The 71,716-nt window shown below is 46.7% G+C and overlaps 2 protein-coding genes across 3 annotated transcripts; both read left to right on the forward strand.

The window, feature by feature from the left end:
- Nucleotides 1-928: 928 nt before the first annotated feature.
- On the forward strand, nucleotides 929-47,593 carry sh2d3ca (SH2 domain containing 3Ca). Of its 2 annotated transcripts, XM_070850849.1 has the most exons (16): nucleotides 929-1,045; nucleotides 2,242-2,535; nucleotides 2,631-3,066; nucleotides 5,512-5,551; nucleotides 36,479-36,607; nucleotides 39,012-39,161; nucleotides 39,710-39,987; nucleotides 40,093-40,170; nucleotides 40,840-40,967; nucleotides 41,061-41,433; nucleotides 42,321-42,450; nucleotides 42,541-42,656; nucleotides 42,995-43,166; nucleotides 43,255-43,366; nucleotides 43,463-43,669; nucleotides 45,385-47,593. In XM_070850849.1, the coding sequence occupies exons 1-16, from the start codon at nucleotides 1,027-1,029 to the stop codon at nucleotides 45,558-45,560; spliced, it is 2,838 nt and encodes a 945-aa protein (XP_070706950.1). In that variant the 5' UTR covers nucleotides 929-1,026; the 3' UTR covers nucleotides 45,561-47,593. The 2 variants fall into 2 exon arrangements, with proteins under 2 accessions (XP_070706950.1, XP_070706951.1); XM_070850850.1 differs by lacking the exons at nucleotides 929-1,045; nucleotides 2,242-2,535; nucleotides 40,093-40,170 and having other exon boundaries at nucleotides 3,006-3,066.
- A 3,987-nt stretch (nucleotides 47,594-51,580) lies between these two features.
- urm1 (ubiquitin related modifier 1) lies at nucleotides 51,581-61,592 on the forward strand. The gene is made up of 5 exons (XM_070850891.1): nucleotides 51,581-51,619; nucleotides 53,344-53,414; nucleotides 58,230-58,311; nucleotides 60,172-60,220; nucleotides 60,770-61,592. Exons 1-5 carry the CDS (start codon nucleotides 51,585-51,587, stop codon nucleotides 60,836-60,838), a joined length of 306 nt encoding a protein of 101 aa, XP_070706992.1. The 5' UTR covers nucleotides 51,581-51,584; the 3' UTR covers nucleotides 60,839-61,592.
- The last annotated feature ends 10,124 nt before the right edge of the window (nucleotides 61,593-71,716 follow it).

A 71,716-nucleotide genomic window follows, 5' to 3' on the forward strand; every position in this document is an offset into this window, starting at 1 on the left:
GAGTTTGTGATGACGACAGATTCATCGTGTGGGTTTTTTAATGGTCTCAGAAGGTGGACCGTTCTCAGATTCCTGATGAGCTTACTGCAGGCAATTTAATCAAACATAACTGATGTTTCAAATTTCAACTTGATAACACCAAATGAAACACCAGCTCTTAAACACATCAGGAATCCAACATGATCTACATCCTGTGGGAAAAGTGAGTGAAATAAGTGACAGGACAAGAAACATTTACTTCACCTGTAGGAGTTAGTATCCCAGAAATGAAGATGTGATGCTGGGTGCCCTACAGGAGTCCAAACTACTACGTGAATACTTGCTCTTAAATTGTTCTTAAAAGTTAGATGCACCTTAGAATGATCTTAATGTTGCACAAGTGTGCAGCAGCATCACGAGGGACGAAGAATCTCCCCCCAATCAAACATTAACTACAGAAACGAACTGCAGGAAGATTAAAGGACTCAAAGCGTGAGGTGAATAATCAGGGATATCAAAGGTTGTAGTTTTTATTACATGCCTATGAGTTTATAACCGGCTCTTTATACCCAGTGTGGGAGGAGGAAGTCACACACTGGTAGCCACAATGCAAATTGAAAATGAATTATGGTTTTGACATCAGAGTCTTCCTCAGGGCTGCTGTGATCTAACACAAGTCACCAAACTGTTTCATGCTTGTGTTTCACAGCCCTCCCGGTTCCCATCATCACCACTCTGCACACATACGTTTCTTATGTGCACATGTGTTATCTCACCCTCTTAAGCCTTGTCATCTCATCTTTTCATTTCCTCTCACCATTGGTCGTCGCAGCTCTCAGCACAGGAAGTGTCCCGCTCTGCCCTGCCCCTGTCGCCGCTGCCTCCCTCACACTCACAAGCTGTGAGCAGCGTCTCACCCGCAGAGAGGAACTGTGGTTCGAGGTGTCTTCTTCTCAACAACAAGCTGCCTCTGCTTTCCTGCTTCTCCCAGATGAACCACTTGCCATCCACCTGCAGCTGGTATTATCGTCACCCTGCAGCCACAACATGAGCCTACGGAAACTGAGTGAGTACTGTGTGTGTGTGTGTGTGTGTGTGTGTGTGTGTGTGTGTGTAGAACAGCTGCAGTTTGTTCATGAGTGTTTGCATGTGTTCATCCAGGGTGTGAGTAGTTATGTTAACCATGGCCGACATCATTTTGGTGACACTGAGGAAGATGGTGTGCAGAAACAGCAATAGTTTGTTTTTAAAGACCTGCTGTGTTCTGAGCTGAGTGACGGGACCCAGTGGTTAGTTTATTTATAGAGAAGGGGAACATTCAATAGAACAATACATGATAGATAAAGTAGTAGGCAGTGATATAAACAAGAAGAGATATTAACAATATGTACAAGAGTGCACACAGGGAATATAAAAGGGACTGCACATTAAAATGAGCTTATTCTGAATAAAAATATGTGTTTGTACATTACAGTGACAGGATGTATTCACTATATAACAACAATAAATGCAACAAAAGGATTAAGAAACATCAGGTGTTTGTGTTGAAGCCTGATGGCAGAGGACTGGCTTGACTCTCTCATGTCACTTGTTGCTGAGCCCCAGAAGTTTGTTGCTCTAACGGAGGAGGCTGATCTTCCAACCTCAGAGATCTGAACTATATGACTCTAAATCTAGGACACACTGTGTGTTTTATATCAGCAGGTGCAACAGACATGCATACTCACTAGCACCAACACAAACACACACACACACCCTCACACCTCTGCAGCATGTTTCACTCATAGCTCCACATGTACGGCCTCCACAGCTCGTGTGCAGGGCGATACGATATGAACATCGACTCTGCAGGAGGGCAGAACAACAGGGACATGACTTTTTAAAGCTGCACTGGTGGATTTTTTGCCACCTGAAGATACAACATCTGACATGAACGTAGCTTTTACAAATGGTTTGGTAAACCAACATCTCTTTTTACAGCTCTAGCAGCATCAGTATTCATCAGGAGTCTTGTTTCTGTCCAACTGATGAATATAAGTCTGATATTCACTCTACTCTACTACTTTTGAGCTAAAAGACACTTTTGCTCTCTTCTGTCCGCCTTTACAACCCAGATGTCCTTCATCACACCTTTAGTTTCCTTCCTGACCAAATCACTTGAGTCTGTCCACTAACAAAGGACTAGAGTTACATCTCACCACCATTGGCGGAGTGTCGCTGCCATCTCACCAGCATTTCTCCTTCTTTTCTTCTCCTCTCCAGGTTTCAAGTGGTTTAGCAGCCTCACCAACCTTTCTTTCCGCCGCTCTGCTGACAAATCCGACTCCGAGTCCTCTCCGTCCAGGTCCGGAGCCGTGGGGGGGTCTGTGCCTGGAGATGACACCCTCTGTGGTACGGTCACCACGGCGACCCTGGCTGCAGTTGCTGAGACGACGGTGGACGACATGGAGGCCATTCGTCCTCGCACCGCCAGCTACGTCCGCTCCAGTGAGAGCTATACGCACATGGGCACGCTGCCACGGCTGCTGATGAAGAGGAGAGACAAGAGCGCTGCAGGTAAAGCAGCACCAGCTATTAGAACTATGACCTTTGTTTGCTCTTCTTCCTCTGCCCCCCCATCATATTTATTTTTGATGCCCCCTCTCCTCAAGGAGGCTCCACCAGCAGTAAGAAGAGTAAAGACAAGAGCGGCATAAGCAGAAGTCAAAGCCAGCGGCCTGCAAAGGACCAAGAGCGCAGGCTCCTGAAGGTCACAGCCTCCTTATCCTTCAAGCAGAGGGGGGGTGCACCTGACTCTGGGCTCAGCTCTGGTCCACAGACCCAGTCTGACCCCACAGAAGGAACCGTCTCAGACGCCTTCTGTGGATCGAGGGCCGTCTGTGAGGATGTGTCTCCATCTGGTGGCTCGAGCGCTCCACTCCAACCAGAGACCCTCGAGCAGAGCTCCTCGCCTGCTGCGAGCCGGGGCAGAGACCAGAGCCACGAGGAGGAGGATGGGCTGGAGTCCGAGCCGAAGCAGGAGGCGGAGAGCAGAGAGCTGACGGCAGGAGCGCTCAGAGGAAACCAGGACTCTGACAGCATTTACAGGTGATTTTATTTCTTCAAAGTGTTTTTCTTCTGTTACTTTCTTCTCCCCTCATGTAAGGTGTAAAGGTTGGTGCCTGGGGAGGAGGGAGAGGGTCAGGCCTGGAGGAGTTTGAGCCTCCTGTGTCACAGTCAGAGCTGTATTTCAGCACTATTTCACAGTTTTAAGGTATTAAGGCATCTTTTTAATGGACTTTCTCCATTTTATGATTCTTTGATGTTTACAATGTAAAAGTTTACATTTAAAAACCTAAAGTTCCTGTGACTTGTCAGCAGTTCCACTAAGTCGTGGTTTCTCTCTTTATTTTTCAATATTTTACAAAAGAGGGAAGTGAAACATCAAAAATGACAAATATTTTCCTTTTCCTGCCCCCCCTCAGATTTATCTAGTGAGAGTTTAAAGCACCAAACTGTAGTAAAGTAGCCTGTTTTAAACTACGTGTACGTCTAATACTGACATTTCTGATCATATGTGATCACATATGATCATATGTGATCGTCATGCAGAAACAGAAACCCCTTCTTTGATACTTCAGGTAAACTTTACTGACGTAGAGCTCTGAATTATTTTCACTGAGCGTCTTTACTTGTGTGCAGGATCCTTAAGTTCCTCCACCTTTGCTCAGTCTGCATCCCTTCAGACAGCCTGTGTTCTTATAGCACACAGTGAATAAACGCTGGGGGGCAGTTTGGCCCCCACAGCCTGACACCAGGTGAGTCCGGCTGCGCTCTGTGCGGCCGCTGGGGGGCGCACACACCTGCAGGGGCGGAGGAGCTGCTCTCACTTCAGTTTGTGCAGACTTTGCTGCGGGGGGGGGAGATAACAGGACTCATCAGGTCTCCGTTCAGGCAGCAGGTAAAATCGATTCCTCTCACTGATCAGCTGGAAGCTTGAGGTGACGTGGCTCAACGGGGAGCAGCTGTTTGTGACGTTTCACATAATTTATGACGACTTTTATTCACAAAGTCTGAGGGGAAATAATATGGAGTAACTCCTTAGAGCTACTTCCTCCTCCTCCTCCTCCTCCTCCTCCTCTCAGACTACATGTTCTCCTTTCTTTCCCATGACATGCCAAAGTCTCGGTGCCTCCAGGACTCCATGAATGACAGCACAGAGCTTGGATCGTGTTTCAGTGGGATGTGCTCAGGCTGCAGCATCAGCCCATTAGTTCAGCTCAGGGACCGTGGGAACCCCTGCTGTACTCAGTCCTGCCTGTCTGTCTGCCTGTCTGCTGGTCTGGGGGGGGGGTTGGCTATTTTGGTTCTGATTCACCATTTCAGTTGGATTTAAAAAAAACCATTTGCTGGCTTCAGCGTCTCAGATGTGTCCATTTGATGTTTCTCTCAGTCATGTGACTCTGCTGGTGTCTCTCTTCAGTCCTGCTCTTTATTGTCAGGTTCAATGAGACTCGTGCTTCAGGCAGCTTGGCCTGACTTCCAAGCTTTTATTTGTTGGAATTTGAATTATTTAGAAATGAAATAAAAATTGTCTCACTGCGGGAATCAAAGTGCAAGGATTGTTTTTGCATCTGAAATATTCATTATTGTTCTCATTTATCCAAATCTGACTTCCAGAGCAGAAGCACAAGGCGTGTCGATGAGGGTTTGACCATAACTGATCGGCCTGACGTCGACCTCAGCTCCTCTGTCGTGTCTTCACGTCTGATGTTTTCATGTATGATTGGTGTATTTTTTAATTCTCCACCTCAGTCACAGTCCTTCCTCGATAAACGCTGATGATATCAGTGCGTATGGTGATGGCACATGTTTTACACTGGTACAACCATTCTCCACCACATGCAGCTTGGGAAGGGAATGCAGAGCTCCTCTGCCGTGGGACCTATTAACATTCCCGAGCCCGCTGCCACGATGGGGCCCTTTGATCCTTCCTCTCTGTGGTCATGTGGTACACGCCTTTGCTCTGGGCCCTGGGAGACCCATCATGCAATTGGGAGCTGTGCTGATTGATCTTAAAACTTGTCGGGAGTGTAATTGCCCCTTTAGCTGGCGCTCGCTCAGTATCTCAAAGCTGCAGAGCAGGGCCCACAGTGCGGCTCCAGAGGCTGCGGCGCAGGGGGGTTTTTGACACTTGATCCGGAACCATCAGGAGTGTAAAAGTGTGAGTTATGGTGCCCCAGAGATTTGAGAGGCCAGCTCCATATTGTGCAACCTTAGATGCTCAGTGGGGCTTCTTATCTGGCCATTTTCCAAGAAGCTGGGCTGCATCGATGTTTTCCTCAGTGGAGGGGCCGCTGCAGAAGCGGGTCATGGGAATACAGGCGTGTTTTTTGTCTGCGGTTACACGCAGTGCACCTGTTACAAGACCAGATCAAACATGAAAAGTGCAAGCAAACACAGAGGGTTACGGCCCCCTCCCTGCTCTTACATCGCCCAACAGTTTGCCTCTTTCATCTCTGTTTTTCCTCTTTTCTCCTTTTCCTTCTGCAGCCACATGGAGCCAGCAGAGAGCCAGGCGGAGTACGTCCAGGTAAGTCTGCTCCGTCCAGGTGTGCGTCTACATCCTGTCCTCCTCTGTCTGTGTCTACGTCCTGAATATGATTGTTCAGATTAATGTGCTCTTGGGGGGCCTCCTGCTCGCCCGCCCCCATGTTTCAGATGTTTTCTTGCTCCAACACACCTGATTTAAATGAATTGATGGTTTCAGACTTCTGTAGAGCTCAACGGTGAGCTGATCATCTGAATCAGGTGTGTTGGAGCAGGAGCCCCCCCCAGGACCAGCACTGAGAAACACTGCTCTTGTGTATGTGTGTGTTGGCCTGCATGATTATGGCTGACTGTTACTGCTTCTTTCTGACAGACACGGTTATTTTCTACACGTCCAAAAGCTGGAAGTTAATCAGATCCAACAATGTCGTCCTTTCAGAAACATAAAAATGATGAAACAGTATTTCACTTTTATTCGGGGAGATTTTAAAACCAGCATTTTTGTTTCTTCTGCTTAAGCAAAATGTCAGTGCGCCCAGAGTGCTGGAGCGTGATTAAACCTCTGCAGCACCATTAGGCTGTTTGAAGATAATGGTAGCAACAGGAACTGATCGCAATCAGACAAAAACGGCAACTTTGCAGCTTGAATCCGTCTTTTTCACACACATGCACACAGATGTAGTGGCTGAGGTGCCAGCAGACAGGAGTTGTAGCGTTTCCTCCTCTCTGCCATATTATTGAATTAGATTTTTTTATTGTGAGCGCTCAGATGTAATTGTGGCTGATTATTAGCCCCCCAAGTCTTCAACAGTTATGCTCATTTCAGCAGGCTCACTCTGCATTTAGCCTAATTCAGTCTGCCATTTAGCTAATTGAATTTGGAGCGAGGCAGTGCTAATGTCAGCACCGTGCAGCCGGCACGCAGTGTGTGCTGCAGCCAGTAGGGGGGGGCCACACACCGGAGCCGTGAGCCCCCGAGAGAGAGCGTGTGGAGCTGTTTGGTGACCTTGGAGAGAGATAACAGCCATTCATGCCTCCTTTATACCACAAACACACATTAGTACAGATATTGTTCTTTAAACTGAGAGCAAAAGTGGGAAGTGAGAGAAGCTCACAGAGGAAGGAGGAGAAAGAGGGAAGGAGAGACTGAAGTGAACAGTTGAGCTCCTGGGATGAGTCTTTTTATTGATTTTACATCAGCGGCGCAGTGGTAAAAGCCTTCTCCTATGACCCTGACCTGTGCGCCTTTTGTAAAACAAATACATCCAACTTCCTCCGACCACAACAAATTGACTGCAGTTAAATCCCACCCCCCCGCCTCCCTGATAGGATTTAATATTGGAGGCAGAACGACAGCATGTAAACAGAACACGTCTGAAACATCTTCAGTCGGCTTTGAGGCCCCGTTGATTATTTTTTGAGTGAATAAATTTAGATTGCACTCACAGACACAATCAGAGTGCTAACAGTCGGAAAATCAGCATTTTAGCTTCATTTTCTCAGATTTGAGACGATCTGCTGGTGTTTCTGTCGTGTCTACAAACAGAAGTGATGGAAATGGCATCAGCAACCATTTACATACATTTAATTGAGCTCTTTAGCGTTGTGGTGAGCCACCCAGATCCTGACACGTCCCGTCATCAGTTTGCATAGTAGATAAAAGGGGGGGGGCTGACTAACACTTGAGGCCACTGGGACGCCCCTGTAGCTGCTCCTTAATACCATTAACGCTGCTCTCATGCTGACACGACATGTCGGCTAACTTCTTATAAGCTTTGAAGTTTTCTTCAATATTAAATAAGCCTGACGTGTGTGTGACGGAGTGCTTTTAGCTTTCTGTAATATTTCACATGTAATACTGGATGAACACATGACAGCCACATCATTCACACTTTGAATGCAGAGGGAGAAGCAGGATCTCTGTTCTGTCGTAAACTCAGCTCAGCTACTATAACCAAGCTGTTTTATCACCCAAATTTGTTCCCCCTTTCATTTTCTTGCTGTCACACGCCACAACAGCCCCCCTCCCACATCGCCAACCACCGCCCTCCCACCCCCTGAAAGCTGCCAGCAATCCCTCCGTCTCCCTCCACTCCTCTGAAACATTTATGACAGCTGATGTTTAAATCAGGAGTTGTCCTCAGTGTTCCCTGTTATAACCCCAGTTTGTGCACACTTATTTACTCACACACACACACACACACACACACACACACACACAGCATCATCACACAAATTGACAATGAGCCAGTGTGAGACAATGAGAAAGACAAACCCATCTGATCTGAACACGCTCAGAGGAAAGTAAGAAAAGCTCCAAAGTGTTCAGGGGAAGTTATTCATCTTTTAGGCTTCATCATGAAATATCCATCATGGTTAATTTTTCATGCGGACGCACGGCCGGTCAATCAACGTCTGCTGGTTTTGCTCTTGTGACTTTACGTGAAAGATGTAAATAGCAGCTTTAAAGTGGTGTGAGCTTGTGTTCAGACAGTGTGCACAACGTGGTGCAGCCCTGCAGCCCTGCAGCCCTGCAGCCCTGCAGCCCTGCAGCCCTGCTCCGTCTCCTGTGCTCTTTGTAGGTTTGCTGCCATTTTGATGGGAGGGGCAGGGGGGGTCGGTTTGTAGGAGGTTTATTAACATGTGTCTGGCACTAGACCCACACACAAGAGTATTAAAATGTGTGTGTGTGTGTGTGTGTGTGTGAAAGGGCTCAGCTGTGTGTCTTTGCTTTACTGCATGTTTGATTATGTGAATGGTTTGAATTTCCAAAATCTGTGTGTCTGTGTGATTAAATTAAGGCAGTGCCCTGTGGGTGCATGCATGCTTGTGTGTGTGAGACTATTACAGTAGATTGAATTAATGTGGCGCCTCAGTAAATAAGAGGGGGTGTAAACTGTCAGGGCTGGCACTCGGTAACACACCCCTGGAAAGTCTTCAGTTACTGTTCCTCCACCGTGCGCACACACACACACACACACACACACACATGCACAGAACACACACACACACACACACACACACAGAACACACACACACACAGAACACACACCGTGTTCACTGAATCCACATCTTGGATTTTTGCATAAATCAGTTTATTTAGGTCACGAAAAAGCGGCTGAGATATGCACAACATATTTTTATGGCACATCGTCATCTGTAGGATTTGACTTTGGTTTGACTCTCAGGACGAAATAACAGAGACGCCTTAAAATGCAATAAACTACAATTGCCCGCAGTAAATAGCAGTTTGAGTTCTGCACTGATTGGCTGTAGATGAGCTGCACACACACTATTTCAGTGTTTGCAGCTGATTCACCAGTAATTTTAAGCTAATAATGACAAAGCTAGCAGGCAATGTTTGCCCTCTTAGTTTAGCGTGCAAGAAAACCTCACAGCGGCCCAGAGGAGAAGACAAAACACTGTAACTCTGCTGCACTAGAGGAAGACTCAGAGGGTTCATCCTCTGGGCATCATGGTTATCTGCCTCTCATTTACCACATCTATCTAAATGATGAAATGTTCTTGGGAACCAAACAGGTGGACCGACCCACCATCGTTCCTAGAGCGGCTAGAAATGCTGACAATCGTCAAGCACACTTTGTAAATTGGTTTTCAAATTAGAATGACTCATTGTTTAGCTGCCTTTGTAACGATGATTTACTGGACGGTGGTCGCTGCCAAAGTCATACACCACTGAAGAAATATGTAATGATAATAAAAAAGAGAAAAATCCAAATACCAAATGAGAAATACAGGAAAACTACAGCAGCTCAGAGTTGAATCAACACACAGAGTCTCCGAAAAGAGCTCTGATGTCATCCTCTCAGGTGTTTCTGCTATTTTGTCCACCCTCTTCAAGGTCACCCTGCTCAGGCCTTTAAGAAGTGCACGAGGTAGAGAATAATGACACATTGATCTCTCTAAGACAGCTTTACACACTGCTTTGCTCGCGCTAAGGATGTGTCTAGTTGCTACAGCAACACATTTGTGAAAGGTTAAGTCATTTTAATACGATTAAAGAAGGACAGCTGATTTTTAATCGTGCGATTTCACACCTAAATGAATATTTTTCAGCACGTCTGTGCGGACAGTCACAGCGTTTTCAGCGGGCCTCTTTCTGTCGCTGCTTCATTACTGCAGACTGATGTTTCAAAGCCCGTTTGAAACCCATATCTGCTGGTTCGATATGGATTAACCGCTCGGTGAATAGGGTCCAGCCTGTGAAAACACAAGATGATAATCAGGCACACACACACAGATCATTAGCTGTACCCTCCTAACCCCCAGGGGCGCCTTTGTTTTTAGACGCACACGTGTGCACACATAAAGACGTGTGTGCACATATAATCTAGATCTGTCCTCTGTGTCTCTTTTCATCTCACACACACACACACACACACACACACACACACACACACACTCTCAGTGTCTACATTCCCTCTTTCTATCTTAGTGTGTGTCTCTCTCTCTCACACACTCCTTTCATTAGTGCACTGCTTGCAGGCACATGCAGGGATTCTCCATTGTGCTCCCTATCAGCCTGCGGGATGGGGCTCACTAATTAATATTTAACTGAAGACCGCCTCCAAGCAGGGGAGGAGATGTAGAGATAGAGGACTGGAAGGAGGGGAAGGTGGAGGGAGGACCCTGGAGGAGGAGGAGGAGGAGGAGGAGGAGGAAAGGACGGAGGAGTGAAGGGAGGGAAAGACAGGGATCAGAGAGAGGAGGAGGCTGGAAGCAGGAGGTTAGGCTAGTGATGAGAGGTCGGGATAAGGAGGAGGGAGAGATGAGGGGAGGGGCACGGTGATAAGAAGGGTTGGTGGGAGGATGGATTGAACAGGCCACTGAGAGACAGAGACAGAGAGAGAGAGAGCTGAGGGATACAGGAATGCTGAAAAGAGAAAGCGTGGGCTCAGTTAATGGATAACAATCAGAGGGACAGAAAAAGAGGCAGGTAAAGTGTGAAGAAGATGGAAGAACGAGTGCCTGAGTTCACAGAGACGCTTGAATGAATGCCGAGAATAAAAGGAAGATAGATTTAAAAAATATCAAGGGAAGTAACAGTGGAAATAAAGTAAGGAAGAGACGAGGGAAGAAAAGGAACAAGAGAGAGGGTTCAGGGTAATGAAGTGTACGAGACACTAAAGGAAAATGAGACTCTTTAGTCGTCCCTCAGGACGGGACGGCGGTGCTGCCGTCTTTCTTTCAACCTGTGCCTGTGGAGAGTTCAGTCCATTACATGAAAGCATCAGAAGTGATGAGGAGCAGTGAAGGTTGGGGCTTGATGATGTGTCCTCCTCTATATTAGGATAAAACGTCCCATTCATCTCCGTAATGAAGGTTTTAATGCATTAGTGCATGATCTTCACTTCCTTCCTCACATCAGGATGAGTTACAGTGTGACCACATGAGGATCTGTGGACTGAGCTCGGTCGGTTGTTTGGTCGGTCGGTTGGTTGGTTGGTTGGTTGGTTGGTTGCACCACTGGATGATTGTCATCGGTTGTTTTAGCTCCTGAATTCTCAGTTAAATCATGTTGGATTCCCTCAAATGAACATTGTGATTTGACTATTTGTAGGTCTGAGTCTTGATATTGATATTGTTGATATAATTGTCAGCCTTCTTCTCAGTTGAAGGAGAAAAGTTAGTAAGTAGTTGATGCACCATGCTGTCTGCCCTGGAGTATTATATCATGGTGCAGAGCACACTATGTTTTCCTCTGTATCAGATCATTTCAGAGAACATAGTGTGCCTCAGATGGAGAGAATCTGTTGCTTTGCTTTAATGTCACAGCTCCCCACGGCAGCTTTTGATATCCGTTTGACATAACTTAATTCATGTGAGGATGCAGAGCGACACGTGGAAACAAGAACCAGAGCTTTCTGATTGTTTTTGCTTCGCAGCGATGAGAGGATGTGCTCCTCTCAGCAGGATCTTTTCATTGGTGCAAATCAAACTGCTTGTTCAAAGGGATCAGGAGGTGTAAGACAATAAGTATATGTTTTAAAACACATCATTTTGTGGGCTGGCTTTTAGCTAATGCACATTACGCTGCAGTGCATTTCCATTATAAACTGTCTGAGGGGGCATTTTTTGGCCCTAGCATTGCCAATGTAAATGCTAAGCTGCTAGCTATAGCAGGCCGTACATGTTTTAAACTCTGCATCCATCATATGGTCACATGTGTTTTTCCCACTGCATGCATTTTGGGGTGTGTGTGTGTGTGTGTGTGTGTGTGTGTGTGTGTGTGTGTGTGTGTGACGCAGCAGCCAGATGTAACATGCTGTATGTTGGGATTGTTTTGGCATGGTATTACACCGAGGATTGAGGGAAGGAAAGGACAGGGCCCCTCTTATGAGATTATTTGTGTTCCCACTGTGTAATCTGTCTAATCCAGCGCTGGATGGTTTGAGATTACATTAAGAGGAGATGCTGCAGTTAATGAGTCCATCCTGTGTCTTGTAGCTCCTTATCTACCAGCCTTTTCTCTCTGCCTGTGACCCACTAGCATGCATTCAAGAGGCAGATTAGCAGAGCGATTACTGGCATCATCTGATGCTGTGTTTGTGTGTGTGAGCGGCACTGAGATGACCTCAGAGACAAAGTAAGAAGGTGCATGCAGTGTTTCTGCAGCCAGATATGTTGCACATCTCTCTCTCTCCTCCTCTGGCTGCGTCTCTTACCTCATGCGTCCCTGCAGTGGTGCAGACCCAACGAAGTGCAGTGTCAGAATTTTGGATGCTGTCAAGGCTCTCGCAGTGTTGCCATGGCGAAGCGTCCTCAATGATGTCACTCACACAGGCCTCTAGAGACAGAGCCCCACCCCTCCTGACTTCTCCCTGCCGGTATGTGTGCCCATGTGTGCGTGTGTGTGTGTGTGTGTGTGTGTGTGTGTGTGCGAAATGGTGTGGTGAAAATCACACTGTGTTATCCTTGAAACACCTGCCTGTGTGTTTCAGCCTGTAATGAGCTGTCTAGCTGCAGTCTGTATGGCTTTTTAGAGACACATCATTATGTTCTGCTACACACACACACACACACACACACACACACACACACACACAGACACATACACACACACACACACACACACACACACAGAGGACAACATTTCCATCAACATTATTTCACCACAGGAACCAAAAAGCTCCGTAGCTCCTGCTAATTCTAGTGATGTACTGTGACATGTGTATTGATGTGTAGGTGGAATAAAAGGTGCACATTTGCATTCAAGTGTGTGTGTGTGTGTGTGTGTGTGTGTGTTTGGTGGAGGGGTGTGTGTGTGTGTGTGTGGGTTCCTTTCGTGGCAAAAGAGAGGTTAAATTCCTCTGGGGGGCTGCACTCTTCCCCCTTTCTCTCCTTCTATCCGCATCTTCTTCGTTCATCAGCTCATCTTTTAATTATCTTCATCTCTCTCCCTCCTCCCATCTTTCTCACTTTCTCCTTGTTTTACTGGCTCCATCACCACCCTCCCCCTCCCCCTCCACCCCACACCCCGTGTCAGCATTGTCTCAGCACTGAAGCGGGGGTCGTCGGGAGGGTGGGTGGGGTCTTTGCCTGCAATTCGACAGCACTTCTCTCTGCTTGTGTCTGCTAGCATTCAACCCCCCCCTCTCCCACCTCCCTCCCTCCCTCCCTCCCTCCCTCCCTCCCTCCATCCATCCCTCCCTCCCACCCACCCTCTCTCCCACTGGTCCGCCCTCCCCCCACCCACACTCCTTTCATCAGCAAGCAATGAGGTAATCCCTAGCAGCCGCGTGAAGTGCAGCAAGTGCAGTGAGAGGCAGAGAAGCGAGAGCAGGAGCGACAGAAGCCGGTGCAGGGCAGCAGCAGCAGAGATGTCAGGAGCTGGAATATCACTAGCTGTTATCAGGACCAGCTGTTAGCGGCTCGCTTCTAGCTCGTAGCTGATGTGGTTACCAGCAGCTGCTTGCAGGCTGTAGCTGTGGTGTTAGCTGCTTAGCTTGTAGCCTGGTTTTGTAGTGGTGGGACTATGTTGAAGGGCTGTTAGCCAGGCAGAGAGGCAGGCAGGCAGGCAGGCAGGCAGGCAGGCAGGCAGGCAGGGGTGGGACAGGCTTAGCCCAGGGGCTGGGGTTTAGATCGGACACCCTGGGCGGGGTAGAGAGAGAGAGAGAAGAGAAGAGAAGAGGAGAGGAGAGGAGAGGAGACGGGGTAGAGAAGAAGAAGGAGAGGTGAAGTAGAGGAAAAGGAGAAAGGAGCGAGGGGAAAGGTTTGAGCAAAGGTAGCAGAGGAAGGTGTGTGCCCACCATGACGGAGAGGTGTAGTCTGTGGAGTGCCCTGTCGGCTGCAGCCTGCTGCTTCTACCGGGGATCCTTCATGCAGGTGCAGGTGAGTGAGCAGCCAAGTGTGTGTGTGTGTGTGTGTGTGTGTGTGTGTGTGTGTGTGTGTGTGTGTGTGTGTGTGTTTGCTGTGTGTGTGTGTTGTGTTACAGAAACACAGCCTGAGCTTGCTGCTGTGTAACAAAGTGCTTCCAGTACATGATATGTCATCATCAGCCATATGTGTGATCTGATTTCATATAGAGTCCAACTTTCCCTACATTTGGCGCATTTGTTAATGCACGTGTGTGTGTGTGTGTGTGTGTGTGTGTGTGTGTGTGTGTGTGTGTGTGTGTGTGTGTGTTGGTAGTTTAGTGCTTGTGTGTGTTGGTGGGAGGTGTGCTCACTGTTGGCTCCTCTGCTGTCCCGGCAGCCGCTAGTGTCAGCCTGCCTGCCTGCGAGCTGGCAGACGGATGATATCATAGATGCTGTACTGTACTCCAGTGTCAGATGGACGTGTGAAATCACGGCGTGGAGGAAGATAGAGGGAAGCGGTGAGGGAGGAGAGGGGTTTGGGGAGTTTTGTATGAAAAAGAGAAAGGCAATAAGTGTGTGTTTGTGCATGAGAGGGACAGAAAGTGTGTGACGGGTACAGTATCGGTTTTACTTTGGTCTAATTCTGGCTTCGTGCTTGAAACCTGATATCTGACCTTATTCCTGGGACAGCATGACACATACAGTATGTTTTGTGTGTGTGTGTGTGTGTGTGTGTGTGTGTTTTCAAATTATCAACTTGACCAACAAAGTCAGGATTGTTTGAGGGGGTGTCGGAGGTCTTTTTTGTGGCAGGGTTCAGCTCGTAGAGTTTTGGCTTCAGAGTGGGAGCTGCAAGGGTTTCACATGACAGCAGCAATAAAAGAAGAGAAGACATAAAGACATGCAGCACATTGGTTCACAGATGAGATAACAGGAAACAGAAGAGCATGAAGAACCAAAAGATGTGACTGTTATGATACTGTGCTGGACAAGCCTTCCCTTCTCTTCTCTTCTCTTCTCTTCTCTTCTCTTCTCTCTGCCACGTTGTTTGTCGCCGGCTGTGTTGTTATAATTATGGCTTTCCTTTAACCAGGGATCTGCAGAGTTGTGTTTGTGTGTGTGGCTGAAGTGGCAGTAATCCTGCTGTTAGCCGTTCGGCGTGTCCTACCCTGTCCGTGTGTGACGGCTAGCTGAGACAGTTTTCATGCTGGATTACTTTGGTTGTCTTGTTTCTCTAAAAGCGAATGTGACGTGGAGAGAGAGGGACTTGGCTCTGTGCTTTCTAGGTTTTGGAGGCATCTGTTTTTGTTTGGACTGAAGTGTTTCAAAGCGCAGAGTAATGAAGTTATTTTAATTGAATCTGTCATGGGGTTCCTGTGTAGTGGTGGCTGTGGTAAGGGTGTGAGTGTGTGTGTGTGTGTGTGTGTGTGTGTGTGTGTGGGAGTGGGGGGTAAATTAATTAGCAGTCGCTCAATGGTTAGAGTTAAGTGGGAGCCTGTCTATTGTAAAAAGAAATAATGACTTAATTCTCTGCAACTTGGATTTGTTTACAGTGTGATTTTGTCTGTAGACTAATATTGATTCCCAGATCCATTCTAATTAAACACAGCCTGTCATGCACAACTCTGAGCGTGACGTAACCCAAACAGAGTCTGCTACCCACAGAAGTGATGCTCAAATCATTACTTGTCGAGCGCATGTTGATGCAGCCGTTCGTTAAGATCTAGCACTTTTCTCTGCCGGGCTGGTGTGTGAAGCCGTGAACACTCAGGAGACCCGGAGAGGTTGATCCTGCTCCTCTTATCAGCTGAACACCTCCACATGGTGACAGTAAAAGTCACCGCTGTCGTCTCATCTCAGCTGATACAGTCTGATGAGAATTAATTGGTAGTTTTTAATCATGTTTCTACAGAAGGACGAACAGAAGCGAGCTGTGTTGTTTCAGGTTGTCTGCTCAGCATTAATCCTTAATGAGTCGTCATCTATGTGTGGAAGATACCGATAAACCCAGGGTGGAGCGTCTGGTGTGCCACTAAAGGACTTTTCCCACAAAAACAAAAATAGACAAGTTATTAGTAGTCATGAGTTATGACGGCACATTTCTCTCCTGTTTGTGCACCTCTGATGATTCCTTGGTGGTCAGAACCCACAGCAGGAAAAACACTGTTTAACTCTAAATAAACACAGGAATAGAGTTTGAAAGTTTTAAATCCACAAACAGTTTCCTGGATGAATTCATGACACCGTGTCGCTGCACATGTGACACGCAGAGATGATGATGATGATGATGATGATGATGATGTCGATACAGCGACTGCGGTGTGAGACTTCCTCTCATCAGCTGTATCAGGAGAGAGAGAGATTACACTTGATCCCCTGGTCTAGACTGCAGTATGCAAGCTATGGACACACACACACATACACACACACACACACACACACACACACACACACACGCAGCTTAACCATTGTGTCTGCATTATACCCACAGCTTCCAGTGCATCTCTGTAACTGGGACAATGTAAATGCCCCCCAACCCCCCATGAGCCCCCAGAAACACACACACAAATACATAAACAGATGCATGGGCAGACACACACACAGAAGTATGTCAACCTCTGCACTTGAATTGATTTTGAAGTTAATTTTTCCTCCGAGCCCCCCCCCCCTCCCTGAGCAGCATGTGGCAGCCTGCAGCCGGCCCCTCTGTCCTCCGACTGTAGATGTGGACGGTAGCTGTCAGCCCAAACACCGTTAGCCCCTAATGACTACTTTGATTTGATCACATACTCAGATTAGTTTCACAGTGAATCAGAACAGATTTTCACCTTGGTCTCATGTCCTCGTGCACCCAAACGTTGTTGTTGTGCTTCTGGCTGCACGACCGTCCTGATCACCTTAGTTTACAGTAAATGAAGGACTCGGTTTTTTTTTAGAACACGAGGAGACAAATGGGGAATAAATGCAAATGAGCTTCTAATTATGCACCAGATGTCCATCCAAGTGAAATCCAGGGGCCTGGTGTTGTGAAGTATACGGCTGAAATCAGATTTCTACTTGGGCTTTTGTATCGCAGAGTGCTTGATACAGAGATGTGATGTATACAAGTCAGACCATCTCAGACCTGCAGTTATTACACACAGCAGGAGATAAGCAAACACATCATACATATTAAATTGGCCGGCTTTATTGCACTGACGTCCCCTCTGTCTCTGCTCCCAAGAGCAGGTCACAGTTTAATAACAGAAATTGAACTGAAATGTTGTTTTTCCTGTCGCACCCGTAGCTTATTAGTTTTACAGTAACAGAAAGCTGACACCGCCGGATCTGCTTTCAGGGATGTCCGATGTTCTTAGAGTTTCTTCCGCGTTGTGATGAACTGATGGGAAGAGCTTGGATGGTTTTGGTCCTCTCAGTCAGTCACAGCAGGTTAACCAGCAATCAGCTTGTCAGTCAGACCCCCGGGGGGCCCAGTGGTTTTGTATTAGCTTTACCCATCACCCCACTCTCAGTCTAGTCTGTGCTAAGCTCACTGTAGAAGATATGGCCCCGCTAATGCCTTTATGTGTGTGTGTGTGTGTCTGTCCGAGCCGGAGAGGGAGCCCAAGCCAATTGGTATGTTTTAGTATTGAAATATTCACCATGTAATCCCCTCTTCTCCACTCCTCCTATCGCTCTCTCCCTCTCGCCCTCCTCCCAAAAGCTTTTCACCACAAATCCTCTTTTGGCGTGCCTGCCTGTCACACCCTCGGGCTCATAGTGTGAAGGGCAGCTGTGCATTTGTGTGTGTGTGTGTGTGAGAGAGAGGGAGAGAGGGAGGGAGGGAGGGAGGGAGGGAGAGAGAATCTGTGCTTAAATTGCCTTGTTGTTGAGTCCATATCCTCATTAGATGTCTGTGATGTTTTTGGCAGTAATGAGGGACAATCCTGTGTGTGTGTGTGTGCGTGCGTGTGTGTGTGTGTGTGTGTGTGTGTGTGTGTGTGTGTCGTTCACGTTTCTCTGCTCTCGGCTCGTCTTTTGCTTGTACTGTCTGCATCAAACCAATCAAATTAAAAAGTCATCAGAAGTTACGTCATCAGAAGCTGCTGGTGTACAGCGCACATGTTAAACTGTTATAGTCTGGGTGTTGGCCTTTAGTGATTAGTTCTTCAGATTAACTACTTTATACAAGTTGGTTCGACGCTTGGAACCAAATTCTTTAATTACAGAAACTCTTAAAGTGACATTAAAATGAGTCCTAATACCTAAACAACCAATATGTGTTTGTCATATGAGCCTTTTCTGATCGTCTGTGTCCTCAAACAGTCTGCTGGTCTGTGAGGTGGCCGTTTGGTTACTTGTGAGAAACATTTCTGCTGTTTGTGGGGATGTGACCCACAGTTACCGCAGTCAGAATCAGAGGCTTTTTACACCCGACCGCCCGCTTCAGCCTTAATAACATCCTGCTGCTGCCTTTTCTTTGAAGGAGAGCTGTCAATATCCACATGAGTACAAGAGGTGTCTTGTCGGTAAAAGGAAAACGGTTTCAGCCAAAGACACTAAAGTCGAGAAATTAAACGGTTAGATTTGGTGGAAAAGTCTCTGCTCTTTGAAGGAGACCGCAAAGAATCTGAGCAGCAGCGAGGATTGTAATAACACCGCCTTAATAGACAGTCCCATGAGGATTCAGTCTGCGTTGAATCAACGATACCAATGAATATACGACAGGAGGAGGAGGAGGAGGAGGTTCAGGTGGAGGCAGAAAACTGATTTGGCAGTATGGTATGGGCAGAGTAATGGTGAGAAATGTCCTGGTTAATAACCTGACTGTGATTGGAAATTACCAGTCAGCTGAGCAGCTGCTTGTGCAGCACAAATGAAACAGCTGATCCCAATCAGCTAATACGAGCACATACTTCAGTGCTCCGCCTGAACCCGCCTGACGTGTTTCATCAGATGACAAGTGCTGCTGATTTCCAGCGACGACAGTCATTCGTGGAGCATCTCCGTCCGTCCTGGACATCCTCCATCTCACGTGTTAGAGGAATGTGGTTCGCCGTTGGTCGGAAACATCTAGAAAAAGCTTCGCCTCCTTTGATCATGTGTGTGAGACGCTGAAGGCCCAGACTGCAATAAACAGCCGACTTCTGGAGACAAACGTCCACATTTAGATGAAACATCTCACATGACAGCAGCAGTAACTATCCTCTACCTGCACCGACCGTGCTGTGACCGGTTCAGCAGCTGCCTGACAGTAAAAGCCGAGCAGAGTGCTTATGTTTAATGTGAAGCGGCTACAGGAAGCAGTGAGTCGGCTTTAACGGCACACTAAAGAGTCCACCGCTGTCTCCCTCCTCACCGGGGCTTTGTCCTCCTGATGCTTTGTGCTCAGGCTCTCTTTTAATCTCCATCTTGACCTCGGGGGTCGGAGAAGACACTGAGAGTTAGCTGGTCCTTCAGATGCAGGTCACTATTAGGCAGCTTAAAGGTAGAAAGAGTGCTTTGGTTCCTACAGGGAGAGAAATGTGGATTAACAGATGGGTTGACATCTGGTTCATGGAATTAAATAATGTTAACTTGTTTACAGGGTTGTTTGTAGCTCAGCTCTAAATGAGATCAGTTGTTAAACCAAAGAACAATCAGGTGACGGCATTAGTGAAAGTTAGAAATACTGTAATCTAAATAAACGTCATGGTCAGGCCGTCTGGTGGAAACGTGTCTTCAGGCACCTTGTGCTTCAGCAAGCTGCAGCGCATAGCGTGCTCACCTTTCAAACAAGTTAAAATGCAAAAACCAAATGGTCTCCTCGTATCATGACTTTTAGCTGCAGGCCAGGATTACAGAGGTTTCCAGCTCAGCGCTTCGTGTAATCATCTGCTCTCTCTCTCTCTCTGCGTGATAGAGGAAAGCTTTAAAACAGAATAACATAAGAACATAAACCTGTGGTCTTTAAACAGGAGCTGGTGGAGGAGAGAGATTATTCTGAAGAATACCTGCCTGCAGGTTACAGATGAAAATGCTCTTCAACTCAGTGTTATCATCATCTTCTTCTCTCTCAACATCTTAGGACTTAAAGTAATTGCTTTGGTGAATATTTGTGCCTCTGCAACACTGCAGTCACAGTCTGCTTCTGCTTCATCCTCCGTTGTTCTGCTGACTCAGTCTGATTTTTTTATTATCTAATTTGGCAGATTTGTTTGAATCTGTGTGTCGTGAGAGTCAGGTAGAAGGTGCCAAATGATATCAGCCATCGCCTGACAGGGCTGATTGTTCCTGGACTTGAGTGGACGTGTGAACGCCGAAAAGTGAGCGGCTCCTTTAAACGGAGAGAAACGATCTATTGATGACCACAAATTGTGAGAGAGCTGTTGATAACGCGAAGGTGTAATTTCACATTGAGCGTGGGTTTATTGCCTCGCCCATTAACATGGTTTATATATTGCTTCCACTTTGCTCACCATCGATCGAGATTAAGAATAATACTCCCCTTTCCTCCTTTTTTTTGTTTCATCTCGCTCTCTCACGTCTCCTCTTCCTGCTTCATTCACAAATTCTAATATGGAGTTTTAAGATGAATGAAGTCAAGTGTGTGTTGGTTTTACAAGCAAAGCTTCAGAACTGACACTGAACTGTGTGTGTGTGTGTGTGTGTGTGTGTGTGTGTGTGTGTGTGTGTGTGTGTGTGTGTGTGTGTGTGTGTGTGTGTGTGTGTGTGTGTGTGTGTGTGTGTGTGTGTGTGTGTGTGTGTGTGTGTGTGTGTGTGTGTGTCAGTCCTCTGAAGTCTCTCCACTAGTCCCTCACTGCAGAAATCACACATGCCTGTGGATCCACACATCTCACGTATGCAGGGAGCGACACAGCTGAGCAGGACTGTGGCATAGTGAGGGGATTTGGGGCAGGAGGCTGCCAATTGTTTGCCCCCCTCATCTTTGACCTTACCTGACCTCGGAGAACGTGGAGGCTATTAGATCCCAGCCGGCTGCAGCTTTAAAGGCTCAGTTCTCCCAAATGAAACACATAGCCGCCCCGGCACGGGGAGCGGTGCTCTCAGGCTGTGAATGCCCATCGTCTGATCCAAAAAGTAGGTCTTCTGGTTTGAAACGATACATAATGGATGCAATCTGGAGGTGCGGCACCTTCTCAGACACCGAGATGGCCCTGATGTTACCGAGAGTGATCGTCTAGCTCGGGATAAAGAACATTATTTGTTCTAGTCACACAAAGTCTTGTTGGCCAAATGATTCAGAGGAAGTTGTAATTAAAAAAAACAAATGTAGTTTTGTACATTTTCAAAGTATTTGGACAACAGTAGAGAACAGTTTAGTGCTTAGAGCATCAGTTTGATCATGCCAACAGTGTCCGTTTGGCCGAGGAGATGGTCGTTTCTTTAGGTTGTGTTTTTCCAGCGCTGCATGCCAGCGTTGCTCTCTGTTCTAATTTCTAATAAATCCCACTGGGTGACGTGTGTTTGAGTTACAGAAGAGCCCAGACCTCTGTGGACTTTTTAATGCATGATTTTCCTTTAAGAAAAGACCTGGGGCTGTTCGGGTGTCTCTGGGTGATTTGCAGGGAGCAGCTGAGAATGGCAATGAACACACACACACACACACACACACACACACACACATACACACTCTCTCTTATACATGTACACACAGACAGACAGACAGACAGACATACTCATGTATGTGCTGTCCATGCTTACAGTCTGCAGACTGGAGCTGTAACACGTGTTTTTGTGTTGTTTTAATTAATCTGACAGTAGTTTAATTGTCATTTTCTGTCGGTTCAGTGTTTCACTAATTCTTTCAGCACCACTACGGATGCACAAGTTAAACACAAGTGCTTGCTCACTGAGATGGAGAAGACTTTGCAGATAGAGTGCCATTTTGCTGAAGGTACTGATAACATTTTTTAGTTATTAAAGGAGCAGATTGGGGTGTTAATGTGAACCAGATACAGACACTGATTAGAGATTAAACAGATTTAATTGACTGGAATTTGATAGCTTTGTTGGATGTGATTCAATTCAAATTAGATTACACTTCTGCTAATAAGATAGAATTCATGCAGCGTGGGCACTCAGATCGTGTGCTGGAACACATATAAGTCATGCATACACATAATCCCTGGCTTTTGGTAAAAGAGAGACTGTTTCGATGGAACAGGAGATATCTGTGCGTAATAAGTCAGTGTGTCCAGATGTGGGAGAGTAATGGACACAGCACAGGCAGAGAACATCCGCCAGCAAGGCAATTATTCTCTGTATCAGGACATCTCAAATTGCATTATCTTGGTTGGTGCTCTTGCTCTCAGTACGTGGTATCTGAATTTGTATCCATCTATAGCGTGAGTGTTGGATTTCTCATGTAAAGTCACAACTACGGTGCGTCTGAGTGCCACTGAGGGTTGGTTTGCATCTCGTATTCACACGTGAAGTCTTGGAAGAAGTCCCAGCAGCTACACAGGCAACTATGAAGCCACGGGTGACATCATACTCTAAAAAAAGGGGTGTTTGGGTGAGGCGTGGGAGGTGTGGGTGGTAAGAGGGGGAGGGGAGTGTGAAGCATGTAAGGAGGAGAGGGAGAAGGAGAGGGAGGAGAGTGAATGTGCAGCACTTTGTAACAGGCTATCACAGGCTAATTTCCCATGAGCATCTCTTAGAGGAACGTGTCTAGTGTCTCTCCTGGGAGTGTTTACGCTCACACCTTCACACACACACACACACACACACACACACACACTTCCAGACTCTGAAAGCGAGTCCTTTTCTGTTTCCTATTTTATTCTGTTGCTTGAAAGCAGTTGCAAGGGCAAAGCTGTTTTCAAAAGGTGTGAGCGTGCACGCATCAGTGAAGACTGTGCATGTGTGTGTGTGCGTGTACAAAGTCCCAGCTAGCAGTAAAAGCTCCGTCTGCATCACCATGACAACAGCCCGGTAACAACAGGGACACAACACCCATCTCAACCTTCCCAACCCCCATCAGCTGAGTGTGTGTGTGTGTGTGTGTGTATGCTTGATTACTTGCATATTTGATAGTGTGCATTTGAGCGAAATTCCAATGTGTGTGTGTGTGTGTGACAGAGAAAACGTCCATTAGGGAGCATCCCAGCAGGTACAGTCTGTGTCTCCGAGTGATGGACACGGCCCTAATGGCTCTGCCTGTATGCCTCAGTGGGGAGTGGTCACATGCACACACACACACACACACACACACACACACACACTCACACTCACACGCACTCACTCCATTGCTGCCTCCGTATGAATGGAAGTGATACCTCAGCGGCGCTCTCCTACTGTCTGCCTCAGCCAGCCAATTGTTCAGCTCACTGCTCAGCCTCCAGGAAGAGATGACATCATTGCTGGCCAATGGCAGCGCAGCTCTAGGGCGTGCTTCTTTCTGACGGTCTGCATGATCCGGGGTGATGAGGACGGTTGTGTGTGTGTGTGAGCGTGCTGGTAATAGGGAGATAAAACTGATTGATATGCATCCGTGTCCTACCTAAGGGATCAAACCTCCTCGTTTCCATCTCATCATATTCAGCCCCCACTCCCCGGCTCTGTTTCCTCACATCTTTCTCCTGCTATAACTTTTTGGCTTTTCCTCTTCCTTCTTTTCCATCTCTCTTTTCACTGTTTATTGTTTCCTCCTCTCCCCTCTCTTCCTCTCTGCCCTCTACACTTGCATCTTCACCTGCATCATCATCATCATCATCATCATCATCGTTGTCTCTTCCCGTGTGTGTGCTGTGTTTATGCGTCCAAGGCCAGTCAATAGGTCATTGTTTGTACTGTGACTTGGCAAAATTTATGTGCGTGCGTACTGACACAGCAGGGAATAGGGTGTCACAGTGACCGAGCTACAGATAAACTTGTTCACGCTTCCCTCCTGTGACCTTCCATGGAAAATGAGCCTTTTCATCATGGACTCACAGACGTGCCGTTGTTTGTATCTGTGTCTGTTTGTTCCTGAAGAATAATCACCTTCCTGTTGTGGTTCAGTCAGACTAATACCAAGATAAGAAAGAAATACTGTATATGAGAAAAGTTTTTTTATTTGCATTTGAAGGGCATCAAAGTGTCTTTATGTAGAATTTATGGAAATGTGTGTGTTGGCTGGCTAAGCTGAGTGGATGCGGCACATTTTGGACTCACTGCGTCACAACCTTCGACTCTAAGAGAAGGAGTCATGTCCCGGCTTACAGTGGATGCAGAGAGATGTCAGGGTAATGACTCCTGATTTGATCCCATTTGATTTTTGTTAAAAGCTTACAGTTGAGCCTAATCCCTGAACACTTCCAATTAATTAAATTTGTGTATAATAATTAAAACATTAAACAACAAAAGCTGCAGTCGTGCTTGTCTGGAAGTGTCAATGTTTGTATTTACATCCTGTTTCTTGGCTGTGTTCAGCCAGCAGAGCTGATTAATCCTCTGCTGTCAGTCAGTGATTAATTAATTAGATGCTGTGTCACCATATGTGTGTGTGTGTGTGTGTATCCATGGTAACGAGGCTGCAGCTAAAGTGAAACAGTTAAATTGTGATAGAAGTAGCATCACAAACAGGATGTGACCCTCTGCACTCTCCGTTACTTAGAAGACATATATCCTGCTCCCAAAATCACTCACAGATACAGATACGAACCCCCCCCCCCCAACCAACCCCCCCCCTCTCATTTTGCCTCTCTGTCCTTCAGCTGCTTCTTCCTCCCTTTTAGTCCCCTTCCTGTTTAACTGCTGGAGAAATGCATTATGGGTTTGTGGGTTTCCCTTTGCACCTGTCACTGTCAAGATAGATGGTGCTAGTATGGATGGTAATGGTACTGTGTGTGTGTGTGTGTGTGTGTGTGTGTGTGTGTGTGTGTCTCAGTGTGTGCATCTGATTGGTTGCTCTATATGTTAAAACTGGTACACGCCTGTCCTATATATCCCATATATGTGTGTGTGTGTGTGTCTGATGCTGAGTATTGATGCGTCCTTAGACCTTCCATCCATCAGTGTGACGACCTTTTACCCAAAAAAACAGCAAATTAGCCATTAATGGTTGAGGATGGATGGAGGGTGACAGCCCCCGGGGGTAACTCTGTGGGTGGGAGGGTGTGTGTGCTGCGACCAAGCTTGGCAGAGGTGTTTGTTATTGAGAGCAGACGCTGCTTTAAAATACCATACTTAACATATTTGTCATGAGGTCTTTTAAAAAAAAAAACAACAACCTTTCCAGTTTGCTCCTCCAATCACAGGCTCCCCTCTTAGCTTCCAGTGAAGGGTGAGGTTTGTGTTTCCAGCCGAGCCCTGAGCATCTATCAGCTGTCCCAGCTGGTCCTGCTAGTCATCCACACCACAGAGGATGTTCTTCACTGTGAGGGAAACGCTGCTGAAATCAGAGGAGGCCGCTTTAAAGATGGTGTCTTATTGTCTGAATAGAGCGTTAGCAAAGGCAGCATGTGCTCCCATTCATAGGTTCTTTAAGATTACTAATGAAAATATACACGTGAGAGCAAAGTAACACATTCTCTGCAGTGTGAAATATATCCAGTTGGAACATTTTACCGCTATAGCAGCTTTAATCATAGAAATATTTGGGTTTAAAGCCTTAAATTCTGTGTACTCCTCCATCCTCTCTGTTTCGCTGTACATGCTCCTGCTGTTGTTTTACATCAGCACACACACACACACACACACACACCTACACACTCATGCAGGCTGAGTGGATCGGTGAGGGAAAGTGCACAGAGAGGGGAATGATATGATGTATGGTCGAGAGATGGCAGGTGAGAGCAGGGAGTGAGAGATGAACCGGCAGCGGAGAGACAAGAAGCAACTGAGTGATGGATTTAGAAGAGGAGGGATGAAGGAGGAATTTGGAGCGGAGAAATAAAGGAAAGGAGGAGGAGAAAAGTAACGGAGTGAGCTGGCGGGATAATAAAGTGCACATTAAGAGAGAAATAGTAAGAGATGAGCTTTGATGCTGGTTAGAAAGAGCAAATGAGACCTCACTTATTTATCTCTGTATCAGCTCTGCCTGGTAAACACACTCACATGTGAGGAGGACGACACGCTAAGGAAACACAGTGCCTCAGCCCTCTGTGAGGGGAGACGGACGGGTGAGTCCAGCTGTGCCGCTCGGGGATGATAAACATCTAGAGAGGAAGTTGTTGTTCCTGAATCAGCGTCTGTGTAGTCCAGAATAAGATATAGATCCATCCTACGTCATTGTTTTAAGTGTGTAACAGGCAGGCTGCTCTGTTGAAGGGCTTCATGACAAACCGTCACACTTCATACTCTGATACAGACACACTGTGCAGTCAGCATTAATGTGACCGTCTGGCTGTGTCACAGTAATATAGAGCAAATAAATGAACGAATGGCACATTTCAAAGGTACCGTGTTGAGTTTTTGACCACTACTAGTGCTGCAGAGTAATGTTCTCAGTGTCTCAGGCACAGGAGCATCAAACCATCCTGCTAATGGTTTCCACTTGTCAGTAAATCACCATAAAAGGTGAAGAAGAAGTCTGCGAGTAAGCAAACATGGATATTAACAATATAAGTTTAAACTCTTCCTAATATCTGCTCTGTGGATGTTTCATGAGGCAGAAAATGCTCTGAATGTGTTTGTTAGGGCTGAAGGACGCACACAGTGACAGTAAAACCTCAGCAGGGCACCTCTAACTCATATATTGTGTAAAGGTTTGATCTTGAAAATTAAAGTTCATTCTTTCCTCTTCAGGACATAATGCAGCAGCGACGATGGTGAATTAGCCATTAGCTATTATGTCACAGATTATAGCAGATTGATGCTGCAGTGAACGAAACCTGAAGCTGGAAACATGACCACTAACTGTCTAAAATCCTCTCAGCCACGTTGGCAGAAACCCAGGTCACCACACACACACACACACACACACACTGTAATGTGTGTACATTTAAAGCATGAGTCACTGGAGGAACATAACGACGTGCTGCTGAGGTATTTGTTTACTCTGCTGAGGCTCCATGACTGTGTTTTCAGCTATTGTTGTGTTTGTGCTATCAGATTTGAGTTAAGTTGGATTGAGCTCAGAAAATTCTTGGCAGTAAAGTTGATCTCAAGGGTTTCGGGGAATTTTAGCTTCATTCACTGTTTTGTCCAGTCAGTGCACTTTTCATTAATGAAAGCTGAATCCTGTTCTGTCAAATCTCCTGGACTTTAGTCGGGGCTGAGCGGCTCGACCGGTAACAGCACTGATAACTGAAATATGGAAGATCACACACACACACACACACACAATCACACACACAATGGGGTACCATGATAACTGCTCCCAACCAGCCATGTTTTCCTCCTCAGTGCACCCCACTGCACATGACAGAGCAAAGCACACATGGGGCACGTTAATGTCTCTCACACACACACACACACACACACACATACATTTTCCTCAGGGAAACACCAGCTGGGGCATGCAGAGTATGTAGTTACCATGGCAACAGCATCCATAGGTGTGGCATTGCTGAGTCGACAGTAAGGGAGTGGGGCGCTCGTGTGTGTGTGTGTGTGTGTGTGTGTGTGTGTGTGTCTTTATTGTGTGGTAACGTTACATGTGGCCTCTCGAGTTTATTCTTGGTAATGGTTTTATTTTATCTGTCCCCATCACATTTCTGCTTTCTGCTTCCTCACATCTCGCTTCCACATTCACATTTCTGTGGCTTAGCTGTGAAAATGATATGTGCATGCAAAAGACAAAGATAGAAGAGAAGTTTTGTTTCTGTGGTTTTCTTGTTTCTAAATACTGTGTGCAGCCTGCAGCACTTCTGTAAAACTGGCCCTGCGTTTGTTTTTGTATTTTCTTCTATTTCCAGTAAAAACCACGTGAAGATAAACTGATGATAACTGACGTTTTCTTTGAAGTTCTCAAAGCTCAGAATATGTTCGACACAACGCTGCATCCACAATGCACACATGATGAAGCAGAATCATGTCAACATGCATCCTTTTTTACTCTTCATCAGCCTAAAATGCTGTTTTTCTTTATTAATACTTTCACAACAACACTTTTACTTTACAGTAAACCTTTAAACCTTCTTTAAATACGTTTTTTTTTTACAATGGGTGCAAATTTCAATGTGCATAGCTCAGAAAACTTGACTATAAATCATAAGTAATGTATAATTATGATTTATGATTGGCCTAATAAGCAACAGCAAAGTAAAACCACCTTTACTGTGGTATTATTTATTGGGAATGTAACACTCACTGATTTGTATTAATTGTTGCTGCATCCTGATTGGTGCTCATACGTGCGTGACATCACCATTTTGTAACGGAGCCCCGCCCACTTCCAACCCGTGAGAGCACATAGAAAAGAAAGATCCAGAAATCTCTCTAGTGAAATGAGCAAAACTGTGAAACCGTCGCCTGAAGTTTGATTAGCTTAGCGCTCGTGTACGATCCCACCACTCGAGGTCAGAAGCTGAACCAGAAAATTAGTTTTTTTAAGGCCTTTAAGTCAACCAGCTCAGTGATCCCTCGGGCATCTAAACAGCAGAACTGTGCATGTGTTTGTATTAAACTTGTATGTGCATCCAATTAGAGCAATGCGTGGCTACATCGCTGTGTCATTAGCGAAGTATTTAACTAATTTGAATTGAATTGGGTTCATGCAAGCTATCTAATTTCATCCAGAGACACGTCTAATTGAATCTGTGTAATCTCTAATCAGTATCTGGGTGACGTTCACACTCCAGTCTGTCTCTTTAATAACTGAACACGTCATCAGCACCTCTGGAAAAATGGACCTCTGACAGCCTGGTTTCACCTGCGGGAACACACGTGTCTGACTGTGTGTGTGTGTGTGTGTGTGTGTGGAATAAATGTGTTTGTGCAGATGGTTGAAATGGATCCGTACTCCCCTCACTCTTCTGTGTGTGTGTGTGTGTGTGTGTGTGAGAGACAGTGTGTAGCCTTTAGGCTTGTTTAGCAGAGAAACACGGGTCAGGAGGCGAGGGAGAGACGTGCTGTTAGGAGCTGTACTTCACAGTCAAACATCATTAAAATCTTCTCTGTTCCTCTGTGTGTGTGTGTGTGTGTGTGTGTGTGTGTGTGTGTGTGTGTGTGTGTGTGTGTGTGTGTGTGTGTGTGTGCTGGTGCTTCTCTGTCTGTTCACGTTTTCGGGGATGAAACAGCTTTTCTGTAGATCTTTCTCTTTTCCCTCTCATCGACGCTGTCGTGTGCAACCAAGGCCGAGATAAATGAAGCATCCACAGCAGTATTAGTACTGTAGTAGTGATAATAGTACACAGATCCACAGGCACACATGCAGTACAGACACGTCCGGAGAGGACATTCTGCCCTTTAGGCAGCTGATTGTCAGCACATATCTGTTGGCACGGTGTCACACACACACTGATACACACTTGTGTTTCACTCTCAGTTAATGGCGGCTCATCAAAGTGCTGATGGATGTTGCCCACCAGGTTGATTAGAGAGAGGGAGGAGGTGCTGTGGAGGGTCTGCAGTGAGCCAGACACAAAAAGCTGGAAGAAGAAGTGATTCACAGAGGCAGAGACATTAAAATATGAATGACAGAGTCAGAGAGGGACAGAGACGGAGACGATGGGTTTGGTCCGTAGAGAGGAAGGCAGAGACTTGTCTGAATATATTAAAGGTAAATTAACTTTTTAAATACAACTTGTGCTTTATGTTCAGAGCTTCTTTCACATCAGCTGTGATTTTACTCACCCACATTATTGATGATATCTGGGGACAGATCATATCTCTGTTCAGTGGATGAAGCATCCTGTGTACTGTACACTGACACAGTGCAGCTGTAATACTTAAACCAGGGGAGGGAGCTGTAAAGGTTATTCTGCAGAGCTCCTTCAGCCTGCTCTGACCTAATGTGCCGCCATGGACCAGAGGCTGTGGCTCACACGGTGCAAAGGATGGTTCTGATGGACATTTTGGGTGCATCCACTATCTACTGTTGTTTTTACCTCCACACAAGGGCATCACTTCCACTGGGGAGGGAAGGACATGCCAGGGGCATACCCCACCTTCCCAATCCATAATTGATATGTTCATCAAGGTCGCTTTTGGATGTCACAGCAATTAGCCTCCATGTGCAGAAGAGGGTGAATTTAGGTCTGTCTTTTCCCTGGGGCTTGTCTGCCAGGCTACAAAGAGGCTGCTGCTTTGTCCTCTGATTGGTGGAGGTTGTACCTGCAGCCTGAGGTGGGAAGAGGAGGACTACAGGTGCTACTCAGGAGTGGGACAACACGCCAAGAAGACCTGGGAAACGTGAGAAAGACAGAGCTAATGGATGAAGCCAAAGTGCAGAGCAGGAGGAGAGTGTAGTTTTTAGAAACAGAGGAGGCGCCCGGTGCCGAGCGGCGCTGTGCTTCCTGCAGCCTCAGTGGGAGTGTAGCTGTGTGTCACATCCTGTCCGCCAGCTGTCACTCAGTGCAGGGGGTCTGTGCCCTGACTGACAGCTCACACCAGCGATCTGCCTGCATGTGTGTGTACTGTACATATTCCTGTAGCAGGTTATATGACGGCATCCCGATGCCTCAGGGGCTGAATGCCCTGTGTGTGTGTGTGTGTGTGTGTGTGTGTGTGTGTGTGTGTGTGTGTGTGTGTGTGCACTCACTCCTGACGACAGTAGAAGGTCACTGTAATCAGCCTCATACTCTCTCAGTCTGAGGAGACTTGCTGCTGCTCTGATACTGTCTGATCACAGGAGGCACCAGCATTGTTTGTTAGTTCCTTCCCTGTGTTTTTCCTCCTGTTTCTGAACTGCCTGCTATATCCCGTTTGTGACAAGTGCTTGCACCCTCTGCGCGCTGGAAATCAATACTGTAAAATATAAATAGCTTTTTATCTCAGGCTCTGTGGCTGCGCTGAGGTTTGATTCTCCTCCCAAACTGGTTTTCTGCGTAATTTCTCTCATATATGAATCAGTTAGTGTTTTTCACCTGAGATCATGTGAAACGATGTGCTGACGGGCCTAAAGTCTGACAGAAGCCTCATTACTAACAGCATCTTCACCTTAGAGGAGGAGAGCTGTTCCAAAAAAGGGACCGTTGCAGGAAAGTACAGATGTTGGAGAACGACATAATTACCATGCGTGTCAGCTAATTACTCAGCTGCATCAATCAGGCTGATGTGACTCAATTAGACGGACGCAAGGTGAGGGTCATGTGACTGACAGGATAGCCGAGCTAGCACCGCTGTTATCTAATATGCTGCACACACACACACACACACACACACACACACACACACGTTGCCGCAGACACATTTCAATAAGGATGAATCATTCAAGAAAGGGACATTTTATTTTTTTGTCTTTTCATTATCTGGTATCTGTCCAGCCAGACTGAGCAGAGTCAGTGGAGGTCAGAGGACTCTTCCAGTGCAAACCATTTACCATCAGAATGGCTCCAACTAAAATCCCAGGGTATTCAGTCAGAGACTTTGCCAGAACTGTCTAATGGGGTTCAGGCTTGTTAAACTGCGGTGGCTCAGGCTCAGGTTGAGTTCAGGCTGAATCCAAGTTGGTTCAAAAAGGGTCGGACGCAATTTTTTGGACCTGAGCAGAATTTTACTTACGTAGGTGTCACAAGTTTAAGGCATGCACTCTCTCTGCACACTGATTCCTTGTTTCTTTGGCTTGAGAGTGTTTTTCTCTTTCATATCCAGTTCAGACTAAAGAGTTCTGTCATTTCAAAACCACTCTCTAGTATTTTCTGTGTTTCTTCCTCATTTCCACATGAATATGAGCTGTCAGTGTGTCGTCAGCCTTGATTTGATGCCATTTTCACCTTGCAAAGACAAAAAAGAGTACAAAAATATAAAGTCTAATGTTACCAGCTCTCCTTCTAATGCTGATATCATTTTACGTGTGCGTGTGTGTGTGTGTGTGTGTGTGTGTGTGTGTGTGTGTGTGTGTTAACCACTATAATACTCGTGTGAACCCGTGTGAATACAACAGTGGAAATCACACTGGAGGGCACAAAGGGATTATAAGAGTCTGGAGAGGGGTGATACTGCCCACGTATGTACACACAAACCCCTAGAATGTGGGTGTGTGTGTGTGTGTGTGGGGGGGGGGGGGTGTAATAAGAGATAGGAGGATACTCAGGTCTTTATGTGATAATCCTGCTCTCTATCTCGCTAAAAGAGCTGAGAGTTGAGGGGGGGGGGGGGCGAAAGAGGGAGAAGATCGAGGGATCGAAGAATCTCCAAGAACTGGACCCCTGACCTTGATGTGTGTGTGTGTGTGTGTGTGTGTGTGCATGACCCCCACTACCCCACTCCCCCATCAAAACCAACCCCAATCCTCCCCCCTCCGCCGCCACCGCTCGTGGCGTTACCAAGACGACGGGGTTAGAGGCTAGCCCACGAGCTGGAAAAGAGAGAAGATGCATCCTGACATGAGCTCAGATCAGAGTGCTGCATTCCTCTCCTTTGTTAGAGCTTCTTTTCTGGGTATGTGTTCCTCTTCTCTTCGCTTTGGTAAACACCAGAAACTTCATTTTTTCCCCTGCAGGTTTTTAGACTTGCCAGCAATTATCCTCCGTCTCATTTGTCGTTCGTGCCTTTGCTCCCGGAGTTGTTTGTTTTTGGTTACATCCCTTTAAATGGCTCTGGGTAGTTGGCTTTGTGCTGCTTCTGCATGATTTAGCAAACAAACTAGTTCAACCACAAACAACAGCGCTGTGATTTGTGCCAGAGTTAACACCCCCCCCCACACACACACACACACACACACACACACACACACTGTATCATACCTGTGGCTGTGTTTGGGCTCATATCAGGTGGTTTCACATAAAAACTGGTTACTTTCAGTAGTTTTTCCCGATCAAATAATGTTCCTGAGATTTATTTTAGAAGTGTAAACGCTGCATGCTTGCACAGACAGATGATTCAGCATGGAACAGAAAACAGAGTAAAACCAATAACCACAGTAACACACACACACACACACACACACACACACAATGTGCTAAAAAAAGGGGTGTGTGTGCATAATATATGTATAAATATGTGCATATATTTAGAATTTCTCCCCATTATCATCCCTTTCATTTATTTTCCTTTTAAGTGGTCCAGTTTTCCTCCTACTGATACTGAGTGATAGCAGTGTCAATTTTCACTCGGGGGGGGGGGGGGGGGGGGGGGGGGTGTGGTGATGGTACCAGACAAAACCGTCTAATTGGCTGGCGGTGAGGGGGAAAAGTGTGAGTTGGTGTAAATTACTGAAGGTGAAGGATCACACTGTGTTGTTATCTATAACTCAAAGTCTCACATGCACCCCCCCCGAGCCCCTACAGCCCATAGACCCACCCCCATCCACTCAGACCATACAGTGAACCCAGGGGCTGCATGTAAAAGCCTGCCTGTACTTTATCTTTGGTTGTCTGGTGTTACTTTCTGTCCAAATCAGACCAAACACAGCCCCATTCATTAATGATGCCACCCATGTAGAACACACACACACCTACATGGATGAATGCACATGCACACACACACATCCTGCATGTGCACACACACACACACACACACACACACACACACACCAATCTCTTTCCCCCTTTTTGTCGCCCTGGGGAAGCAACGTCCTGCATCAGCTGCTAAATTGCCTAAACTCTCTCATCTGCTAATGGGCTACCTGTCTCCCTGCGCCTCTGCCTCTCTGTCTACATTAATGACTTTCTGTCTGTCTGTCTGCCTGTCTGCAGTCTGGTCTTTTTGTATGCCTGTTATTTTGTCTGTGTGCCTCTGAGTGTGCCTGCTCCCGTGCATCTCCTGTCGGCCTTCATAAATCACTTGTTTCTGTGTTTTGATCCCACAGTCGTTGCTGCTCTGTGTAGCTGTGGTGCTAACGAACCCGCTCAGATGCTAATACTCCTGACAAACACATCTTTCAAATGAAGAATGATCTCATGCTTGTGCGCTGCTATTAAACCCACAGGAAATACACCACAAACGGCAAAATAACATTCATATTTGCATTTCCGTGTCTTCGCCACTGCGTTTAGATGTAAGTGGAAACTAGCAGCAGCACTAAAAGTCCTAAATGCAGCTGCAGCATTGATAGTAGAAATAGTTGTACAAGGAGGAGAAGGAAGAGTTTTAAAGAGCTTTATTACCACTATGTCCACAGTTATTATCTAACAGTTATTACTAGTTAAAGCTACTGCAGCAGGCGAAAGATGGAAGATTTTACTTTTATTTTTACATAAACAGGCAAACAAACACTGTATGTTGCTGCGGCAACCAAGGACTCAGCATGTGTCGCCCACCTTGTCATTGTGATAACACCAGTAGTGTAATATTCTTTGTCGATGTCTCCCCCCTTTTGTCACCAGTCGACACCTGGATAGGAGAGTTTTCTTGGCTGTGCTCTTGCATCTCCTCCCCATCTTTGTTGCCCCCCCCCCCGCTCTCTTTAAGAGGAGAGTGTGTCTGCCATTAGAGCACACACACGCTCTGTAGCTGACAGGAAGTCACGAGGGGAAGATGTTTCTCTGCAAAACACACAGGAAATAAGTACCAGTAGTCCCACAGAGGACTCCCCCTGCAGTCTGAACATGGGGTGGGTTTACGTGGTGGCTGCATATCTCCATAATGTGTTAGAATCCAGTGAAGCAGATGTTCTCTGTGTGTTTGTACTTGTCAAATCTCCTTTTCTCTCTTTCTTTATTGTCGGTTCATTTTTCGCCCCCTCCCTCAGTGCGTCCCCTCTGATCAGCCTGTTCCATGAACCGTATCATAAATAGAGCCCCACTGACATTTCAATTTGCCCCATAACCTCTCATATATATATATGTGTTCACAAACACACAGAGTTCCTTGTTGAGCATCAGTACAGTGGCAGGCCTCTCCTGGGTTTCCACGGAGACAAGGAAAAGCAATAACTGCACACTTGACCCCTCTGCTCTTTTATTGGCCTCTTCTCCCCTTCACACACACACACACATGCACACACACACACCTCAAATCTAATCTTGGGGAGTGAGCCTCCGCTGGTGATATCCCTCCATCTTGCCCCAGAGGGTTTGAGAAGAGAGGCAGAAAAGAAGGGGAGAGCAGCAGGGAGAGAGGGAAGTTAATAATTTCATCTTGCAGTGACCTGGAGACGATACGATCGATTGTTTGGCTTTTGTAGTGTCCTCATATCACACACACACACACACACACACACACACACACACACACACACACACACACACACACACACACACACACACACACACACACACACACACACACACACACACACACACACACACACACAGATCTTCAGCTTCCCGGCCTGCTCTCTCACATCATCGCTCTCTCACGCTTTCTGTCACACACATTCACAAAAGCCTAACAGCTCACTAAAACTTGCTGATTGAGAGGGATGATGAGAGGAGGGAGGAAGATGAACTATGAACAGTGAAAAGTGTGAGACTGAGAGAAAGTAGGTGACAAACACTGGGAGGGAGGGAGGGAGGGAGAGAGGGAGGGAGAGATTGAAGGAAAATATTAGGAGGAACGACAGGCTAGCCTTAGCGACAAGGCTGTTTACTGTTTATTTTGGTCTCCAGTCTCATTTCTCTTCATATTGGCAGAGTCGAGATGATTTCTTTTCGCTGTTTATTCCTGTGTGGATTTCTTGTGCTGTGTGGTTATTTGTGTAAGAGTCTGTGTGTGTGTGTGTGTGTGTGTGTGTGTGTGTGTGTGTGTGTGTGGCGTTCGCCTCCACTCAGATCATCTATCTGAACTCAGTCTTTCCACAATCATGGGCTGTTATGGTGTCTTTATGTAACGTCGGGTCCCGGTGTGGGATTTCCTATTTTTCTTTCTGTACATACACAAACACACTTGAACACACACACACACACACACGCACACACACACACACACACACACCTTCAGGGGTTAATGTAAAACTGTGCCTGATGAGCCGTGTGGATAAATACAAGATACTTCAAGCAGCATCAAGAGAAACATTTTGATTTAGAAATCTGAATGTCTGAAATCTGAAATGTGATCAGTTGTTTGTGTATCTGTGTGTTTCTGTGTGTGTGTGTGTGTGTGTGTGTGTGTGTGTGTGTGTTTGGCATTATTACAATCCATCCTGAGTGACCACACTCAAAAGCTAAAGCTAGGCCTCCACAGTACACAAGAACAATAAGAGCTTACACATGATGATTGCTCCCTCTTCGTAATCAGGTCAGGGTCGATTGGATTGTTTCTTGCCTGCGCCCAAGTGTGTGTGTGTGTGTGTGTGTGTGTGTGTGTGTGTGAGAACATGCTTGTGTGGAAGGCAGCACACACTGTTGCTTCCCTGCAGTGTTGCCTTCTGTAACACAGGTGTGTGTTTGTGTGCATGCCTGTGTGTGAGCGATGCTCTCCTGTAGCTAGCAGCCATAATAATACCAAATGATTGTCCTACTACATGATTTATTTCTTTTTGTGCTCTAAGCAGAAGTGTTTTTCAGCATCTTTTTGTGCTGTAACTTCCCAATGATGTAGTTATAAATACATACATGTGTAGTCAAAGTTGTAGAAGGACTGTGCATCTACTCAGTGGTCCGTTTCCGTGTGGATACACTGGACCAGCTCCACACGACGAACCCCTTGTGTGAACTCGCCCCCGCTGATGCTTGTTTTCCTCTTGTGTTTGTTCCGTGCAGTTCTCCAAGGAGAAGTACCTGCTGGAGTCTCCCCCTGAGAAACTACGTAAGGAGCTGGAGGAGGAGCTGAAGCTGAGCGCTGCTGACATCAGGAGCCATGGCTGGTACCATGGACACATACCCAGAGAGGTAAGCACACACACCGTCTGTGCACATGAACACGTTAGAGGGTAGAAATACCATGTAGCACTATGTGACAGGAGTATAAGGATCCTCAACAGCCCGTGCTGCTCTGTATACAAAAACACAGCACACAGAAAACCCCTCACTGACTCGGTGTCTGCGTCAGAGAGCATCTCACGAGTACGAGTTTTCCAGTCAAACCCGATGAACACAAACACAAATGTTTGTGAAGCTAAAGCTGATTTATTCCACAACATAACTCAAGGCCAGTCGTTGGCTTCATCCCACAGCTCAGTGAGGTCGGAGTTCCTTCGCACACTCGCCACCTACAGTTTTTAAGTCAAAAGAGCTGCAGGCGTCTCGCTGTGGAATCACAGTGACACAAAAGAGCCACTCTTGCTCTGAAACAGACGGCCGGCGTGTCGCTGCACATCTATGTGATGTGGTCTCTTATTGCCAAGATCGTCTGGACGCTGAGGAAGCGGTGACAGCCACAGGGCCAACGTTAGCTCGGCCTTCTGTCCGATTCCACGCTTCATCACTGAACATTACTATTAGTTAACCCAAGCAGTGGGCGTAACCTTCAGCCTCACAGGTCGTCTTCTCAGTACTAAAGGTTTCATCCGTATGATCTCAAACATGAACACAAATGCACAGGACGCATCTGTTTTTTCTTTTTATTGTCAGATGGAGCCTGCACTGTGCCACGGGTTTAAACTGGAGAAAAAATCATTAGAAGACATCAGCGTGGGCTTTTTACACTGTTTTCTGACATTTTATAGACAGAACTATCAATCTGTTGTTTTATGTCACTGTAAACTGACTGGACAGAACACTTTGGGCCTTGGGGGGCTGTGATCGGCATAAAGTCCAGCGGAGTGTGTTCAGCAAACCTAACCCACCAAGTTCTGTTAAACGTCCCTGTGGCAGTGAGCTGTTTGTGCTTCCCTTCCCCACATCATGAAAGGAGACCAAGGTGCAGAGATAACATTGTTTCTGTGTAGTTGGATGTGGTTGGTAACCAGTAGTGTTAGTTGAGTGACTACTTGGCCAAAGTCTCTGGCTTTGAAAGCGCAGTTTAAAAGCTTTACACACAGAATGACACTGATTACTGAATCCCATCATCTGTCACAGCTCAGTAGAAATTGCTTTAGCGTTCAGAAGGAGGAGAAACTCTGCCAAACAGACAGCTGCGCATGTTGCTGATGTACGCAATTGCATTTCACAGCTGGTGACTAAGACGCAGATACACAGACACACACACACACACACACACATGTGCACATGTGGAGGGTCCTCGATGATAAGAGCTGCTTCTGTCTCCTGATCAACCTCTGCTCTCTGTCTCACACACACACACACACACATAAACACAGACACAGATTCAAATCAGCCATCTGTGAGTCTTTCCTCTTTTCATTTACATAAAATATTCATGTATTCAAGCGTTTGCCCCACTGAGTGCAAACTTGGGGAAACCCGGAGCGCCCTGGTTACCAAACAATACTTAGTGACTACATTTCACTCACAGGAGGTGTGCGGTGGGTTCTTTAACACTTTCTCCTCCCTAAATCCTTCCATCCTCTGTCCTTCTTCCCTTAAAAGTGAAGACTTCCAGTATGAGCACAAAACACAACACATGTGTTTGGGCTTTTCTTTTGCTCATATTATTTTCTGTAATTTGTTCCAAGCTGTCAGTAAAAACATGATTTACTGTTAAATGCAGTGAGGGATGAGCTCCCCTCAGCAGGAAGGAGCTCAGACAGTCCTGCGTTGGCTCTAAATCAGTGTGCATGCTGCCACCTGCTGGTGGAGAAGCACCGCATGTTTCATCTCTCTCCTCTTGGCTGAATTTAAAGCTCCACACCTTCAGCGTTCATCTGCAGCCTCTAGTTTTAAAGGGAACACTGCTCAGTTTGAAATATGGGCCTCTCTCCCTACATGGATACCAGGTCGATTCTTTTAATGCGTTGTCACAAAAGCCAGAGACACATCTGCAGTGTTTGGTATCAGCAGCATGTACGGCCTGAAGCTGTGGCCATTAACCATGAATGTGGAGATTGCTTTTTTCTGGATTACTTGTTTTGCCAATAAATTCAAAAAACTTTCATTTTACAACCGTGCTGACTCCATAAAGTGTGTCCTCGGAGACCACCGCGGTGAATACAAACTGTGAGACCGTCAGGAGTGAGACAGATAGTTGTATTTGTTCAGAAACACAAACTATCCCCAGGCATCGTTATAAATAATCACGATTCTCTAAATTCAATTATTCAACAGTCAGAGTGTCAGAAGTGTGGTGTTCTCACAGGCTGTAGCTCAGAGAGACCAGTCTGCCTGCAGCTCTTTGGGTTCGGAGCCTGTTGTGTCGTTTCAACAACTTACAACAACACATATTCTCCCCGTCTAGGTGTCAGAGACTCTGGTTTTACGTAACGGAGACTTCCTGGTCAGTGACTCTCTGACCACCGTGGGCGACTACGTGCTGACCTGCCGATGGGACAACGAGGTGCTGCACTTCAAGATCAGCAAAGTCCTGGTCAAATCCAACGAGACCAAGGTCAGACTAAAGCTGTAAACTAAACTAACTGCTCTTACACGTGTTCATATCTGATGCCTTTTACCTCGTTAAATTCACTCTGGCATGTTTGTACTCTCAGTCCTGCTCCGGCTGGACTCATAATCACCTGATTATGGATCACACAGGCTGGACCTACTGTGCCTCTCTTGTCTCTGTCTGCCTCAAAACCTCAAATCCCAACTGTCACGCTGGTTTCTGTTTGATTGGTTTTAAGCAGCGTGGAAGGAACAGCAGCTGTTTGTCTTCCCCACCCAAAGAAAATCATAACTCTCTGGTTACAAAACATGAAGACCCCCCCCCCCGCACTTATATTTGAGTGATTTTGGTATAAGACAGAACAAAGATGATCTCAGAGCTGATATAAAGTTCTATACTTTCTTTTTTATATTCTCTCCATGTATATTATATTGTTTCTACTTGTACACTCCCTCTGTCTTAGCTGCTTCTCCTCCTGTCTGCTGGGACAATGTACATTTCCCCATCGTGGGACTACTACAATAATATCTTATCTCTTCTGTTGTGTGCAGGTGCAGTACATGTTGGAGTCTGACAGTTTCGACTCGGTCCAGGAGCTTGTGCGGTTTTACGTGGGTCAGCGCAAGCCGGTGTCCCAGTCCAGCGGTGTCCACATCTACTGTCCCGTCAGCAGGACTCTCCCTCTGCGCTACCTGGAGGCCACCTTCGCTCTGTCCAACAGCAAGCAAGGCTCCGCCTACTCGCCGTCCAGCCAGAGGGGGGCGTACATCAAGAGGAGGAGCGTCACCATGACTGACGGGCTGACGACGGAGAAGATGATACCTCACAGGTGAGCCAGGAGAGGAGAGAGGAGCCGGTGATCGGCCCTGACAACAGTACGGTCTTTGTCGTATGTCTCTGTTTGACTCTGACCTTGTGTTATATACGTGATCAGTGACTCAGACAGTCCCAGTCCGGTTAAGACGCCAGTGGCTCCACCAGAACCAGAGCCGGAGCCCGTGCCCACCTGCAGGTTGTGTGTGTGTGAGACTAGTGTTGTGTTTGAAGACTAAACTGGTGCACTTACCTCCCACCTTCCTGGAGTCCCCCTCACTTCACAGACACCATTAGCACCTCCCCCGTGATGAGCATCAGGTCCTGCTCAGTGTCCTCAGAGTGAAGGTGCCAAAAGGCTCGTTCACTTGGCCTCTTCTGCACGGGATCACTGAGGTTTCAAACAGAACGAGAACGAGGCTGTTTGAAACGGGAATGACCAAAGAAGGAGCAGACAGATACAGTGGGCTTTACAGAGAGAACAGACGTGGCTCGATTGTTGAGACCACGTCCCAGTTTTAATGTGCTGAAACACTGATTATACACCTTAAACATTTGTTAAATATTCATCCTCTTTTCCAAAGAAGCCCTGTTGTACTACATCCTCTGCTCCTGCTTTAAAGTCCTACACGTGGTTTTAATTCCCCAATAACACCAGAACATGTTTGTATCGTGAAGTAGAACGTTTGTCCTCACAGCTGCACCTACTAAACTTTCTCCCTCGTGTCTCGCCCTAAAATAATAATTAGCATTTGCACTCCTGTGACACCTCGAGCTGCACGGCTTTGTGAGGTTCTCCTCAGTTCCTTGTCAGCTTTTAAATCCATACCCGAAGATTGTTAACAACCTAAACCTGCTGTGTTTGCAGCCCGTCCACTATCCACCATCATAAAGACGCAATGCGGAACTGTGCGATGAGCATGGACCAGATTCAGGAGTACCGCTGCCCCCTGTCACCTGTCGGGGAAACGCCGCTGTCTCCTGCCTACAGTGCTAGTAAGAGACACACACACTCAGACATGCAGATAAGAAATAACCCCCCCCCTTCACATTCCCTCTCCATGATAACACTCTCCTCTCTGTCTTCAGTCACCAGGCAGAGAGCCCACTCCAGCGGACGGGTCCTGGCTGTTGTCCCACCCTCCCCTGTGATGCGTCGGTCCAGTGACCCCCAGCTCAGCCCCTCGGCAGCTGACAACCCCCCAGAGCATCCGGCGCATACCTCTCACTCTGCACACTCCTCGCCCGCCCACCATCCCACCTTCCAATCACATTCCTCAGAAACAGCAGGGAGCTACTGTGACCTCAGACCGTGCCCCGCTGGGCCCCCGAAGCCCCCGGCTAAGAGCTACGTGGAGCGATTGCGAGTGGAGGAAGGGAGGCAGGACGGAGGGAGGGAGGAAGGGGAGGGGATGTTCAGCGCCCCCCAGGTGGAGACAACGTCCTCGTTCAGGCCATCAAGGTACGAGACACAAACACACACAGGAGCAGGCTGTCGAATGTTAGCGAGCTTCTCTTTCAGAGTGAAGAGGAGTCAAAGAGGAGTTTAGTGGGTGAAACATGAAACAGCACGTGGAAAATCTGGATTATGGTGATCAGGTTTCATTGTGTGTTTCCTAAGGCTGAGTGAACATTTAAGGGAAGGAGAGTAGGTACAGAAACCAACTTAGCTTGTGTCCCACTGGTGACCGAGAAGACTGAACAGTTTAACAGACAAGAGTCGAGTTCATCAGCAGCAGACCAGGACAGTAGCAGACTTTAAGTCTCTTAGGATGTAAAGTGGGTGTCTTCAAAGGTCAGTACTGGCGTTTTGTCCCAGAGGGCCTGAGTGCCGGTCTGAGGCAGGTCTGACCAGGTGCTGCAGTACAGCTATGAGTGAGCAGACGCTGGAAAACAGAGTTGCGTGAACAGCTGGTGATCCTGTGGGAGGCGGCCTGAGGGCAGACTGTGTGCTGTGGTCACACACAGCAGATACTGGGTGTCACTGGGCTCACAGAGCCATGGGAGGACACAGCAGGTGAAGCCGGTAAAAGGAAAACGGTCAGGTACGCTGAGCTGGCAGCAGCGATGGAGCCGGCTGCAGCAGTGTCCCCTGTGAAGGTTTGGCGCAGGGGGGGGTTACTGTCTGTGGTAACGCTGCCGGGGAAACTGGCAGTAAAGGCTGCTTATGAGGACAGGCTGTCGTTAACGTTAGGACTAGTGCTGAGTGTCACATGCTTTAGAATATACTCACCGAGCACCTCCAGCCTCTACAACCCTCTGTAATCCTGGCAGACTTGGTCAGAGCTCGTGTCCTGTCCTGGTTCGGTGCTTTCTAATGCGCCGTATTCACCCCCCCCCACCCTGCAGGTACGAGTCCTGTCTTATGCCGGCTGAGAATAAGCCTCTGGAGATGTCGGTGCTGAAGAAGGTCAAAGAGCTGCTGGCTGAGGTGGATGCGAGGACGGCAGCTAAACACATCACCATGGTGGACTGCACGGTACACACACACACACACACACACAGAGGTAAGCACTAACACACCTTCAAATACTAACACACACCATCTTTTTTTTAACCTCTCTCACAGGTGGCCAGAATATTGGGCGTAACCTCAGAGATGCAAAGGATGATGGGAGTGTCCTCAGGGTTGGAGCTGCTGACACTTCCACATGGACACCAGCTGAGACTCGACCTGCTGGAGAGGTACAAACACACTTCCTCCATCCCTCATCAGCTCCTGGTGTTCTGTGCTCCTCTCTTCCTCTCCTCCATCTCTTCTCTCCTCTGTTCCACCTCTTTTTTTCCGTTCGTATGTTTGGTTCTACAGCATAAAGAATACTTCTCAAAGTAGCAGCATGTTACTGAGAGCAAACTTCAATTCAACTCCCTCTTCCTGAACATCTTGTACTGAACTGTTCCACTTGAAATAATCTATACTTCATCCCCATCATCCCTGCAGTGTGAGTTTCATCACGCTCTGCTTCCACACCAGCAGCAGTGATTCACTCCGTTTCACTGAATAGCTCATTGTTGTCTCCCAGGTTCTACACCATGTCTATCATGATGGCAGTGGACCTGCTGGGCTGCACAGGAAGCACCGAGGAGAGGGCCGCCCTGCTCCACAAGACCATCCAGCTGGCAGCGGAGTTGAAAAGCAACCTGGGCAACATGTTTGGCTTCGCTGCTGTGATGAGAGCCCTGGAGCTGCCACAGGTAAGAAAAGAGGCTCCATCGTTAGCAGAAAAGCTCCAAAGGCCTCCATCCAAAAAACTATCTCAACATCTTTTGCTCGTTTCTTCAGATTTCCCGCCTGGAGCAAACCTGGGTGACTTTACGCCAGAGACACACGGAGGGGGCTATTCTGTACGAGAAGAAGCTCAAACCTTTCATGAAGAATATGAACGATGGCAAAGGTGAGATCCTGCATCAGATGACCGGTCTGTGTTTGCATGTGTCAAAAGGTGCGACAGACGGTGACTCACGTCTTTACAACTCTGCTCCGCTCACAGAGTCCAGCGCCCTGTCCAACACTTCCCTCCCCCACATCATTCCCGTCCTGTCCTTGCTGGAGCGGGGCGTGGCCGTCGGAGAGGCGCTGGAGCCCTGGGAGAGCGCAGAGGTGGGCGTAGACGTGATCATGTACCACCTAGAGGCAGCTCGCACCATCGCACATCACGGGGGGATCTACAGAACCAACGCCGAGTCCAAACTGCAGGGTAAGAGGAAGGGAGTCACCTGAGACAGCGGCCGTGATGCTCTCAGCCGTGTTAGCGGTGTGGCTCTGTGCTGGTCAGGTGGGATTATGGACGTCTGACCACTTTTGGATGGATTACCATCATGTGCAGACAGTAAAGGGCCCCAGAGGATGAATCCTTATGACCTCAGTCATCCCCTGATTTCTCCTTTAGTGCCAACATTCACATGCAAACATTAGATGGATCAGAGCAAAACCTCATAGAGACATTACTAGCTGCCAGACACTGAATCCTAATGATTCAAGTGATTCCTGGATTTTTTAGGTGAGATTTCTGAACAAATGATCGATTGCTGTGATATTTAGTACACACATTCATGATCCCCTCAGGATGAACTTTAACAACTCTGGTGATCCCCTGACTTTTCATCTAGTGCCATCAGATCTTGATATGTCCAATGCTGCCCAAACTAATAGCCGTCCCATCAGCCTCAGCTGGACTGTGCTAAAGTGACTCCCCTCTATCCCCAAGATGAATCAGAATCAATCAGGTGATCTGTTCTTATCTGTGATAACTCCACACTAACTTACTCGACCAACCAGGACTGGGGGAAGATCAGTTCAGCACTAAAGTCAGAGATCACAAAGAGTCACAGCTCGGCCTGGTTTGGGCCCAGGAAGCTCTCAGCAGGTGCCAGGTTAAAGTGGGCGCCATCGGTCTCCCAGCCAATCAGCGGCCGCTACCTGCAGCCAGGCACAGTGAAACACCAGAGAGCAGGGAGAACAGCGCCGCCGTCAGGCAGGGAGGGGACACAGCACACAAAGCACCATGTTAGCCTTTAACTCAGGGATCAGCTGAGCTCAGGAGAGTGTGTGCAGCTGCAGACTCCTGTTTTGAATCAGAAATGCTTGTAAATGAATCATTTATTTGGATTATACCCCCCTCAGCCCCCAGTACTGTCCACATAACCCCATCAGCACTGTGGGCCTTGTTAATGACGTCCTCCTCACTGATCCTCTGGTGTCACGGCTCAGACTGTGTTACATCTCATGCTGTTAGTGGATTTCTGTTATTAGTGACGAGTGTTACCACGACACCACTGTAACGACTGTGTGTGTGTGTGTGTGTCTACTGTATGTTAACTGTATTGATCCCTAATACCCCCCCAATGGATCTCAGTTTGTGTCCATTACTGCTTTATTGACCTGTGTGTCAATAGCTATTAGCTCACATCTCTGTTTTCTGTTATATCTCACTATCGACCAGCGTGGCCTCAGTCTGCCCCCCTCATCAGCAGAGCCCCCCCCCCCCCCCCCCCCCCCCCCCCCCCCCCCCACACACACACACACACACACACACACACAGTACCTCAGATTACTAATCTCAAAGGTCCACTTTCCAGAGCTTTCAGCCTCCTCTCACGGCCTTCATCAGCATATGGGACCGGCTCAGGCGTCGTCCCATGAGCTAAGAACGCTGATGAAGATCATGAGACCTGGTTGAAAGCTCAGAAAAGGCTAGTTGGTGAACCTTGAGTTAAGATTATTGAAGTTTTTATAGAGTTTTATTTTATCTCTATAGAAGTGTGACGTTTTTATTTTTCCAAAGGACTTTTTTGAGACAGTTTTTATGATCTAAATACAAAATAAAATACAGAGTATTGTGAGTAAATAATAGTGTTCTGATTATGATTACGAAGAGTGACGCCCCCCCCCCCCCTTCTGTCTCCTCTGCAGGACTCCAGGAGCGAGCAGAGATACACGACATCTTTCAGACGGAGTTTCAGATGCGCCTCCTGTGGGGCAGCCGCGGCTCTGAGGGCAGCCAATCGGAGCGCTACGAGAAGTTCGACAAAGTCCTCACCGCCCTGTCACACAAGCTAGAGCCTCCTGTGCGCCACAGCGAGCTATAGCACCCGCCCCAGCGCTCGCCATCGCCAGAACTCCCCCATCTGCACTCACCGCTCATCGAGGGTTGGTCTCGTCTTGCATCGGAAAGGATGACGTGGAAGAGTCCAGCGTGAACACTGGGAGGGAACACAGAGACACTCCTGACACGTGTTGCGCTCGCCGTGGACTCCTCATCCTCCCCCCCCCGCTCCTCCCTGTGGACTTCCTCACTTAGCGCTAAAATATTTAAATGGCATCAGGGAGGAGGTGAGCTAAGTGGAAAAGAAACAGTGACACGTGTACGGTGCGTCCCGAGGGCCAAACGGAGCTGCAGAGTTTGGCTTTGCTCGTCTCAAAGAACTGCTGTCACACACTGTAGCAGAGAAGATGACAATAACTGGCATAGCTCATATATAGATGTTTTGTCTGTGTGAGTGAGTGTGTGTGTGTGTGTGTGTGTGTGTGTGTATGTTTACATTCCTTCATTTTTGTACGTCATGAATGTTTCATGTGTTTTTTTTGTCTTATTGATTTGTTATGATCAAAGCAGATCCAAACTTCGTGGACGTTGCTTCACCAAACTCGTGAGAATCTGTCAGTGCTCATTCTGGGGGAACCATGTTCATAAAACCTCATGAAATATGTATCAAGCAGTCCCATTGAATCCCATTAAAAATGTATCAGGCATGCATTAATAAATGTATCAGAAATGAAACATTTGCAGAAGTAATGCAGCAGCTTCAATACGAGGGCTTTACGAGTTAACAACACGAAGAGGACGGAGCAGCCTCCCTCTGTTGTCGCTGTTTGACTAATACATCGATTTTCAGCTAAGAACAGCACAATGAGACAGAAACCTGGGCTGCATACTGTTTGAATTCAGTTAAAGCAATGTTTCACTTAGTATTCAAACATTTCTGAACATGCTCTGGTGCGACTGCAGCTTCGGTTTGTACATTTGCAGAAGTAATTCCAATGGTTGATGCATGCAGCTGTAAATGTCTTACCAAGTCAGATGTTGCTTTAAAAGACTCATTTAAATATGTGTCAAACCTGAAGTCTGCAGATGAGACAGTGAAGATCTCGAATGACGGCGAACAGACAGAGAAATCTGTCGTCTTTCATCTAGTTTTCAGTTTGAAAGTCAAAGAAGGGTAAAAGTTCCCAAACTAAACCCGACGAGGACCACGGCCCCGCTGCAGAGAACGTCTGTCGGTTGGATGTTTTCACTTTGTGTTTCCACAGTAGAGCTGAAAAGATCCCGATCTTTTGTTTTTATTGCTGTGGGACGGCGTTTTGGTCGACTACTGAGTGTGAAATCACTGCTGCGTTTGGAGCATGTGGGCCTGAGAGGAGCCGACTCTCAGAGCTATGCAATCGTCTCATCCAAGGGCTGACGCCCCCGATGAACTGAACTGAACTGAACAGAACAGTTTTAGAGAATCAGTGTCCCACCTTTTGTCCCCCTTTCCTCTTAAAATGGCTGTTCTTTGTTCCTCTATATATGAATGAAAGTCATATCAGGCATCAATGAACAGAAATGGTTCTAAAACTAATCTTTCTACCCTAAAACTGCTCACCAGAGATCCTTCAGTGGATGTTTGATGGTCCCCTTTTCAGAGGAGGAGCCACTTCCTGCTCTGGTCCAACAGGGGGCGACCTTTAGTCCGCAAAAAACACAGAATCATTAATTGTAATAAAACCGAACAGGAACACGAACACACGCGCAGGAGCAGAAACACATGGACTGTGTGTGTTTTGAGACCAATGTTTGAGATCAATGTTCACAGATATTTAACCTACTGGTTTAGGTTTGATAACAGACGACACTGACGATGAAAAAGTGATGCTGATGAAGATGTGATGTGTTTTTATTTGTCCTCTGCTGAATGCTGTACAGGAATGCTCTGACAGTGTGTGGATCTTCCTGTGTTTTGTAACAGGATCGTATGAGATGAACATGAAAAGCAAAAAGACAAGAAATGTTTTAGGACTGATCTCATGTTTTTTTTACGTACTGTACATAGCAGTTCACTTTTTTTCAAATAAAATGATTGCTTGTGTCAAAGAGTTTGATTTTGTCCTGGAAAAAGCTTTAAATATATGTTGCTGGTGGATTAATGGTCAGATTCAGATTAAAAAAGGGTTTTCTGTATATTTAAATTCCATCAAACACATCAATGAGCCGCTGTGGGCAGAGACGCACTGATATATTTACTCACTACAGCACAATATGTGGCCATGAATGCACCACTGACTCCTGTCTGAGTCATTTCTGCTAAAACCTGCAGTGCCCTGCTGTTCCAGGAAATAGTTATCCTATTTTTTATAAAGGATAGAGAAGCTATTGAGTCTGAATGAAACATTGTTTTGGTCTTTTCACTGGAGTTCTTTACAGTAATTATTAGAAAAATTCAAATGCATGAGAGGATATAATATTTCCAGACTTATCCTTTAGGCTGTATGATGACTTCTGCCTCAAAGACAGAGACATGTGATGTTAGATTGATGACTGAAGCTACTTTACTTCCCTGCTTCAGTGAAAAGTTGGAGGCTCCTCCTGAGGCCGCTCTCCTGCAGTGCTCACTGGTCACCAGAAGGAGGCAGCAGCTCTCTGTCAAACTGAAACCTAAACCTTCTCCTGAACACACCTTCACAGTTTTCCTGCCTGCAGTCCTGAGCATCCTGCCTGCTGGACCTGCTCAGGTGGCAGTGCAGTGCTTCCTGAGCTTTAACGGTGGACAAGAGCCTCCTCGTCAGTCCACTGGTGTCTTGGACCGACGCTTTGGCTACTTTAATGCTGCTGATGTTCAGAATGCATAAAGAATCTGCACCGTATCTCTTGTTTAAGTGGAAATGCACCGTGTGAAGTGCTCTGAGCATGCGTGTTGCACCAAGCATCACACATTTTTTTGCAGACAGACCCATGGTGATGGCAGTGGGAGGGAGACAAAGACAGATGGACCGTGTGGGTGTGTGTGTGTGTGTGTGTGTGTGTGTGTTTGTAATAAACGTGTGCTTTTGTCAACATGTGTGTGTATGTGTGCCACAACACAGATGCTGCAGGAATACTGCTGTTGCTCTCGCTGCCCCCCCCCCCCCCCCCCACATCATGGAGGAGGCAGCAGTGCAGCCTGGCAGCTGTTATTCTGGGGGGGGGGTTTATTCCAGGTGAAAAATTTCCTGGGAAAAACACAAAAGTATTACTGCATTAAGATGTACCCTAAGATTATGATGGTGAACAGAAGAAACTACAATAGAGTCCCACAGAATAGAGCAGGATGGGATGCCCCATAATCTGCCACAATAGAAAATTATCACTCGCTCTGCTCTTTGTCTCCCCCCTCCATACAGTTCCATAGGCGTAACATGTTATGGATGTAATCTCTAAGAGGATTCTCTCTGCTTGGTATCATGGTACATGTTAATTTCAGCTCTTTATGTCCCGCATTGAAACAGACCCAAGATCTCCCCGGCCTGCCAGCCCGCCAGCCAACCGTCATCAGTTCACCCCTAATCTCTCCCCCCAGTCTTTTTACTGCTAATCCATTGTGTTGGTCATTGTCATCTGATCATGTGTGACCCTGGCTGCTGTATAGCTGGTGCCTGGCAGCACAGCATTGACTTCTGACGTCCATCCATAGGCAGATATGGGGGTGAGGGGTGCACACATGCCTCCGTTTTAGTGGACTCAGGGCTGTGAGGTGGACATGAGTGGGGGGCTGACAGCATGCAGGTTGGGATATTGGCGTTGGATGATTAGAGCAGATGATTTTTTAAGGGCGTTGTGTTTTCACATTGCACAAACCTGTTATCATGGAACATTAGCATGTCCACACAGATTTGGGTTAATAGCTGTTTCACATCATCTTCAGCTGCATATATGTGCTCAAAATATCTAAAGCACCCTCATTTACATCAGATTTGTATCTTTAGAAACCAATAAGAATCACATGAAATATGAATATTGTAACTGTCTGTGTACCAAATACATGTGAAGGCTCACTTTTGTTCTCTGCGCCCCCACAGAGGGGAAATTCACGGAGCCACCAGAGTACAACAGAGGCGCCGCATTACGTGAACCTCAAGGTAGCTTAGCAAATGTGATGCGACACCCTGAGATGGTGTGAACACTCCTGGATAACTCAGAAAAACATACAACCACAACAGTCCCACTCCTTCCCCCCTCTGGGCTCGACCCCCGGCTGTTTCCTCTTGTGAGGATGCTCCTCGTTGCAGTAGGAGAAAAAAAAAAGACTGTAACCACTAATGGTACTCATCATGTCTTCATTATGTTTCAAAACTTCCACTGCAGCCTCCACCATCAGAGGAACCCTTCGTTTTCCCGCCTGCCTCCTCGCCGTCCACGCCTCATTCTTCCCTCGCCCCCGCCAGGCCCCTGGTCGATCTGTCTATCTGCCCCTGCACTGACTCCTCATTAGCACATGAATGAAGGCAGGGAAGGGCCTGCGAAGGCTTGGACGCCAACAGAAGGCAGCAGATTTGCAATTCAAACCTCTGACTGACCCTCTCCCACCCCCACCTCACCCCCCAGGCCTGTATACTGGGACTGGAACTGTCACCAGTATGATTGAGAACGTATGTAAGGAGGGAGAGGGGGACAGAGAGAGACAGATGTGCATTCACACACTCATGTCATGGCTCTGCACACGATCACATTGACACACACAATGAGAATACATGCACAAGGAAAGTGTGTGTGTAATGATTTGCTAAATAAAGTAAAGTCCCAGGGGAATACCACCATGATGATGCCTAATGATTTTACACTGGCCACCATCAGCACGGCACTCAAAACAAGTTCAAGTCCAGCGTAGAAACTATAACTCTTTAAACTACTGCAGTTAGACAACAGCGTACAACACAACAATTTAAAAACTGCTCATTCAGCATGCTGCTGCTCCGGTCCTGACAGAGTCCCATAAAACTGGACACACTGCAGCAGCGTGCCAGAGGACGGAGCTGAGAGCACTGCTGCCCGTCCGGAAGTCTCCCAGTGGTTTAGGACTAAAGTGCATCTCTGGCTGTCTTTCACCTGATGAACCCTCTCGGGTCATCAGGTGGAGGAGCTGCTAACTGTTCCCAGAGTGCAAACTGAACAGAAGCTTCAACACTCACCGTGAACACTCCTGCATTCACACCGTTTTTCTTCTTCTTTTGTTTTTCATGCTTTATACAAAACTCTTTGACTTTCCCTTTTGTCTGAAATGTGCCGTCAGTGTTTGTTAATCTGACTTCTGGGTTCGTAGGTGCAGAACAGAACTCAGTCCAAAATGTTTACATGCACAAGTGAAGAAGGTTGATGTATAACCACATCTGTACAGAGGTCCTCATTTAAACACTATTCATCATTTCATTTATTTCTAAATGTATTTATTTGTTTGTGGGTTTATCTGCTGACGTACCTACTTATTTATTGCTGTGGCCAAAATCATTCACTATTCACGACACGCTGACACTTTGTGGGCAAGGTGGTGGATTGTACAGTAAAAAAACATCATAGATGGTTAAACAATGCAGCAGTCTGCAAACAAGTGATTCATTCTGAATTATCATATATAAATTGTAAAAATCTATACACTATTTTTTTTAAATTTACAATGGTTTCTATCATAGAAGAAAGAAAGAAAGAAAGAATTTTTAAAAATCGTTTTCTTCTTTTCCATCTATATTGAGAATTTATTTGAATTTGACATGCACTCAACATAATCATATACAAAGCAGCAATCGTACTTAAAAATGTATATTCAAGATATATTCAACAAATTGATATCACGTAAATGATAAATTGTAATTTGAAATATTATATAATAATAAGATAATATATTTCATTGTAATCAAATAATAATCTTATACATGCCATTTAAATTAATATTTTTTTAAAATGCAATCCATACTATTAAATAATTATTTAAAACAGAATTGGAATAAAAAACTTCGTTAATATAAATTATGTTGTTTTTTTTTCAAGGCCTCTACGTCACTTCCGATTTCCTCGCCCAGCACTTCCTGTTTGTGCCGACAACATGGCTGCGCCCTTAGAGATTCATCTGGAGTTTGGGTAGGCGAATTAAAACCCTTCACGATAGTTTGTTCTGCCTGTTTTCACTCCTGTCAGCAGTCACACGGAAACTAAACGTTTGACGACCGAAGAATCCGGTTATTTTGGTGCCGTTTTCCTTCGTTTATGTCTTAAAGAGCAGAAACGATCGTGACAGCGAGCTGCCTGTTAGCTCTGGGTCTGTTTATGGTCTGTTTATGTCCGCCTCCTCTCCTCCTCCTGTCCTCCTCCTCCTCTCCCCCTCCTCTCCTCCTGTCCTCCGCCTCCTCTCCTCCTCCTGTCCTCCTCATCCTCTCCTCCTCCTGTCCTCCTTCTCCTCTCCTCCTCCTGGCCCCCTCCTCTCCTCCTCTCCTCCTCCTGTCCTCCTCATCCTCTCCTCCTCCTGTCCTCCTTCTCCTCTCCTCCTCCTGTCCCCCCTCCTCTCCTCCTCATCCTCTCGTCCTCCTGTCCCCCCTCCTCTCCTCCTGTCCTCCTCCTCTCCTCCACTCCCCTCCTCCTCCTTCTGTCCTCCTTCTGTCGTCCTCCCTGTCCTCACTGTCCTCATGTCCTTCTCCTCCCCCCGTCCTCCCTCTCCTCCTTCTGTCCTCCTCCTGTCCTCCTCCCTGTCCTCCCCCCATCCTCCCTGTCCTCCCCCCGTCCTCCCTCTCCTCCTCCTCTCCTCCTCTTGTCCTCCTCCCTGTCCTCTCCTCCTCTCCTCCTACACTTTATTTTATGGGTCCTCATCATTTCCTAGACAGGAGCTGTCTGAGTCACACACAGTGGAACATGCAGTAATGTGAAAACTGTCTACATGCAAGTATACAAGACTGACAGCAGACTGTAAACTTTAGAATAACTAAAGACTAAAGACTATTAAACTATTAAACTATTACTATACTACTATTTAACTATTAAAGACTATTTAAGTATTTTATCTTTATTTTCCCACAAGGTGAGACAGGTGCTTTAGTAGACTGTGAAAGGACCATAACAATACTGGTTCTCTCTTTATCCATCAGACAAAATGAATTCAGACAACCGGCACTGATGCCTCCAGCTGTTACAATCCTTTTAAAATGCAGCTTGACCTCATTTTCTGGAAAATCAGTGTATAAATTGATGGATAAAATAACCAGATAGGAAAGTCAATACCTGACAACTCTAGTGTTTAGTCACCGCGATGCAGTCGTCCAGCTTTATCGTTTAATAGTTGGGCCGAAGCTTCACTCGTTCTCAGCATCTTTAACACACATCTTAGATTGTGCTGTGTCAGGGTGATGCTCAGCAGTCTTCAGGCGTAAATCTTGAGCCACACTTTGCTCATAAAGACCTGAGACTCGACTTGGACCTTCCCCAGAGGACTAGAACCGCCTGCTGTCCACTCACGTGTCAAAGCAGTCTGTCAGACCTGTTTCAGCCCAAATCTCCTGTCAGTTAAAATCCCATAGTTTCCTCTCTGAGCCGCACATGATGTCCAAACCCTAAAGGTGTTCTTACCGTGTTGATGCAAACGTGAGAGTTGATGTTTTTCTGTCGTCTCGATGCTCCTCATGAGAGATAAGAAACATTTTCCAGTCCTCAGCCAGGCGTCACGTCATGTTAACAGACTTTCTTCCCTGGATTGTGTGGAAAAATACCAGATTTCATTCTTATTGGAGCTAATTAAGATCAGCAAAGCCAACCAGCCGCTCACAAGCATCTACACACACACACTCTTCTTGATCTCTCTCTGTGTTTTTGTGTAGTGGTGGAGCAGAGCTGCTGTTCGATGGTGTGAAGGACCATCATGTGACCCTTCCCAGCCAGTCCGAGCCCTGTGAGTACCACCTGTCACCTGTCACCTGTCACCTGTCACCTGTCACCTGTCACCTGTCACCTGTCCCTACGTGTTAAATATCTTTATGTTAAATATCTTAAGTATCTTTGCTGTTTATCGCTTCATAGCCACGTGATGACAGCGTTAAAACTAGATACGAGGGCCAGTGTGACTGATTCCATATCGATGTTTTACATTTTTAAAAAGCTAATAGAAAAAGGTAAAAGAAACCAGAGGATCCTGTGTGTCGATCATGTTTTGGCTCTTTAGCTGGCCAACGGTGATCAATACTGAACAGGATCCTTGGTTTTTATTGGTGGACACAAACTTTTGTCAGAGTTGTTGCTTAGAGAACAGTTTGGAGATGGTGAAGATAAATCACATAGAATGCAAAACAAAAGAACTTTTAGATCACAATGTCCAAACGTATTGATTAGTTATCCTTTATTGAGCCTGACTTTGTGCTGGACAGATATTGCTGTGCTCTTTTCCCAACAGTTCCCTGTAGAAACTCGTGTGCAGCCTGTGGTTAAATATAATGGCTGCTTTTTGAAAATATCATTTTGTCGACATGATGACACCAGAATGGCCAATTTACTCAATGATTAACCCTCCAGCAGCATTTAAAGCCAAACAGCAGCTTTCCCTTTGCACTTGTGTCACTTCACCATCACCTTCCCTTCTCTCTCTCCCCTCCTTCCTCTTCACTGACCTCTCTGTGGCTGCCTGCTTCATCTACAGACTAGTACACCATGCCGAAGTGTGTCTGAGTGTGAATGGGTGACGTAAAGGGAAATTTGTGTTGTTTCTTTTGGTTGCAAAAGAGCAGCTGACCTCAAAGTCATTTTTTCTGGGGGGGGGTCATTTCGGCGGACTTGCAGGGCATTTGTCAGTTCATAAAAACTTTTCCACCTCTGGATCCAAATTGATTAGATTTTATTTTGCTGTGGGATCCAGGTTCCCTCCAGTTTGGGTCACTGATTCAGCCTGGGGGGAGTCGAGGGAAAACCTGCAGTTCATTTCCCAAACCTACTCAGGACCGGGGTCATTGAGAAAATAAAGAGAGGAAGTGTAAAGGCTGTGAACGACTGTTTCCCAGAGGTTAAAATGTCTTGTGATCATATATGATATATATCAGTGTGTGTGTGTGTGTGTGTGTGTGTGTGTGTGTGTGTGTGTGTGTGTGTGTGTGTGTAACGGAGGGAGAGAACAAATGAGAGAAATATGTGTCTTTGGTATTTGACTAAACAAAGGGGTTCATCCATGGTGCTGACGTTACCACGACAACAAAAAGACAAAAGTTGACCAGAAGAGGGAATGTTAGCCAGATATGACCTTGCTGCACCAGCCGACCTGTGTGTGTGTGTGTGTGTGTGTGTGTGTGTGTGTGTGTGTGTGTGTGTGTGTGTGTGTGTGTGTGTGTGTGTGTGTGCAACACTTGAAAAAAAGAGATTTTGGCAGAAGGTTGATGATTTTAACGTCACAGGAGCGCAGACATGTTGACATAGCATTTCTTGGGTGTGTTTGCTCACTGTGATCTTAAATTTGGCCGATTGTGAGTTACGCATCTAATTTGGCGTCACACACACACACACACACACACACACACACACACACACACACACACACTCTGATGTGTGTGTTGGTACAGACGGGTGCAGTGGAGGCAGATATAATTGGTTCTGAATCCTTCGTATTTCTCTTTGACCCCAGCCGGTGATTGATGACCCTCGACTGAAAGACCCAACCCCCACACACACACACACACACACACGCTCACATCCTATATATACACACACACACACACACACACACACACACACACACACACACACGACCAAACCCCTGTGGTCTGAGGATCACACAGTTTTTGCCCCTCGCATCAGCAGTAAGATGGATAGCTCATCCCCCCTCACATGACCGTCATAATCGCACAAAGACCGACGGCCAGAAGAGAAGAAAGGGGGAAAACTGCACGCACAAAAGAAAAAGCGGGCACGGTTTTGAATCGCCGTCAAAATGGCGCCTTTTCCCTCCCCTCCCTCCATGTCTCCTTTCCACCCACGCAACGCAGCTATCCCAAGATGCTTCAGGAGCCCGTGACGCATTTCCCCCGCTCCCTCTCTCTCGGCTGTTTGTTCCCTCATTTTCTTTCCCCTCTACCTGGACCGCAGAGCGCCGTCACAAACCTTCGCCTCTCAGTGCCACCACGCCGCCGCTCTCTGCCTTCACCTCTCGAACTCCTCATTTCTTCACATTCTCTTCCATTGTTTTTACACAGCTGATTTATGTGATGCTGTTGTCTCAGCTCAGACTGGATGATTTAGATTTGTGGGCCTACGTGTAACCTTTTACAAGAAAGCCAAGGGGCAGCGCCTAACGACTGTTTCTCTTGTAAAAATCTTAATTGATGAAAGTTAGAATTAATATCGACCTGCGTACTGAGCTAAGACAGCCTTTTTATTTTCTGTGTGCAACTTTCAACATTTCTGCTCGTGTGTGTGTGTGTGTGTGTTCAGGGGGGAAATAAAACAGAGGGCAGAGGATGGAAAGAGATGAAGGAGGAGAGCAGGTTTTTACGAGAGAATTAAAGAGAGTGTGAGATTGTGTGTGAGGGGGAGAGAGAGAGAGCAAATGAAAAAGTAAATGTGGGGGGCAAGAGGATGAAGGAGTGAATGAGGGGTAATTGTGGAGAAAGATTACTAATAGTGAAAGGTGGAGAGAGAGCAAAGAAAGGAGTCACCACAAAGAAGGAGTTATGACTGCTGTAGTGATTAGTTCTGTTTTTAGCCCCGCAGAGGTGCAGGTCAGTATCCACTGCCTGTGTGTGTGTGTGTGTGTGTGTGTGTGTGTGTGTGTGTGTGGCATTGCAAGGGGAGATATTTGTCTTTTTTCATACGGAGGCCCGGATCTGTAGAAAACTAGCACTACCATTATCCTGCCGAGCCGACCGACAGCACTGCAATTAACCTGAACACCATTCACACAGGCTGGGTGCAAACACACACACACACACACACACACACACACACACACACACACACACATGTTTTACATCACATATCACCTGCACAGTCTGTTCCCTCGTCGCCACAGTGGCCGGGCAGAGCCTCCTGAATCCTTTATCATCAGGAGCTAAATGCTGCATCAGACCCTCTAATATGCAGAATATGTTCTAACTTTCTTCTCTTTCTATTTGTGGTTATTTGTATAATTTATTTCATAATCAGTTGGTTGATTTATGAACAAATTAACCGTAAACTTTGTCTCTTATACAGAAAATTAAACATTTTTGCTTTGGAGCCAGTTTTCATAATCTGACAAACGAGAAAAGGGAAGTATAGAAGATCTCAGACAGTCAGTGTGTCAGTAATCTTACATGTGCATGTTGAAAACACAAAGTGTCAGCCTGCACTGAGTATTTAATGCAATAATTCATTGAGAATTGAAAAGGAAACCCCACGTTTGGCTCCACAGTGAGCTCTGCCTCTCATCCAGCTGAACTGGTTCCTGCTCCGGCTTCCCCGCTCTCCTACACCTGAGTCGGGATGACTCACGGCCGTCCTCTTACCGTCGTATCTGCTGCTGCTGCTGCCTCTCGCTCTCCTCTAATGGATCTGCTCTTTCTCCGTCTTCTGTTTATTTACTCTTGCCCCGTACAGTTTTATCCCTCATCTGTTCTGTTGTTTGCTTCAAGTGTAAACTGCTCCAGGAGGCTGATATCGTTAGCTTCAGTGTGTGTGTGTGTGTGTGTGTGTGTGTGTGTGTGTGTGAGATATATGTCAGTGCTGCTCTCCAGTGTCATCTGTGCTGGCTGTGCTCCTGTACATTAAGTAGACACACAGCAAACACAACCAGGAAATGGTCACAAGGAAACACAACATGTGTGTGTTTTGTTTCACTCACCTGTTTTTCTGTTGTCTCCTTGTTATTACCCTCTTCCTCTGTTTTTGTAATAAGAAAACATGCAGTGTTGTGAGGAAACACAGCGACGCTGAAAAGCCCTTCATTTTAAGGGCCGCCGTAACTCTAATATATTCATTATTCGTTGTTTAGTGGGGATTTATCCTAAAACCTCTCTTTGTCGCTGCCTTTGTGGCTTCCTGTCAGCCGGTTTGACTGAGGCTCAACCTATTGTTGAGACGAGGTCAACCTGATTGTTACAGAGGTCGGACCTGGAGAACATTCAAGCATCGCTGATATTCAAGCTCAGACCATTAAATGTTCGACTGTAACAAAGAAAATTCTTTTTCTGAAATTGGATTTTCTGTTTGTGTTATTAGTCATGTGAGTGTGAGGGACAGAAATAGAATTGGATTTATTGTTTTTTTTTTGAGAAGTGGCTGCTTTTGGAAAATGTCTGGCTTAATTTTTTTCCTTCATTTTAATCTTGTAGATGTTTTTTTGTTTTCCCGCCCGTTCAGCTGTTTCTACGTTCAGACACACACAGATCATTTATTTTACTTCTTTCTAACCAAGGTGAACAATGTCGCTCTTGGCCGTTGACATTAGTCAGCCCTACCCCCATTTCCAGTGTCCTCCCCTTTCCCCCCAACATACACATACACTCATAAATATACATACACACACACACACACACACACACACATATATACACAGCTTCGTCCCGCCTGGTGCTTCCGTCGCGTCACATCGACCAGGGGGCTGGAACCGTGCACCTTGACCCTTAACCCCTGACCTGTGACCTCCGTTGTCTGCCTGTGTATGGGCGGCTTTGTGTGTGTGTATGGGCTTTATTTATATATTTATATATAAATGTGTGTGTGTGTGTGTGTGTGTGTGTGTGTTTTCTAGGGGACATGAAGCAGCTGCTGGTCTGGATCCAACGGAACCTGCTGAAGGAACGGCCCGAGCTCTTTGTCCAAGGAGACTCTGTGTGAGTGAGTGTGTGTGTGAGTGTGTGTGTGCACTTGACACACACTTGATCTGTGTATAACCTTAAAGGATGTGTTGTGCGTCACGTTGCCACGGGGACAACAGGAGACAACAGGAGACAACAGGAGACAACAGGAGTGTAATATTTGATCAGAATATCAGAACAACTTTAAACACACTGTTATGTTGAAAATGAAGCTGAGTGTGATTCTGCACTTCAGGTTATGGGTTTCAGTAAGATTATTACCTGTGAGCAAGTGAGCAAGCGTGTTTGTACGCACACACATGTGCATGTATATATATGTGTGTGTGTGTGTGTGTGTGTGTGGGGGGGTCTATAAGGCTCACAGCAGCCTTATAGGACTGGCTGACTTTTACAGCTGCCTTTGTGCAGGACTATTTATAGCTCCACCTAACCAATGAATGGAGAAAAAGCTGGACTACCTATAAACCTTATAGATTAGATGTGTGTGTGTGTGTGTGTGTGTGTGTGTGTGCAGCACACACACACACACACACACACACACACACACACACACACACACACTGTTTTTTTGAGCACACCATCGTGAGGGTGTTTCTTCATTTTAAGAAGATCTACGGGCGCTCTGTGTGATTAGTTCACAAGCTTTACCTTTTTTTTTTAAACATTCTTTTGTTCTTTGTCATCACAGCCCCCCCCGTGTGTGTGTGTGTGTGTGTGTGTGTGTGTGTGTGTCCCTCTCTCACTGACGTCATAAAGCATTTGAACAGTCTGAGAGGCGTCAGTATCCGTCTCAGGCATCATCTCAGCATCTACTCGACCCTAAACTGTCCCTCTGTGGCTCTGATAGACAAACACACCCCCATGTGATGAGAGGGCTGCACCCATAGGTGCCTGCCTGTGTTTACCCTCCCCCATTATCCCCATTATCCTTTTTTGAAGGGTGGGGATTTTTTTTGTTGTTGTTATTTTTGGGCCTCCATTAATTCCTGGTGACAGTTTGTGTCCCCCGACAATCTCTCTCTCTCTCTGTGTCCCTTTTAAATATGAAAGAAAATGATGATCACTGGGTGCAGCTCCACCAGTTTAAATGTTCATACCGTTAATGGCAATGAGAATAACCCCAAAGCGCCTGTTTATGATCCTGTATGGGCTGTAACGTGAACATAACACACACATGCAGTCGTTCACACTGATAGATTTATTATCATCAATGTGCCGTGTTTGTTCCCACACACAACACTGGGTCTTTGTTCATTTTATGCTGTGAAGGGTTGAAAATTACAACCCCAGACTTGATTTCCTGTTTTCTCTGGACTTCATTTTGTGGAAAATATCTGTCCTTATCTGAAACAGCAAATTCATGCACATTTTTCTAGTCACTGTTGTTATTCAGCTGTGTGTCCCTCTCCAGCAGCCTACAAAGGTAAAGACTAAATGGAAATTCATATTAATTACTACAAATTTAATTAGGTATAATGTGTATATTTATTTCAACATATGGTGTAAATGGAGAGGCTTAATTCAGAGAGGAAACGAAAAGCAAAACACTTTTTTTGTTTCTCTTTTGTTGAGCAGAATTTTAATTCTAATTCGTTTTAACTTAAATTTAATAATTTTTTCTAATTTTGTTTTTATCTTTTTTTCTTGATCATATGTAGGATGTGGATTGCTTCTTCCTCTCTCTCACACACACACACACACACACACACACACACACACAGAGTGTTTTTCTCCCTGTCTTTCAGTGGAGGCCTTCCTGCTCTACTTGTCTGTGTCTTTTACGTGTGTGTGTGTGTGTGTGTGTGTGTGTGTGTGTTTCCATCTGTGCTACCTTTTGGAAATGTGTCGGACTCAAAGCGGTGTGTTTCCCCACAGGAGACCCGGGATTCTGGTGCTTATCAATGATGCAGACTGGGAGCTAATGGTGAGCACTGGGAGCCATGTCCACTGTCACATGGTATAGAGAGTGTGTGTGTGTGTGTGTGTGTGTGTGTGTGTGTGTGTGTGTGTGTGTGTGTGTGTGTGTGTGTGTCCGGCAGCTTGTAAAAAAACATACATTCTTTGTTTGTCTTCAGTTCTTTGGGGCTGTTTTTCATGTTGTACCATCTCAGTGTTGCTCCTGTGTAACTCTGTAAACGTGCTTGTGTGGACGTTTGAATGAGGAAGAGGAGGGTGAAGGTTAGCCAATATGTTCATTTCCTCTGAGCCAGTTAATGCTTCATATAATGTGAAAGCAGCTGCAGGACCGGCGTGTCCTTGGGGTCCCATATGTGAGCACATATTTACATGCAGTCTGAACGCTTCAATTTGAATCCATTGATTCGGTTACAGGATGGAAATGAAATGAAAAGTTTGTGATTGATTGGAGCCCGATGGGAACACAGCAGTAATACTCATGATTGTGTTGGCGAAGACGGCGTTTCTCCTTTGACGTGTCCACTATTGAATGTGTTGTGTGTTTTGTGAGCCTCAGGGTGAGCTGGACTACCAACTACAAGACCAAGACAACGTCGTGTTCATCTCTACTCTTCATGGAGGATAGGAAGTGGACTGAGGAGCACACACACACACACACACACACACACACACACGTCTTTGCCTTCACTATTACAGCCTTTTCTCCACTTCCTCTGCCCTCCTCACTCTTTCCCCCGGCATCTCAACAACACGTCGCCCCATTGGACGCCGCCGTCGTCTCGGCCTGCACTGTGACATCCTGTGTGATTGATGTTGGACTGAAATTCAGAGATGGTTACCGAGAAAAACGTGCAAACTGTGAGAGAGGAATTCTGTGGACGCTTTTGCATAAATACCAATATTTTTTATCATATTTTGGCCAAACTGGACGGTCGTCACGTGGAGCTGTGAACCTTCACCACCCTGCATCCTCTCCTCCAGCATGACTGGAGGACAAAATGACTGAATCTTCTTATCTTGGGGTCTACGTGACCTTCACTTCACCACAGTATAAAAGAGAAGGGTAACACTTTACTAATGAGCATTTCTAAACAGTAAATCAACATTTAATAGTTCATAACTCTCTGTAAGTAAATATGAAGGCGTGTTAAGTGTTTCTACTGTGATAATGTGACTGGACACAGCAGCAGTTATTCAGTTATTCCAGATAATTCAGATATCCTCCCTTGTGCTTACAGCAGTGTTAGAGAGCATTTATTAAGTGCTCAGAAAAGCTCTTTATGGAGGTTAAAAACCAAGCACAGTTTTTTTTCTCATTTTTTTTGGTCTCATTTGATTGAAAAAAATAAGATTGTTCTTAAAATGTGTTTAATTATTTGTTTCTGATATTTTTCTTTACAAAATAAAGATTAAAAGCTTTTTGTAAAAAAAAAAAAAGGAGCCTCTGAATATATATACATATACTATATTTACTATAATTTCTGTAATTCCATTCTTAATTATCAAATATTAAATTCTTTCACAGTTTTTTAAATGATGTATTTTCAGGAATATTTTCAGTTAAAAATAACGAATTAAAATGTTTTAAAAAGAGGAAAATACGGTTCTTATTTAGCTGCTCTTTACTGACAATAAATGTGATCAATTAGTGAATTTTCGTTCCATGTTAATTACAATTGGTGCTCGTCCTGATTATTATTCTCCAGAGGAAAGATCAAAGATTATTCTGCTGCAAATCCCCAAACTACCCAGTGTGTTTGTGCACTTTACAAACTGAGTGAAGTACTCACACACACACACACACACACACACACACACACTCTGAGGCCTGTAGCCCAACGCTTTCCTCAATTAGGATTTTCCATCACGCTCCGATAATTCCTGGTGATTCTTTATATCTGATCGATTTAAGCGCAGCTCTGTGATCACACTGCAGTTTTAGGCTGATTAGAGGAGGTTTTACCGTCCTACGGCCTCTCAGCTGGAGGGGTGGGGGCAGCGTGTGTGTGTGTGTGTGTGTGTGTGTGTGTGTGTGGACTACAGGACCACTGCGGGAGGTCGGGGTCTAGCCTCCGGGCTGCCCTCCCCTGTGCGCCCGGGGCGACCTAAAACCTTTTCTCGGTCGTGGAGTCCGATTTGCAACGGGAAACCGGGCGATAATGGGCGGCAGAAAGGAAATGCTAATGAGGCTGCGAGGGGGTGACAGAGGAGAGAGAGGAGGCCTGGGACACTCAGGGGGTGTGGGGGGCTTTAGGAGCTGTTCCTGCCTCCCTCTGGACGTCGGTCTCAAATGTTGCTTCTTCTCTAATTATTTGGAGCAAATGTTAAAACCACCTGTGTGTTTTTTTAATGTCTGCAGGCTTCTGCACTTTTTCTAAACATCATTTGTGCGCAGAGCAGGTTGAACCCGCTTCTGATTCCCTCTCAGCCTCCACATTTATGCACCAGAGTGTAAATGCACCCAGTTCTCTCAGTCCTGCAGGGCCTGGACTATTTCCTGGGCCTGCACCGTCTGTAGCTGCACTGACTGCTCAGCAGGAGAGCTGGTGAGAGAGAGAGAGAGAGAGAGGGAGACCTGGGCTCACCATCACATCACACACACCTTTCACAACGAGTCCAGGTGACACCAGACAGGAAGTGAACTCCAGCCAGTAGCAGTAAGCTAGAGCGGATTTATTCTTCCTCAGGCAACTTTATTTTTTCCATATCGAGAAGCAGCCAAACTGAGTCCTGGTGACCAAACTGAAGCTGCTGCTAATTAGACTTTTTAGTGCTGCCACCTGCCAGCTTCCTGTTGATGCTCAGATCATCTGATGCCATGTTTGCTGTGCACCGTGTCCCCCCCCCCCCTGCACACACACACACACACACACAGTCCTGCAGCGTCCACTGAGACACACACACACACACACACACACACACACACTCACACTCACACGTCAGCTGGAACAAACTAACGCTAACTGAGCCAAATAACTCTGAACTGGAGGTATTTCCTAAAATTATTTCTACCATCTATCGCCACAGTCCGAATGTTTCATGACTACAAGCTGCTGATTGATGTTTTTAATTTGGTTAAAACGCAGAAAACAGCACGTGCACACGTCGTGCATTTGTGCAGAACAGATTTTAAAATATTAAAACATGAAGATTTCGATTCTGTCAGTATTTTGTCACACAAACACACAGAAACATGAGATCAGTGATGGCCAAAGGTTAGCATCTGTGTGTGTGTGTGTGTGTGTGTTGTTTTAAATTAAATGGTGGGAACAAAAAAAAGGAGCATTTTTAAAAAAGATATTTGAAATAAGAAAATATTTTTCAGCGTGTTAGATTTTAATTTGATGTATTTACATGTATTAATTAAATGCTTCAGTGTTTATTATTATTATTATTACATCATAATTATTACTTTAAATGTTGCATGATTTATTGTTTTATTTTATTTTTAAAGAATAGTATAATTTGAAGCATTTCAAGCGCTAAAATCGTTGATAATATTTTTTTTAAAGCAGAAAACAATGAAGGGATGAAAAGTGTCCCACGTGATGAGTCCGTGTCGCTGTTTGGCAGCTCCAGGCCTCTTCTGCCTCCTGCTTTTACAATCAACTGGATCCTCCTGACATTTCGCACACAGACTCTCCTTTGGCCTCCAAACGCGTTTTTTGTTTTAATTGTTTGCTCACATCAGTGATCCCACGGAGGCTTTTAGAGTGGGGAGGACTGAGAGAGGGCCTGATCCTGTCTTCCTGCGGTTCTTTGTGTGACCTGCTGCTCTCCTGTCCTCCCTCCCCAGGCCTGCTCCCTATACGATCTGCCGAACACAGTCGATACATCGACGCCTCCAGTCGATATCCGCCATTTAAAACAAACAGTCTTGATTAGATATCGGACAGGGTGTAAATACCAGTCGGGCCCAAACACATCACAGGAGGCGGTGGGGGCTTCGCTGCACTTTATTGGCCCAGTCCCGCAGTAAGGAGCTCCCTGGGTTTGTTTCTTACCTGAACTGAGACAGTTAGTGAACAAAAGGCGCGTGAGGGCCCCTCCACAGCCCCCCCCCCCCCCCCCCGGGCTCTGGGGGCCTTCACTGTGGCGCCTGGCCAAAGGCAGCAGAGATGAATGTGAGCCTGCAGCAACAGATGTCCATACACAATTCTTGGGGCTGAATTTGAGTTTACTCAAGAATTGCGTTTGGACAATCAGCCGCTACAGACCCGGCGCTGCTCTGACAGGAAGAGGAGAAGAAACCAAACATCTCATTATTTACATCACACGTGTGCACGAGCCTGGCGGTGCAGGCCCTGCTGCACCTGCTGCCTCGGTGGCCTCTGACAGCACGAGCTGCCTCTGACACCCCCAAACTCTTGTGTGTCCTGGGGAGTTCTCTCTGACGGTGTCTCCTCTGTGTGCAGCTGCAGCACAAAACTAAAGCTCGGGATATTTTTACGATGAAAAATATTCAAATGCGACTCGTGGTGCAACTTTACTCCAAACTAGTCCGTCCCCACGCTCCAGCACGCTCCCTTATTAAATGTCAGCCAGGGGCGGATGCCCTCTGTAGCACATGAGAGGAAAAGTCCTTCCAGAGGAGCTTCTCCTGCAGCAACAGTCACTCTGAGACTTTCTCCCCCCCCCCCTCTCTCTCTCTCCGGGCCTGTGCACCGGTTGCTAGTTGGAAAGTTAAGCCCAAGTGTGTCCACATCTCTGGGCCCTTAAGATGGCTGCACGGCGGCGCATCTTTAAAATGTCATCTTCAGAGAGTCTGAGAGAAACAGAGAGAAGACTGAAAGAGCTCAGCTGGACTTTGTCTCATTTTAAAGTCCGAGGTGAGAAGAGCAGGGAAACGTTTCGCCATTTCTGCACCTGTGTTCTGTCATGGATGTGAGGAGAGCCTGCTCTCAGATCTGGAGCCTCAGGATGCACAAAGGCTCTCCACGGATGTTAGACCTGAAAAATCCCCTCCTGTTTGAACACTTGGAGCGCTCACGGTGTTTCCTCTGGGGCTTTAGCTGCTGAGGAAAACGGCTTTTTTGGTTTAAAAAAAAAAAAAAGAACCAAAAAAAGGAAGAAGCTGCTTTATTTCCCGTTGGTGCGTCCTCGGTTCGGTTCCCACGCCGTGCGTTCTCCCGGATCTCTGCTCCGTGCAAACCCCCCCAGCGAGCGGAGGATGGTGACAAAAAGAGGCAGAGCAGAGCCGGAGAGCAGCGGACGGACGCTCCTGCCTCCCTCCCATCCTCCCCAGGACTGAGTGCCGGGCTCACTGGGGGCTCGTCCCTCTGTCCTGCTGCCTTTTTCTTCACGCGGCTCCAACAATAAGCGCTGCGGCCGCGACGCGAGGCGGAGAAGGAGTGGAGAAGGTGCTCGCTTGGTACTGAATTTGAATAACACCACGGGGTGATAAATGTCCATTGTACTGCTTAAGTAATGAATCTCCGCTGTCCTCTATGTCACACACACACACACACACACACACACACACACACACACACACACACACTCACACACACACACACGCCAGCAGCTGCGATGAGGGACCAGCAGCCCCTCTTAAAGACACAACAGCCCTATTTTCTACCCAAAAAGAGATTACAATCCCGACACTGTTTACTCTCTGACCGCACTGCATGACGTGCAGTGTTTGTCTTGTGCCCCCTCTCCTGTGTGAGCAAACCAGTGCAACGCTGTAACCAGGCACTTGGACATAAAGCGGTGCCTTCAGCGCCATGTGCAGCCTTTCTGCAGCAGAGAGGGCAGCCTACTGTAGGCCTGTGTGTCCACTGCTGCCACAAAATGAGTGGATTATATGATGCTCATGTGACAGCTGACTGATGGGACAGAGGCCGTGTTGTCTCATAGTTTGAATCATGATGAATCACATGAAAAGATGCTCTAAACAAGCAGAAAAACTGCGATGATGCTTTAGTATCTGCTGTGAAAACACGGCACAAGTCCTGTTCGACTCTAAACTCCTGCTATGTTCTTCTGTCACCTGGTGAAATCATGATGACTGTGACTAATGAGATCAGTTTATGCTTTTTTACATGCAATAAAACAAAAGAGACAAGCTGCAGAGAGGTTTAAAGCCGTTTGTGCTCCACCTCTGGTTAGTGGCTCACAGAAAGTGTCTCACTGAGGGACTTTGTGCTCGTGTTCGTGCAGAAAACCTCTTTTCCTTTATTAAATTAAATGCCCCAGTGTGTGAGCACCATTCAGGAGGTGAGAAGCAGAAAGCCGTCCGTCTCTCTCTCTGGAAACAGGAATGTGAATCAAGCCCATCCTCATGTCGTACATCAGCACTTTTCAATGCTGCGTTTGCGCTGCAGCTTTTTGATGCTCACAAACGCCTCCTCCTCCTCCTCCTCCTCCTCCTCCTTCTCCTCCTCCTCCTCCTCCTCTCTCTCTCCTCTCTCTGTCCCTCTCTCTCTCTCTCCCACTCTAATAAATCATCCTGTCTGATCCCGCCCTGGGCGCAGGGGGTCCTCCTCTTTAAAGCTCAATCCGTTTTTTCCCTTTTCATCCTTCTGAAGAAGCAGAGTTAACCTCTGCTGATCCATGGGGCCGGAGCCCCCCTCAGCCCCCCTCAGCCCCCCTCAGCCCCCCTCAGCCCCCCCCAGCCCCCCCCAGCCCACCTCTCATTCATTCAGCCAGTCACTCATTCATTGCTCTTTTTTTGAGTGCTGAAAAGCAAACCCCTCCATCTCCACTCCTCTCTCTCTCTCTCTCTCTCTCTCTCTCTCTCTGCCCCTCTTTGCCTTTTCATGCCCCGACTCCTCCAGAGGCGGGAAACCCAGTAAGAAGTCAAGAGGGTCCACTCTCCCTCTCACCTTGACATCCCTCTCTCGGATGTGAGGACCCTCTCAGTGCAAAGATCACTGCTGTTAAGACATCTGCTACTCAGGTTTGTTCTTTTGATGGTAAAAACTGCCTGACAGCTCAACAAGTGACGTTTGGGATCCAGTGCAGCCAATAAACTGTCTGCGTCTTTGACTCTGCAAAACTAGTTTTCAGACAGAAAAACTTTATCTGTTTTGGGGGATCAGACCGCGTTAAGGTCCAGGACTGAAAGAAGTTTGTAGAAAATGTCTGACTTTGCAATAAAAAAAAAACTCTAACCAGAACTTTTAAACTGTAAATAGCAGCCCAGAGCACGTGAAGCACCATCAGCTGTCCTGAGCTGGTGAATTAAGGCCTTTTAGCCGAGCAGCTTTCATGTTGGCTGTAAGTCTTGGTGGTGTATAGTAGGGGGGTGTGTGTGTACACAGAAACAGTAGGGGACCGCTGCACTCTACGCAGGGGCCACTGTGCCTCCTTCCATTCACAAATCAATGTTTAACCCGCTGGCTAAAAGGCCTGGCAGGGGAGAGGGAGGCCCAGTCGGCGGGGTGGGCTATGAAACCATCCCGTGGAGAGATGGAGAGGAGAGAGAGGACAAAGGGAACAGGGGAATCCTTAAAATAAACCTCCTCTGGTGAAGGCATCTCCTCCCTGCTGCTAGGGCACGGCGATGGAGGATGGAGAGCAGAGGGGGGGGGGGGGGGAGAGAGAGAGAGGCAACGCTGTGGCAGCGAATGTCACTGAAATTTATAGTGGGAAGCATGTTTGGGTAAGACAGGACATGGAGTCACATGGACAAAGAGGTAAACTGGGGGGAGAGTTTCTGAACAGGCTCAGTGGACAAACACAACCCCCCCTCTGCTTCCTATAGAGGTCATGGAGGGAGCGGCTCTGTTACACTAATGTCACCTAGAAGTGGGACGTGATCATGTGTTCGGCAGAGAGGAGCAGGAGGCCGAGGACACAGAGGAGGCAGGGCACACTCTCAGCTTTTACTCTCATCAACACACACGAACAGTTTGATGAAGAAGCCAAATGTCACATCACCAGCAGCTCTACAGCCACAGTACCTGATGGGGGGGGGGTCAACAATGTGACCTGGTGACCAGAGGCTGATCGGGGATCAGGGGTGCACGGTGTGACCCTGGTGAAAGGCTGGACTGTAAAATCGCAGAGTTCTTTAATGGCCGAGATTAACAGATGAAAAGAGAATTCTCATATAAAAGCAGAACTCAGTGTGTCCTGCTACTCCTCCACACACACACACACACACACACACACACACACACACACACACACACACTCCTTCCCCCCGAGCATGCCGCTGCCTAAACATCCCCCAGAATTCTTTGACAGTGGCTGCGCTGTTGCTTGGCAACGTGGCGACAGACAGCGTCATCCAGGGAGTAACAGAGACGATGAGAAGCAGAGAAGTCTGCACTAATCTCACCGTTACTTTGTGGAGATCAGGGTAAGTCAGCCTGTTTGGGGATGTAGAAATAAAACCACCTTTGAGTCAGTGAGCAGGAGTGGAGTTCTGTGAGTGTTTGAAAGTGAAAAAGAGCTGGAATTTGTAAATGAATGAGCAGAAGCTGTGGACTGATGGTGAGCTATGAGGAGCAGCCTGCTCTAAATAAGATAAACATCAGAAATTCTAAATATTTAGTTTCATATTCATGAGAGCAGATAATCCAATCATACCTGTGTCACTGAGCTCATCATCTCATTACTTCAGCCTTGGGCCTGAGCCTCAGGTCCTCTGTGCTGACTAAGACTGGACCTGATGTGCACCGCTCATTTTTTCTCTGAAGCAATTCTCTTTAAGTGCTCTCTTTAAGTCAGGCAGCAGTATCGGCCACCTGGGCTAGAAAAAATGCCCAGCCCCCCTGGCCTGGCAGTCAATCTATCTACAGTGCTGCTCCACAGCATCCCCTCCTCACACTGAGGGGGGGGGGGGCACAAACATGACGTCTGTACGGTCGAGTATCTGTGATCTAAACACACAAGTTTCACTAAAATCATGTTTGTTTCCTTTTATCAGCGAAGCTAAACAGTGAGTGAAAGTGATCTTAGTGCAACAAGGAACCATAAAAAGATTTATTCCAATTCACAGGGTTGAACTTCCACCTTAACCTCCCCAGAGAGGAACTGCAGGAAGAGTCAAAACCTTAGAATCTGTTCAGAACTGGTTTAGAAGCAGCAGATGATAATAATTATTCATTTCACAATAAAAGGAACAATCACCACTGTAGTTTAGTGCTGAAAAGTTTAACCCATGAGTGGACTGATCTTTTAAATCGCTTCAAGAATAAAGGGCAGAAATCATCCTCTGGTTCCAGCTCCTCACATCTGAAGACCTGCTGCTTTGCTCTGTCACACGTCCTCACAGATGGAACCACGTCCACAGTCAGTCACTATAGATTTCCACTCTGATCACTGACACAGAGGGATATGAGTGATCCACAGAAAACATGGGACTCCTTGAATAGTGAAAACATCTCACTGCTGAGATGGAGAAGGTGACGGAGGGGGGAGAGCAGACAGGGGGAGGCTGCTGTAGCTGCTGAGTAAGAGGGTCTGTGCCGTGGCTCAGACCCTGAGTGACAGGTATTGACCCGCCCAGCCAAAAGACGTCTCTGTGGGAACACTATTGATTATTGCCACAGCAATAAAGGTCCCGGAAGCTTGTGAGAATGTCACGACTCTGTGCTGCTCGGCCCCGGTCCCAACACACAGACACAAAGACAGAACACTGTGGCTCTGACACGTCCTAACCTGCAGCCACTCACTCTCTCACGCCGGCTAAAGCGTTCTGACTGGCCAAAGAAACGATGAAAGAGAGATTGGTGGCACAGTGGCTGCCCGCCGGGCCCAGTGTGTGTGTGTGTGTGTGTGTGTGTGTGTGTGTGTGTGTGCACATGCATGAGTAGTTCCACAAAACACATTTACCCACTTATCCTCAGCTCCTGCAGATAGCTGTGGTTTATTTTGCTTCAAGTTTGAGGTATTTTGATATTTAGATTTCTGCTGCCGCTCCAGCACAACAGAGGTGGGTGCAGTCTTTTCTTTTGTGGCGCCACCAGCGAGGAAGAATGACCGTTCTCCTGTTTTTTCCAGAACCAGACTGAGTGTGCACTGCTTTCATTTGACTACTTTGTCACAGCGTCTCTGTGGATTATCCAGGATCAGTGGATTCTGTCGAGCACTCGTTGCTGTTGAATTTTCTAAATGTCATGTTTCAGAGCTCTGTGGGCCACAAACAGACTCCCGCTCATCTCCATTGTTCTGGGAGGGAAGCAGAAATCATCTCAACACCTCAACACATCAAAACAAAGCAGCGTGCATGAGCAGATCCCCCAGCAGGTGAGAGGAAACATCTGTTTTATTCCGTCATCGGAGTGAACCAACTAGTAAAGTGACACCACAAGTTTACAAGCATCAATAACTGCACTTTTTCTTTTTTCCTCAGTCCTGCAATCTGCTCAAAACAATGAAGATTTCCTTTTGTCCTTCTCTCTCTCTCTCTCTCTCTCTCTCTCTCTCTCTCTCACACACCCACACAAACACCATCTCCACCCTTGACCTCGCAGTGAAAAGTTAGTGCACCCGAGGTTGAACTCTCCCAGATCTGCCTCGGCCACAGACGCTGGGAAAGTGCCCCCGACATACGACCATGTGTGTGTTCGAGTGTGTGTTTGTGTGTGAGTGTGGCAACACTTGGGGTGTCATGAATAGGAGAGATTTGACCCTCGACCCCCTGACCCGTCCACACAAACGGCCCCTTTAACCCAGCTCTGCTATTGTCAGCCTCCGTTTATTCAGAGCCCGGCCGAGGAGTCAAAATTCATTATATACCACTTTGTTTATTATTTCCCTCCTCATCCCCTCTTCCCATCGTCCTCGTTCCCTTCCCTTCCCATCACTCCTCCTTTGGCTTCTGTCGCAGCCTCTGTCCCGGCCACCTCGGCTTCTGATGTTGGATTTCCGTGGCGGCGCTGAGCGGATTGAGCATTAGTGCTAAAATATTTGCATCCTTAAATTCCCTTTAGCTTAATTCTTACTCAGCTCTCAGCCACAAACGTCTCACATCAAACCTTCAGTTTGTCTCGAGCATTTTCCCAAGCTGCTCCAATATTTATGTTTCATTCTGAGAAAGGAGTGTGTGTGTGTGTGTGTGTGTGTCACTGTGACTGTTGGACATGATTGAACATGACAGGTTTGACATGTTTCTATAATGTAAATACTTCAGTGTTACTGTGTCTAATCGGCCTGATTTACTGTGTTTAATACATGAAATAACAAATAATTAAGAGTAAACCTCGCTGTGTGTGGCACCTGATGGGGCCTGGAGATGCCCCCATGTCCCAGCCTGCTCCACAGTCCCATCAGCACCTTGTTCTTAGTGACTGTCAGCTTGGCTCCATCAGTAAGTGACCCAGCACACGTTTAATCCACAGCTCTGACACCCGCCCCCCTCCAAAGCTCCGTCCCAGTGCACCTGTCTGCTCCTGTATCTGTTCAGGTGTGGACTGTCTTACAGGAGCATCTTCGGTACATACCAAGGAACTAACCCTCTTCTCAGCGGACTCAACAGACCACTGGGGGGCCGTGGGGCTGGAATAAATAAAGCCAGAGGAAAGTGGAAAAGTACAAATTACAAGCTGTG

The sequence above is a fragment of the Pempheris klunzingeri genome, chromosome 19 (assembly GCF_042242105.1).
Source record: "Pempheris klunzingeri isolate RE-2024b chromosome 19, fPemKlu1.hap1, whole genome shotgun sequence".
In the NCBI taxonomy this organism is placed as follows: Eukaryota; Metazoa; Chordata; class Actinopteri; order Acropomatiformes; family Pempheridae; genus Pempheris; species Pempheris klunzingeri.

Bases quoted from the DNA above. Each gene is read 5' to 3' on its own strand.
- sh2d3ca (XM_070850849.1), top strand. The intron at 39,988-40,092 runs GTGAGCCAGGAG...ATACGTGATCAG, and splicing joins GAGAAGATGATACCTCACAG to TGACTCAGACAGTCCCAGTC. The intron at 40,968-41,060 runs GTAAGAGACACA...CTCTGTCTTCAG, and splicing joins GTCTCCTGCCTACAGTGCTA to TCACCAGGCAGAGAGCCCAC.
- urm1 (XM_070850891.1), top strand. From the start codon at position 51,585: ATGGCTGCGCCCTTAGAGATTCATCTGGAGTTTGG. The intron at 58,312-60,171 runs GTGAGTGAGTGT...GTTTCCCCACAG, and splicing joins TTTGTCCAAGGAGACTCTGT to GAGACCCGGGATTCTGGTGC. The intron at 60,221-60,769 runs GTGAGCACTGGG...TGTGAGCCTCAG, and splicing joins ATGCAGACTGGGAGCTAATG to GGTGAGCTGGACTACCAACT.